Below are 72,089 nucleotides of genomic sequence, written 5' to 3'. Positions count from 1 at the left end.
CGTATGTTCCTATTTTGGGCGCTCTGCCCATTCCTGCTGTTGTTCCTGCTGTTATTCCTGTTCCCCCTGTACAACCTATTGTTCCTAGTCCTCTAGTTGTTGTTCCTCCACCTATTGCACCACCCCTTCCTTCTGCACTGATAGTTGCACCTTTATTAAATTTACCTGCACCTCCGCTCCCGAGTGGTCCCGTATTGACTGAAGTTGAGCCAGGTGCAGGATCAAAGATCGTCACTCGTAATACTGTTTCTGCAGATAAGAAACAGGAATTGTTTGCATGGGCTAAGCATTGTATGGAGAAAGGTGATCAAGTTAATGTTTTTTCCACATTATCTAATTTGAACAGTTTTCCCAAGAAAAATGTTTTTATCGAAGGTTTGGGGACCCATTTATGTGTGATGTGGGGTACATTACAAAATTCGGATCTTCCACAAGGGGTGAGAGATCTGAATGCTTTGGCACTTTCGAGGGACACAGAACAGAAAGTATTTGGGCATGTTGAAAAATTGTTTGAGTTAACTAAAGACTTTGAAAGGTCACGAGATGAGGATGACGAAGACGATAGAATATATGTACAGAAGCGGTTCGTTCCGTGTCGTAGATCGGCACCCGAGGAAATACGAATTTGTACTAAAGATGCGGTTCGATGGATCTCGGATTCATCGATTCCGCCAGATGAAGTATATGACACGTATAGTCAGTATACAGTAGAAATGCAAAGGAAGGTAATTCAGGTGATGGTACAGTACCTGCAAGAAGAATGTGTAAGAAAGAAGGTTAGTTGCTCCATAGAATTACTGGGGATTTGTAAAAGGGTTTTTTCGCCCGATACTTCTACAGCTGCCTTAGCGCTCGACCTGGCTCTGTTGCTTAGTAAGCGGCCGGAGGTACCTATATCTCAGTTGCCTATGAGAGAGGTCCCACCGACCTTTGTCCCAAAAGTTGAGATCCCCGCCAACGCTGGGACTGGTGCCCCCGCTGTGGATATCCCTGCACATTATGTATCGCAATTCATTCACGTCCCGTTTTCACGACAGGAAGTGAACACAATTAGACAATCAGTTCCCGATATCAGAAAAAACCCGACGGGGTTTTACAAAGAAATAGAGTCCGTCTTGCAATCCTCTGTGTTCACCTTGAGTGATATTGACTTGCTATTCCCTGTACTCCTACCCGTAGATGTATGGAAACAGGTTCAGACAGTAGACGAGGTGCCATGGTTGGGAGATACTTGGGCTAATATGATTAGGATTGATGGGGAAAGACCAGCTGGTGAGAAACCACCACAGGTAATACTTACTTTGCCTGATAGAATTGTCGCAAAATTAAAAACTATAATTCCAGAGAAAAGAATTATTTGGGACAAGCTTACGGCCTGTGTCCAAGGAAAAACTGAAGGCGCCACCGAATTTTTTAATAGATTCGAGCAGGTATTTTCTGACTTCAGTGGACAGGATTTAGGTACAGAGTCTGGGAAAAGGTTGTTCGTGGACAAATTTGTACGTGGATTGTTGCCTGACATCCAGTCACAGATTATGTCCTCTGAGAGCGCTTGGCAGGCAAAATCTCAATCTGAGGTTTTGCACATGGCTCAGTATTATGAGAACCGTGTTAATAATGAGAAGGAAAACATTGAAAAGAGGAAAGGAGATTTGAAAACCAAAGTATTATTACAGCAAATTATTAGAAACCCCAGAGGAGGCACGACACAGACTAGAGGTCAGTATGTCCCAAAAGGAAATGCTCCTTTGGGTCCTGTGAATATTAATAAATGTGCTTATTGCCGCCAGGAAGGTCATTGGCGAGCACAGTACCCTGTCCTTCGCCAAAGGTCAAACAGTGCGTTTGGGGGTATGGGTAGACGACCTAGGGGCCGCCCTGGAGCAGGGGGCCCTGATAGAGGTCAGTTTTTACAAGACCCTCAGCAACCTTTTTCTCGGGAAAATCAGACCTCGAGTGTGGACTCGAGGAACATATTTGATCACCCTTCTGCTGCCTACCTTTCTGAAGAGCTTCCTTCCAACGATACTCTATTTCATTAGGATTGCCCGAAGCAGGGTTTGGAACCTTCACCTATTCCCGTTAATCAGAAAGGCCCCTACGTTGAATTATTAGTAGGGAATAGGAAACATCAGTTTTTGATAGACACTGGGGCGCAGAAGTGCTCCATTGATCATTCTCGGGTTCCAAACATTCCACTGTCAGGGCAAACAAATGTTTCCGTAGGGTTTTCTGGTATACCAACTGTCTGTCCGGTTTCTGCACCAGTGTCTGTTTCTTTGGGTCCCTTTACGGACCATTGCCCTTTTCTTCTCACTTCAAACTGTGGAGAGAATTTGCTGGGGTTGAATTTGTTAAAGAAATTGAACGCAGTAATTCATTGTTCTTCCGATGGAGTACGGCTGACGGTTTCACCACAGCAACTTCCTAATTCTCAGTTCTTGATTCGACCTTTACCTCCTGAGCTTAGCATTGTCCCGGAATGTTTATGGGCGGTAGACGACAATGATGTCGGGGTATTACAGATTGAGCCCGTTAAAATAGTTCTGAAACATGGAGTGAAACTACCACGCATTCCGCAGTATAAAATATCAGTTGAGGGCGAACGTGCTTTGAAATGCATTGTCTCCGATTTTGTGCATCGTGGGGTGATCGAAGAGATTACAGGTAGTTTGTGTAATAGTCAGATCTTGCCTGTATATAAGAAAGGCGACAATGCAATTCCATACCGGTTCATAATTGATCTTCGTGCTATTAACAGAGTGGTCGCCCCACAATTTCCAATTGTGCCCGATGTGACGACAATATTGACAATGATCCCTGCCACGGCTACGCACTTCAGCGTTGTGGATTTAAAAAACGCTTTCTTTAGCATTCCTATACATGAGGAAAGTAAATATCTGTTTGCGTTCACCTTGGAGGGACGCTCATTTACATTTACCAGGGCACCTCAAGGGTATACTGAAAGTCCTAGCATTTATAGTAGAGCTTTGAAAGAGCAGCTCGACACCCTTGAATTGCCACCTACTTGTACGCTGCTTCAATATGTTGATTTGATTTTGGCTGCAGACTCTGAGAGTGCTTGTAAAGAAGGCACTGTACTGTTGCTTGTTCATCTAGCTAAAAATGGTCATAAAGCCTTGCTTAAAAAAATTCAATATTGTTGTCAGGAGGTCGCCTATTTAGGCTACCTCCTGTCAAAGGAGGGGAGAAGATTGACACCTGAAAGAATAAAACACATTTCTGGCATGTCTGTTCCAAATACACAGAAGGAAGTCAGAGCCTTAATAGGTATGGCTTCTTACTGTAGGTTGTGGATCCCGAACTTTTCGCTAGTGATAAAACCGATGTTGGCTCTGACGAAGAAGGGCATTTCTCTGCCACTGCCATGGGAATCGGAACATCAACGATCATTTGAGCTTCTGTTCTGCACCGGTTCTGGGTACTCCAAATTATGACAAGGCCTTTGTGTTGCTTGTGCATGAATGTGATGGATGTGCTTTGGCTGTGTTAACACAGGAACACGGAGGGAAGAATAGGCCGTGCGGCTACTACTCCTCCGCCCTTGATCCTGTCGCATGCGCTTTGCCAAGATGTTTGCGCACTGTCGCTGCTGCTGCCGCGTCTGTAAAACAGAGTGAGGGAATGGTCCTAGGCCATGATTTGATTTTGATGGTACCTCACTCTGTTGATATTCTATTGAACAAAACCCAAACGCAACACCTCACCTCTGCGCGGTTAACAAGGTATGAACTAATTTTGTTTGCCCCTGACATCCAAATTAAGAGGTGTTGTGTTCTTAATCCGGCTGAACTCTTACCTTTCCCGCAAAATACTGTTTGCGGTGACGAAGAATTACATGACTGCCTGTATACCACTGAACAAGAAACGAAGGGCAGGATAGATCTCATAGATACTCCTTTGGATAATGCAGAAGGGGAGCTGTTTTGCGATGGCTCCTGCTTCAAACTTGCGGATGGTACATCTACAGCTGCTTATGCAGTTACTACATTGAGCAAAGTTGTTGAAACTAAGAGAATTTCGCATAACTCCGCGCAGGCCGCAGAGATCATAGCGTTGACCCGAGCTTGTGAACTCTCCCAAGGGCGTATAGTAAATATATATACTGATAGTCAGTACGCATTTGGGGTGGCTCACAACTTTGGAAGGCTCTGGTCGGAAAGAGGGTTCCTGCCCTCACATGGGACCAAGATCCAGCATGGCCCCTTGATAGTGCAATTACTCTCGGCACTCTCACTCCCCAAACAGTTAGCGATCATGAAATGTGCAGCACATCGTAAGGTCATAGATGATGTGGGCAAAGGGAACGCCTTTGCGGACCTGATAGCCAGACAAACGGCCACAGACCTTAGCACGGACATGTATGCCTTGAGGGAAGTGAGAGATGCTTACATAATGGATGAAGGTATTGGGTCTGTGCGAGATATTCAAACTGATGCCACAATAGAAGAATCTAAAAGGTGGGCTGAAGGAATGGGGAAATTGGATGATGAAGGGTGTTGGGTGGATACATCCGAAGGAAAATGGGTGCTCCCAGATTCATATGTATTGGCAATGGTTACGATGGCACACGGTCCTACACATGTGTGTGCCCAGCAGATCACGAAAATGTTAGAACAAGTTTGGGTGAATAACAAGATTCTGGAGACTGCGAAGAGGCATGTCCAGAACTGTATGATCTGCTTACAGCACAATGTAGGTAAGGGGACAGTAACTCCAAGGGGAAGCTTTGGGCCCCCTTCTGTTCCCTTCGAGGTCATTCACTTTGATTTTATTGAGATGGAACAATGTAATAATCTGAAATATGTTCTTGTAATTATTTGTGCCTTCAGTAAATGGGTCGAGGCTTTCCCCGTTAAAGATGCTACCGCCATGACCACTGCAAAGATTATGGTAAAAGAATTCTTTCCTCGATTTGGGCTCCCGAGGGTAATCTGGTTGGATAATGGTCCCCACTTTATTGCAGCAGTAATTTTGCAGATATCCACAGCTTTGTGTTTTGAAAAACGATTTCGCTCAGCTAGACATCCTCAAAGTGCTGGGTTGGTGGAAAGATACAATGCTATTTTAAAGAATAAACTTGCAAAAACATGTGCTGATACCAAACTGAAATGGCCAGATGTCTTAACTATTGTATTATTAGCTATGCGTACCACACCTCAGACTAAGACTGGGCTTTCTCCATTTGAGGTAGTGATGGGGAGACCTGCTAACATTTGGGGTATCCCGAAACCTAAAGCCCTGAGAGAGGTGGAAAATGTATTGCTTGTAGACTACTGTAACCAGTTAACTAAAAAACCTGTATTTCATTTATCACCAGGTGCACTCGGCTTTACCTGTACAGTTCACGGGCCCAGGACACGATATACAGCCTGGAAGTTGGGTCCTAGTGAAGGCCTACGAGAGGTCTTCCTGTCTCGCGCCTCGCTGGTGGGGGACCCTACCAGGTGTTACTGGTCACCAGGACAGCAGTGCGGGTGGCTGGAAAGAAGTACTGGATCCACGCGACGCATGTCAAGAAACTTCCTCACCCGACGCCACACGTTACAGAAGAAGCAGAACCCCTCGCTGATGCTACAGTCTCTGATCTTGGAGTAGCAAACAGCGCTGTGAGTGCGTCGGAGAATTTCTCTGAGCCCGAGGAGCTTGGGGAACAGTCCATTTCGTCTCTGCACTCTCTTGAAAAATCACTTCCGGAAAACATTGTTTCAAGCTCTGCGACTTCCGTCGCCTCCGATACGTCGCTTCCCTCAGGAAGTGACGACACTTTATTTCCAGATCAGACAATTCTGGGTACCACCAGGTACAACCTTCGACGAAGGAAATAGAACTACGGCACAGGTTTTTCCGTGCATCTGGAAAAAAGGAAGTGATTGGAAGTTTCCTTTTTTATAAGAAAGTTCTGTTGAACAAAAGGGATTCTGCTGGCTAGGGTTGGGAAGGACTAAGAAATCGCGTGACCGTAGCGTCGCCAGCAACGAACATTGGGGTCGTCGATTGAGGAACTACAATGCCTGCCACCTCCGCTGCTGCTCCCCGCACTGGACTTGTGAATAAGGGGGTGACCAACTTGGACAATGAACAATGTGCCTGGGCCCCGAAAACGTACTGCTGTGTTTTGATAATGATAATTTTTATTTTTGCAATTGCTGCTGTAGGACTTTGGTATTTTGAAGAAATCTATCCTCTGAAACCTTTACTACCGACCGAGGTTGTACCAACTGTTTTGACTCCCTCTGTACACCTTCACACTCTGTCCCCTAGAGACTCCCAACATAGACAAAAGTATCATAATAACACTCTAATGATAGTAATGAATGCAACTCATGCCATTTTTAATAAGAGTAATTGTTGGATTTGTACTCATTTACCGCAACATGGGAACAAGGGACTGTGATGGTATATACATCCTTTACCTTTAACGACTGCTTGCTATGCCTCTCTTAGAGCACTATTCTTTGGCCGATGGAATGATAGCATCTCAGGGAACTTTGATGGAACTAATCTGAATGATTTCGAGAAACGTGAATTGACTCCCCTGGGATGCTCGCTTTTCGCAAATAGAAGTAAACCTAACGTCGCTTCTATTAGGCCGTCTGATAGACTATCTCTTCCTTTTCAAACTCTAATTTCCTTTAAAATGGCTCCGATAGGCAATAAGGACGCCATACCTCCTTCTTATTCTATAAATCATAGCCCTGACTCGGTCCCCTTTTGTGTACAAAGAAATGGCACTAGGCCAATGGGAGAATTTGAAGGTTGTAAGAACATTGTAAATCTGACTGGAGAGAACAGGCCTCTGTATGTAGGGGGGCCTGTTTATTTTGTTTGTGGTAGTTTAGCATTTCCCTGGTTACCCAAGGATTGGCAGGGAACCTGTTATTTAGGAATATTGTTACCCGGGGTATTTGTAGCTAGTACATTGGAGGTTTCTAAGGCTCGCCCAAGACGGGACAAGAACGGAGATACCCCTGGGCAAGTATTGGGAGATATAGCGAAATCAGTTGTACCCTTTTGGGGACAAATAACAAACTCAGAGAACATTAGGGGATTAGCAAGGGTACTGGAGAGAACCATCAACCGGACCACGGACATACTCTACAATATGACCTTAAGCAAAAAGCAATAAGATTGGTAGCACTCCAAAATCGGATTGCATTAGATGTCATTTTGGCAGAACGAGGTGGAGTATGCAAATTAGTGGGGTCCGCTTGCTGTGTTTTCGTACCAGATTCCTCGCCAACGATTTTTAAAGCAATACAGAACTTGCATACTCTTAGTTCTGAAGTACATATCCCTGTAGGAGATTGGAATCTTAGCACTTGGTTCTGGGATTCTTTACGATCTTGGGGTTGGAAGGTGCTTTCTGTTATTCTGGTTATTTTAGGGATCCTGCTATTTCTCTGTTGCTGTTTTCAATGCCTTCCGAGTATATGTGGAATGCTAGGGGGATGTTGTGCCCAAGCAGTGAGCACAATAGGGCATAAAATATATGCCCCAGATACAGCATCGAAAGAATTTGTGTTACAAGAGGTTTTGATGAACGACCTAATGGCTATAGACATTACAGACAATGATTCGGGATCTATGGATGACAACACATGGAGTTATTTTCAAAAGTATTAGAAATGATGTTAGCACTTGGCATAGGCCAAAAGGAGGGTCTGTTGGAATCGAAATAATATTGTGCCTCCTATTGCAGTATTTGAATGTATGTTGGCCTACGCCAAGTTGTCTAAAAATATCACGTAAATAGATTCCGCGGCAAGGTCTTGACCTTAACGAAAACTGTGTAAGTCGCCATCTTGGAGTTAGCTGCCATTTTAGGTTCTCTTGTAATGTGGAAGTCACCCTGAACATCAAAATGGAGGCCGAATGACATTCCGAGTGAGATTCTGGCCGTTGTGACCTCCGCACACATGAATAAGTAATATGCCTGCAGGCCACTTGTTGGGGTCGCGAACTGAGACCTTGTCCTATCCCTGACCTATGTGTAAATTAACAACTGTATCAGCGGAACTGATCAAAATGCATACATTATGGGATTGACCTGGCAAGGAACCCTAGACCTGGTCTTAAGAATGGTTAACCCGCGAGGGGGTTGGCCAGAGCTGGATAAAGAGTATAAAAGCACAAATATTCCAATGTACGCTCTCTCTCACTAACTCAGTGAACTCTCGTTGAAGTTCGTTATGTTACTCTGAGAGCCGAATAGCTATCCGTTTGTCAATTGACTTTTTGGTAACTGTTGTAGCTTTTAAATAAAGCACTTTGTATGTTCTTTGTAACCTGTGTTGGTGTGTTTCCTTTGGGCTTCCCAGCCTCATATCAATTTCTTTGTTTTCACACTATAACCAAATATTGTGCCTACTCCTATCCTGCAGCCCACCATAAACCACTACCAGTGACCTGGAAACCGTGCCCCCAAGATGTATAGTGCTGAGCCTAAGATTAATGACCCTCTGACCGAGCAAACATATCTTACTCTGCTCCTAGCTGTGAATCTACCTCAGTCTGTAGCTACCGTAGCGCAAAAGGACAACCACTAACAGATAATCCAGATCCAGAATGTAATCCTCGAACAGTGGGCTTGTAAGAATAAAACATCCACTCCAGACACTCACCTCTCCTACCACCATGCTCACTGTCTATTTTAGACCAACACACAATAGAGAGCAACTATACCCCTCAATCAATTTCATCCTAGCTGCTCTCATACAAACAGTACTCCATGAACACCTCAACATCCTGCTAGTACACAGCTATACCCCATGAAATAATTTGCCTAGCTGCACACATAAACATCCTAGACAGGCCTAATGCCACCAGAATGCAGTCCCAGAGACCAAGCACCAGACTGAACACATGATCTCTCAATACCACTGCACCTAATGTTAAGAGACAGCTACCATCAGGCAATCGAATCAGCTGCTCACATACTGACTGCACCCAAGCACCCTTTGCTACCCTACTCTCTCGACTTACCTGGAATATGGTCCCCAAGGGTGTTCAACCCACAAGCGCTTTGAGATCATCCCAATGATATATAGAGTGCTATATAAATGCCAAATAAAAATAACAACAACTTTAAAGAGTGCAGATGCTTTTTGCAGGCGTTAAAAACCAACCCGCTAAGGGACCTCGGAGCTAATTACGGCACCGCAAAATTGAGGTGCCGTAATTAGCGCCTTCCCCATTCCCATAGAGCCCTATGGGGCAGAAATGGGAATGGGGAAGGGCAATGGCGGAAGAGGGATTTACCGCCCCACCAACCTTGGAATGGGGCGGTAAATCCCCTTTCCGCCAAGGCGGTGCCGGTAATTTACCGGCATGGTCCAGGGTGCTAAAAGCACCCTGGATCACCGCCTTCCGTGTAATGAGGCCCAATGTAATTTGTATAGACTGCACTAAAATAATGTATTTTTTCTTACAGTGCATAGTTTTCATGAAGAAACCACGCCCCAGGTTAATTATACATAATGCCAAGAATCACAACGAGAGGCCCTATCTCCAATTGTACATAATCAAATCATGAACTTGTCTACAAAATTGAATGAACTAAGTCATTATTTTAAATAACTTTTACAATAAGTGAAACATTATGTCATTAAAAATGTTCCCTATCACTGTCCTTCTTGCACCTGTCCCCCTTCTCCCCAGCAATCATCCCCATCAAATTCTGAAAATTTTAATCAAGGACGCTTTGATGAAACCTCACTCCCTTCCTTCCCTCATCATTATTGAACAGAAATTCCTAATCCTCCTATTTATGTTTCCCATTCCGATACCCCATCCCTTTCATGAATACATTTATTTTTTTATACTATAAATATGTTGTATATCATTGTGTGATATTTCTTTTATTAAAAAGCCCCATTATGGGTCCATGAACACTAGGGGCCTCATGACGAGTTTGGCGGCAGCCATGGAGCTATTAGCTCCATGGCTGCTGCCAAACCGGGCTCCTTTACCGGGTTCCCAGAATGAGGAATTACCGGGCCATTCAGAGTTCGGAGGGCCTGGTAATTCCTCCCACTGGGAACCCAGGTCCGGACCTTCCCCATTCCCATCCATAGGGCTCAAGGGGAATGGGAGAGGGACCCAACAACGGGCCGATTACGACCGGCCCGTTGTTAGCTCCCTCTTCCCCTCACGGGACCCGGTAACGATGCCTGGTTTGACCAGACAGTCCTTACCGGGTACCGCGAAGGGACCTTGTAATCATGCGGAATGGTGTTAACGGGTCCGCACCCATTATCGGGACCCGTTAACCCATTCTGCACAGGCTGTAATGAGGCCCTATGACTATCTGGGGTGTCCGCACTCAAAATGGAGGTGCCCTGTGACAGGCGTGATGTCCAGACATGTCCGGTTTCACATGACACACTTTTAATTAGTCCGCTGACACCAGCGCCTGTTCTATGGACACCCAGTGCATGTGCCCTGCAATTCCCACCCGATGGGTGTCTGCGGATGGCCATTATGGCCGTGGATGTCCCCGGATGTCATCATGTGACCGCACCCATGCAGCGCGATGGCCTGTCCACGAACTGTGTCCGCACTCTGCTGACAGTTTAAAGGTGCATTTTTAGCCAATCTAGGGTGTTTCAAGCAGAAACGTTACTCTTCCACAGCTTCCAGACCCATTCTCCGTTTATCTGGCAACTTTGTATAACATTCCAAGGCCTATTTGTGACTTGGTTGTCTGCGGACTCCACAACTGTCCATGAATGGTTCATCTAAAGGGACCCACCCTTTACTTTTCCTCATTCTCAATCTGCCTATCCAGGAAACAGCACCTGCTTTGGAAAGCTATTAGGGAGATCAGCAATCTTGCTGAAAATGCCATCTGCTATGGCCATTCCTCCTCCCCAACCACCACCATCACCATCTGGAGGTCCTGGACAGGGGAACAGGTGCAGTGATACAGATCAGTATGAAGAGGACGATGAAGATGAGGTGGAGGAAGTCCCTATCTCCAGCACCATTGTGAGAAATGGGTGTGTCAATTTTTCACAACCGTTGGGGATTTCCCGAAGGCTTGTGCAGCCATGGTCAGATGTACCGAGTGCAAAGTTGTACTCAGTCGTGAAAAACCTGGGTTGTATTCCTATGGGACAACTTGCATGAGGGGCCACACCAAATCTAACCACCCGAGTGCTCTGAGGAAGGCAGTACCTTTCTCAAGGAAAAGTAGGTTGTCATCCTCTACCCCATCTTCTTCAACTGCTCCTGTTTCCACAAAGGGTACTTCTTTGGGGCAGAGGATCCTAGTGGCTGCCTCACAGGCTATGCAGAACACTGTTGACCCTAACCTTTTGCGGGTCGCAGTACTATTTATGACCATGATGCACAAATCTGTGGGCAGGAGCAGTTTTGGATTGCTTTTCAGGTTGCGGTCAAAGAGCACGAGAAACACTGCCCCTTACCTTAAATGTAAGTCCCGCCCAACATCTTACTTTGTCCACCTGCCCCTCTGTCTCTGTGGATGGTGCCCCTTCCCTCCCTTCCCTTCTCCATCTTAACTTACCTCTCCAGCCACTGGGCACCCTGCATAGTCTGCGGACATCTAAAATATTCCGACCGTGGAGTTAAAATCATATTATGTTGAAAAATGGTGGCTCTTTAAAGAACCTTTTTTGTGCTTTTGGGTTCTATATTATTTAAAAATTTTGATTTTATAAACTAAGCTAAGGAACTTTTAATTTTTTCAAGTTATTCCATTTTATTTTCACAAAACTGCTCCAAAGCATTTTGAACATTTTCCAGAAAAGTCTGATTACCCACATCAGTTAGATGGACTCCATCTCTCCGAAAAATGTTGGCAATGTCAAATTTAATGTTCTCCTTATGAAAAGATGTGATGCCAACATCTCAAAAAAGCACACGCAGCTTTATTTACATTGCCCCTTGCTTTTTCCATTTGTGGACAAAATAAATTCAAGCACATCCACATTTGTCTATGAGCAATGCGCGAAAACATTATTTTCGAAGTTGGAAACATTTCCGTCAACTTTCCAAATGTATCTTTCATTGCAAATTGCAATAAAATCGCAGTAACATACCCCAAATTGTTCACCCCACAATGAACAACAATAATGTCGGGATGTTGTAAGTGAACCATATTCGTACAAAACGGGAGTAGGTCAGACCAGTTCATTCCTCGCACTCCATACCATGACACTTCAAATTCACAATCCATACACTTTGCCTCCTCAAAGACATAGGGCCTCATTACGACCCAGGCGGTAAGTTACCGCCTAGGTCGTACCTTTACCACCATGGCGTAAACTACGTTTACGCCATGGTGGTTGGCGGACTTACCGCCCCATTCCGAGGTTGGCGGGGCGGTAAGTCCCCAATCCCCATTTACCCTTCCCCATTCCCATTTTTGCCCCATAGGGCATAATGGGAGTGGGGAAGGCGTTAATTACGCCACCGTAAATTACGGTGGCATAATTAACATCAAGGTCCCTTAGCCCCATGGATTTTAACACCTGCTAAAAGCAGGTGTTAAAACCTCCATGGCGCTAAGGGACCTCGGAATCAGGCGGTAAGGGTCGGCGCTGTTTACGCCGCCATAAACCCCTTACCGCCTGAGTCGTAATGAGGCCCATAGCCTCCTAACATTGTAAAGAAAAATCACATTTCCAACATCTGTAAAATGAACTCTAACTTCACAAAATAAATTCACACGATCACACCTTATATTGGCCCTCATTACGACCCTGGCGGAATTCGGAAAACGATGGCGGAAATGCAATACCGCCATCGAATAGCGCTCGGTGCGACTATGACCCGTCACCGCAAAGTACGATGCCATTAGCGACACCGTAGTGAACGCCAACGCTTACTGCACCAAGCACGCGCGCGCGCGCCATGCCAAACCGTAAACACCACCATGGCGCAACGGTACGCCAATTCCGACCCCAGCGGACATGTACCTAACGCCATCAAGCAGTACGGCATCGCGAATCAACCGTAAACGGCCCCACTGACTGCCCGTACACCACTCCCTGCCCACAAAGTACAACTCCCTGTAGGTGCAACGAAGCCACAATGCAACCAGTGAAATGCACAAGTCACCCATGCATGCCAACGAACAAATGGACCTCAAGAGGGGCCAATGGGAGCTGCAGGGCACAGATGGCACGAATACAGAAGCCATCCCAATGGACATGACCACAGTCCCCCACCAAGAAACGCACGCAAACACAGGCACCTGTGACCAGCAATATTCAGAAAATCACAACATTCCACCAGTCCACCTGGCTGACCGGCATCTGTCACACAAAACCCAATCCCCCGCCCCTGAGCATGACAACATTCAAACTGTCATATTGGCAGCCCCCATCCCTGACCTCACGGGCTTCGTAGGCAAACGCGCCCAGTACAGGACCACGCAACAAAACTCCGAAGCTGGAACCCAATGCAGATCCCCTCACAATACATCGCTCCCCAAATAGGAATATGCCACATCACTTGCAAAGAAGAACGCTACACGGCCCATATCAGAATAGAATTTTAATGCACATCAATATCACCAAGCCCATACAGCCATCAGGCCATGAACTCCAAAACACATTTCACCATTGTGGGCTGCATCCGCAAGAAATGACCAGCCACTACTCGTGTGACGCCCTGTTCCCTCATGGTACACAGAGCCACATACACGTACGAAAAGGCAACATGGAAGCGCACAGAACCGCAGGGCCGTCCCAATGGGGAGGCACTAGTCCAGCTGAAAGGCCGAAATGTTGCTCCGAGCCACCAGTACTGCGTAAGGGCATGTGGCCCATTGGCGATCGTCCCATAAGATCGTAATGCTGCTCCACTGATTAACACGAAGCAGCAGGTGTCGGGAGTAAAATCCATCTGCAGGAGTGGCATACAGATGGCAGTGGCAAAAGGGGAGGAGATACCTGTCAACCAAAAGAAAAGAAACAGAATAGAATGGCCATCAGAACTACATTCGAACAACTCACTTCAATGATCACACTAGATCCACAGCCATATGCATGCAAGCCCACTCCAAAGGATCATCACCACCCCAAAACCACTTGCGAATCATAACTATCAATATCGAGGTGAAAACACCATCACAAACGAGTGTACCTGTGCATGCGCCTGTGAAAACAGAATCCTTCAGATGGGATTGGTAACGTGCATGGACACAAGTGTCTGAAGGCGCGTCGAGACAGGGAGGGCTCAACAAGGCCAGATAGACGATGGTCCCACTATGGCAGCCCTGCATCACATAGCGCAGGGGGGGCGGACAGATCCCAAGAAGCCCTGTACATGGCAAACACTGTATCAAATCACCTGCCCATGCATCCATTCATCATACCCTCATCCCGTAAGGAAAACGCCTGAATATTTACTCACATAACATTAGAAATATCCATTGAGTCTGTGCGTTATGCAGCCTGCAAAATCCACAGTGCCCCAGCACGTAATTCCAGTCTAGTGAAGTAACATGTATTTGGGAACGTCCTGCCTTATCGTCCACTACGCAATTGCGCATCCCATACTATTCATATCAATCATAGCATTCTCGCCATGGCCCCTGTCCCAAGGACATTGAACAATAGAACGTTATATTTGCAGTCAGACCTGTGGGCATCTCCTCGCCGCTAGCTGAAAACCGAAAGCGCCGCCCTTCGAATTCCTCATTTGCAACATCACGTCGAAGAGGCATCTGTGGCCGTTTGAAAACACTAATTAATCCATCGAGTGCGGCTGTGTGTGAAAATGGCAACTGCCTTCACCCACGAATGGGACGCCCCGCCCGTCGTTGCAACTCGGTACAGTGATGAATGAGGGCCCACCGTTACTCGAGTACTACGTTCCACTGACCCTTCACAACTCTGTTCGCGACTGCACAGATGGTATGTGAAACAATGGGACCACAACAGAATGAACATATCAACCAATGTTACACGGCCATCGGGTACAAATACAAGATTGCAATAGCAAGATGCCATTCCACGAATTGCAGCGTTGTGCGCGGGACGTGCTCGGCCAAAGGGGAGAGCAGTTTGCACAGGTGGAATGAATCACCACAGGTGGAGGCCATTCAGCCTGGAAACACATAAATTTCACGCTCAGTCTCCTCCCACAACCACTCCGAAATGCTACCGGCAGGACTCGCGATGTTGGCCCTGGGGGACCTGATAGCACTGCAAGTACTCCAACTCCAAGAAGAAGACGAACACCAACTACAACCGGCCGCACGGAGGAGACGCAGGAGGAGGAGGAGGCCAAGGCAGGGCCAGCAAGGGCCGCCAGCACAGCCACTACCACCACGCAGGCAGCCCGCAATCCCACGCCTCCGAGCACATCCGTTCAACCTCACTGATGAGCAGATCCACACCCTCTACCGTTTGGACCGGGACACCATAACCGCCATTGTGGACATGACACAGGCTGACCTTGTCAGCATGATAGATAGCCCAACCGCCATCCCACCCCTACTGAAAGTGGTGTCTGTACTACACTTCCTGGCCACAGGCACCTACCAGCACACAGTCGGACAGTTGCATGGCATATCACAGCCACTGTTCTCACGGACACTATTGCAAGTGCTCGATGCCCTCCTGAAGCACGCAGACGACTACATCTCTCTACCACGCTCGGAGCAGGAAATTACCAACACAAAAGTGGGATTCCATGCACTTGGCGGCATACCGGGTTGCATTGGTGCCATCGACTGCACCCATGTGGAATTGGTCGTCCCACATGCCATGGAGGCCCAGTACCGCAACCGAAAACAATTTCATTCCCTGAATGTACAAATGGTGTGTGACTCCAACAGGATCATTACACATTGTTGTGCCTGATTCCCTGGATCAACCCATGATTCCATGATCTTGAGGAACTCTACAATACCACGCTACATGGAGCGACACGCAGGGAACAGATCCTGGCTACTCGGTGAGTCTCATTACATGCATGATAATGTGGGGTATGTGATTCGGCAATGACCTGGCAGGAAGGGGGGGGGGTGTGCGTACGTAGCAATGGCATTCCACATCATACGTTTCTCGTCCACATACAGGTGATGCCGGGTATCCACTGAAGAGATGGCTCCTCACACCAGTCCGGAACCCACGGGACCAGCATGAGGAGGACTACAACCATGCCCACTCACGTACCCGTGTAGTCATTGAACAGGCATTCGGCCTACTGAAGACCCGTTTCCGGTGCCTCAGCAGGTCTGGCGGGGCACTCCTGTACCGCCATGAGAAGGTTGCAAAGATGGTGATGGCATGTGTCATGCTCCACAACATGTGCGTACGTAGAAATGTGCCCATGCCCCCTGATGCAGAACTGCAAGCACCTGATGATGGTCATGATGAGGGTGGGGATGTGGCAGCACCTCAAGGAGTCTGCGAGGCACCGGAGGCCCGTGACATTCGTCAGCATCTCATTGATGCATGCTTCTAGCACTCACGCCTGGTGGCTGATACATGGACACGGGATGCGTGGCACTGTGTGTGTCTGGTACATGCACAATATGGACTGTACGCCTATAATGGCCTAGTACACAAAGATCAATGTCCACACATCTCATTGGTTGATCGTGCACTTTTTATGGCATATGTGATATCATGTTGTACACCCTATCGACCCGCCACCCAAGTGAGCCCAACACACCCCCTCCACCCTCCCACCTCCCCCCCGAACACCAGTGTCCAAAGATGCTCATCGTCCGTGGGCAGTCGCTATTGCAAGCCCCCTCTGCGGGTATCAGGGGCACCCCTGCCTGTGGAGCGCAGGTTCCTCCCAGATCTACGTTGGGGGCTGCCCTGGACGGAACTTGCAACGGATGATGTCTCTGCCTGCTCACGTCCATGCATGTCCCTAAGGGTTTGCGAGAGCTCAGTGAGCACACGGCGCACTGCGGCAAGTTCACCACATACGTCTTTGGACGTCGCATGCAGTACCCCCCTCAGGCTCTCGGTGCTTCTCTCCATTTGGACTCTCAGGCTCTCGGTGCTACTCTCCATTTGTGCCCTTAGTGTCTCTGTGCCTCTCTCCATTTGTGCCCTAAGTGTCTCAGTTGATGTTTCTATGTCTGCCTTAGTGCCCCCACATTCATCGGCATGGTCCTTGAGGAGCGTGGCCAGTTGCTGCTGTTGCACGATTAACTGGTCGAGGGACTGTTGCCTCTGCTGGGCCATGGCCATTTGCGGGGGTGTCACAGAGGGGCTGTTGTCCTCATGTTGCCCTGCCACAGGGCTTGTGGGGGATGGCCAGTCGTCGTCTTGTGGGTGCCCCTGCGTGGTATCCTCATGTAGTACGGGATGGAACAGACAGGGGGATTGGGACAGGTCATGGATGGATCTGACTTCGACATCCCCGTCTTCTGTGTCGGAGCATGCTGCCATCAATGGGGTGTCACCTATGGTGCTGCTGCCACCGGAGGCAGTGCCTTCTGTGGCATCCGTTGGGGGGACCTGTGGTGGTGGTGTTGTGGCCATGCTGGCTGCTGGGGTGCCTGTTGATGTTCCCTCCTGTGTGCTGCCACCTGATTTGTGCTGCTGCCGTGTCTTGATGCGTGCAGCTGAGGTGGAGGGTCTTTGGCCGTCGGTCTTGGCCCTCTTTGCAGGTGTGCTGGTAGGGGTGTCCTGCAGCTCGTCGTTTGGATCGGACCCTGTGGTGGAGTAAAGGAGGGCGAGGGTTATTGGTGGGTCTGTGGGAATTGGAATGGCAATGTATCACATGCATTGGGGTGGTACCTGAGGGTGATTTGGGTCGGGGCCTTGGAGGTGCTTCCATTTGTGTGTGGAGTGAGGGTGCAGTTGTTTGGCAGCCTGCAGTTAGGGTGTGCCTGCTGCACGTGTAGTGCGTGTTTTAGGGGTTTTTAATTATTTATGTATTTATTGTGGGTTTTAACGTGCGCTATCAGGCCAATGTGTGTGGACGTTCTCCTGGACATGTGTTTCTGTTGCACTATGGGGACACATGGTGCTTCGAATGGATGGACTTTGTGGATTTAGCATTGTTTCATTAGGCCCACCTACCTGAATCTTTGGATGTCTGCACTCCTTTCTCCATCCCTCCGACTCCCTCTATGCTCTCCATTCCGATGGTGGAGGCACAGATTTCTTCCCAGGGGGTCAGCTTGATTGGTGATTCCGACCCTCCCCCGGTGGCTGTGGCAATGTTGCGGTTGGCAGAGAGTATGCTGCGGACGCGTATCCGCAGGTCGTCCCATCGCTTGCGGCATTGCTGTGGGGTGCGGGGTGCGGTCCCCACCGCACTTACCCGCTGTGCCACCAGAGCCCATATGGCCTTCTTGTTTGCGAGTGCCGTCCTGGTCATTTGCGTGGAGAAGACGATGGCAGCATTCTCCTGGAGGGTCTCTGTTAGCACGGTGAGTTCCTCACGGGAGAAGTGGACCTGCCGCTTGCGGTCGCACGCTTTCTTCGCTACTTTTCCCATTTTTCTTGGTTTCGCTAGGGTGGATGACGGGTTGGGTTGTGTCTCAGGGTGGTGATTTTAGTGGTTGTGTGGTTTTAGTGGTTTTATAGGTGTACGGCGGGTTGTTTCCCGTTCCGGGCCCGTGTTTTAACTTCCGTTTCCGTATATTTCCGGTCACCGTACTTTACGGTAGGCGCACACTGCGGTGTCCGCTGTGATGGGTGGCGGTATTGCACCTAGGGCGCAGTACGGCGGCGGTGTGGGCCGTTTTGGGGTCATTTCCGCCATCGCGGACTTTGCACTTCCGCCATGCCGTGGTGCTCGTGCCCGATGGGTCGGAATGGGCCGCACTTTGCTCCTTCTTGCAATGGCGGAAACGCTATTTACGCTGTGGCGGTCCGGTCAGTCACTTTCCGCCAGGGTCGTAATGAGGGCCATTGTCATTCTCAAAAGATGACATTCCTGCAGCATATAAAAAAGCAGATACACCTTTATTAACAAACTGCCTTGATTCCTCCACTTGTGGACTGAAAACGTTTGCATATCTCCATGTTCGCCTCTGATTTATTTCAGAAACAATTATCTTTGAAGCAGGAAACCGTTCAATTAGGCTTTTCAAGAAATCCTTCAGGGCAACCTGCAAATACATTGGTGTCAGATACTCCACACTTTCCTCTCCACAATACACAATTACAATGTATGGACATTTAAAGTGAGCCATACTCTCACAGAATGAGAACAATCTTGCCCAATTTAAGCCATACACCTCATGCCACAAAACATCCACTTCTGCCAATCCAATACCAAAAATGTTCATGATTCTCAGCATACTCCTTCAGTGACTGGAATGAAGAATCTCCCAAAATCCACACGCTCTGATTCCTCAAAGTTATAGCCATAGCCATCTTCACTTCTCACAACAATAAAAACAGCTACTACTGTCTCTTCCTGTAAACCACAACCAGAACATTCAATTTGCTAATCCCCACGGTCCCCTTTCCGTGCCCCCCTTTGAAAGACCCAGATGTGGCACGTGCCATCCACAGACTACCGTGGTGTCCACTGACCCTGTAGAACCGGGGCAGCCCTTCTACCCCTTCCACATTCATGTTCTCAACACTCCCTCGCTGGTTGCTTTCAAAGAGTCACACATTCATCCACCAATCACATCCAAAACCTGTACACCTAACCCTGTCATCTCAGTTCAAAACTTCAGATGTACACTTGAACTCTGACAGTACATATGTCCTGCTAATCACAGCCATATGTGAAACTCTCCAACAATTCTATTTCCAGATTCCAGATTCAACATCTGCATCTAAAAATACATAATGGAGCTATGCTCATATTTTTTAAAGTATTTCCTGCAACTCCTTTACAAATATATATAGAGAGGGATCCTGCTCCTTTCCCTGTAATAAGTGTCTCAATAAGCATTTTCTCTTTTTTAACTACTCTTCTTTTTTATTTTGCATACTGTCACTTCTAATACCACTTCTCTCATTATAAAACTCACACTACTACTACCAGAATGTAAAGTCAAAACCAAGACTCCATGAAAGATTGCAAAGTATCACATGTACATTAAATAAAAAATGGAAAATGCTCTGCATTTAAAAATATTTCCCTTTAGCAGTATTTTCATTAAAGCTAACAAATGCAGGTATACATTTACAACAACACTGTGTGTATCTTTCTTTTTTTTTAAAGAAAGCAAATGCAAACAATGTTTACAACATGTTTAAGTGCCACTTGGTGTGTGCAAGTTTAATAACTCGGGGGCACATGTATACTTGCTAACATAACCCATTCCAATATGTAGGTGCTTATCCAGTCCTACCTTTTTCTCTGCATTCTAGGGCTTGTAGTCCAACTATTCTAGTAGAAAAGGTGCAACTGCAACTCCCACAATACAAAGACAACAGCCAATACTTAATTAGCACTTACATGTTAGAATGCATCATATTGGCAAGTACACATGTACTGCCAGCATATTAAACGTCCACACAAGTGCCACTTAAAAATGTTCTATACATCTTTTCCATTTTCCTTTCTTTTATTTTACAAAAAAGTCAGACACAGTGCTGCTAGAAATTCACATATACATTTTTTAACTTGCTGAAAATGCTCCTAAAAAGAAACATTTTCCATTTTTCTTTTCTCATAAATATCACACTTTCCAACCTCACTCATTACATCCCTTACACTGCCACCATTCTCCACCTGTTCACACATACATGTATACCACCAAAGTATCTATATTCAACACTTCCCCTTACATATGAAGTACTCTTCTTTCCAAAGCTCTACTATAAGACACCACACACTGCTGCAACAACAATGCTCCATTGCATTACTACTAGGCCACAGTTTCCCTATTCTTTAAAAAAAGTGCATCATGGTACAAATACATAGCACCGTAAACACAGCACTTCTTTCATTACAATCAGCAGCACTAAAGTAACCTACAAATGCACCTTTTTCTTTGACACATGTTTGGCCTGTTTCTTCTAATCTCCCAAATAGCACTACTCATGTTCCAATTGTTCTAACAACCTAGTTAACATACTTTAGTAGATGATCCATAACACAACTTTATTAACTCTTTTTCCCAACAACTCCTCCTACATTCCTGAATAACAATCCTTTTTACTAATAGTACTCCACCATTACCATATATAACCACTAACTTTCTTTTACAATTAAAAGAAATAAGAAATTTACCGAAGACACCAACCAGAAGAAGACTACTCTTCAAACCCTACAAAGTAGTAATCTCTCTGTTATTGTAACAGTATAGTTTCACTGTATATTAGCCTATATTAGCCTATCAACAACATTTATTTCACTCTTACTCATTATATTTCAACATGCAAACTCGTTCTACTTCTCATCTAAACACCATCATTACACCACCCACTATTCTCCTCAAAACATCATAATTTCCCTACTTATTCATTCACACAACCACTCTCGTACTCACTAACCCAAACCCTTCACGCCTCTACACACTCTTACCCTTCAACCCTCCCACCCATAACAATTATCCCACTGCAAAATCACACAGCACTCTATTAATCTATACCATCACATTCACACACCCATCCACAATACATCCATATACTTTCCACAACTATCACACCAAAACGTTCTTTTTTTCAACAGACACAACAGAATGCCTACTAAAAAGCAACTCTTTAGACAGCCAGAACAAAATAGAGCACATGAGAATGAACGCAAGCCATATAGTCATCCACCTCTAAACAAATTTTTAGGAAACATTAAAACACTGCTAATAACATCACTCAACAAAACGGAACCGGCGAGCACTAAAACAAGTAAAGCCCCTCTTCCAAAAATTAAAACAAATATAAAATGTATGAAAAAAAAACCTACTAATGTACCTGACACTATATCTACCAATGTAAACGTAGCCACAGTGAAGCAATCCAAAAACATTATTTTACAAAAAAAGTTCCACTGTAGAGTACTTCACAATCATATAAAGACAGCTGAAAAGTCACGATCTACCCTAAAAATTACTGCAGAAGACTAATCCTCGAAGCTCTAAGTGACTATGCATTTATACTGAAAAGAAAGTTGTCAATATTAATTTTAACCAGAATGAAACCACTAACTAAATGAATCAGTATATTACAAAAATGTATTCTAAAAAATGCCGAATGTCAATATAGACATGATATGATATGGCATTTGTAACGCGCCTATACACAAGTGTTTCAAGGTACATCGAGGCAAGGGAGGGGGACCAGAGGGAAGACGGACAACGATCCGACTAGGCCAGTTGTCAGTCAGATTGTGCAAGTGCATGGGAGGGGGAAGTGGGAAAGTGAGGGGGAGGGGGAACAGTGCAGTACATGTGATAAATAAATAGCCAAAAAAAAAGTAAAGGTACGGCCAGTAGGTGGCAAGTGCAAGGGTAAGTGCAGACAGTAGGTGTCAAGTACTGGTAGTGGGACTTGTAGGGATTTAGAAACAGTCCCAAAGCGCGGGGGTTGCCAGGAAGGCAGTTCAGGTGTGCATCTGGCAGGGGAGGGGACCTGGGTCATAGATCAGAAGGTGGCCAGGTAACCAGCTCAGTGTCAGATTTAGCCAGGAAGTCAGCAGGGGAGAGGAGGAGAAAAAGCAGAAGCAAAGAGAAAAGTTTTGAGGTGTCTCCGGAACCGGAGATGATTCTCTTCGAGTTTCAGGGAAGCAGGGAGGCTGTTCCAGAGGGAAGCCCCAGCAGAGGAAAAAGATCTACCACCAACTCGTTGCTTGGAGAAGCGACTAACCCTGAGGGAGTTGGAGGCGGCTGAGCGAAGGGATTGAGAAGGAAGATATTTAGGAAGAGAGAGTTGAAGGTATTGAGGCCCCAGGCCCCAGAAGGCCTTGTGGACAATGCAGAGGGTTTTGAACTTAATCCTCACAGCCACTGGGAGCCAGTGCAGAGATTTCAGTCCTGGAGAGATACGATCCCTAAACTTGAGGCCAAGGACAAGTCTTGCAGTCCTGTTTTGGATAAGTTGCAGAGGGCAGAGAGTAGAGGCAGGTAGATTTAGAAAGAGATTGTTGCAATAGTCCAGCCTCGAGAGAACCAGAGCTCTGGAGACAGTGAGCTTCTGGGGGAAGGATAGGAAAGGAAGAATACCTCTGAGGAGGTGCAGCTTGTAGTGTGACTTCTTAGAGACGTCAGAGATGTGAGGCGAGAAGGAGAGTGTGGAGTCAAAGAAGAACACTTGGTTTTGTTCCTTACAGGTAGGAGCAGGGGGAGGGCCAAGATGCCGATGAGGAGAATCTCAGTCTTACTGGCATTAAGGCAGAGATCATTGGCAGCACACCACTCCTGGATGGCGGACAGACAGTCAGAAATGAGAGGGCAAGGAGTTGGCTGAGGGTAGCCTGAAGATGAGATGGGTGTCATCCGCATAGTACTGGAAGTTGATGCAGAGTGCGGCAATGTGGTGGGGAAGAAGTGCCAGGTATTGGTTGAACAGCCAGGGAGAGAGGTTAGACCCTTAGGGGACCCCACAGGTAGAGATAGAGATAGAGGAGAGGAAGGACCCAAGTTGAACCTGGGAGGGTCGATCAGAGAGAAAAGAAGTCAGCCATGTCAGGGTCTGACCGGTGATAACCAGGTTAACATGCAGACAGTTTAACAGGATGGCATGTTTGACCATGTCAAAGGCAGAAGCGAGATCAAGTAAGTTGAGGACACAGGGTGTGTTGGAGTCAAGGTTGCAGAGCAGGTCTTCGCGGATGTTCAAGAGAGCAATTTTGGTGCTTCTGGCAGCCCTGAAGCCAGACTGATGATCATGGAGACAACCAACAGATTCAGTGTGAAGATTGAGCTGGGAGATGGCCAGCTTTTCCAAGAGTTTGCCCATGAAAGGAGTGATGGAGATTGGGCGATAGTTTGCCAGGCAGGAATGGTCGGCAGACGGTTTCTTGAGAAGAGGGTGCACGAGGGAATGCTTCAGGGGGGAAGGGAAGGCTCCAGTGGTGGAGGAATGGTTGCAGAAGTCAGCCAGAGCAGGAGCCAGGGAGTCAATGTGGTCCTTAATGGTTTTGGAGGAACAGGGATTAACCTATTTTGACAAGACTTTCATAGATCAGACTTGTCTAGCAACCTCGTCTGGTGAGAGCACGGGAAAGGAAGAAAAGGTGGGAGGAGAGGTGGCCAAAGAAGGGCCAGAGGAGGAGCAGGGAGTAAGGGGAGAGGAGGAGAGCGAGGACAGGATGTCCTGAGTTTTAGAGATGAAATGAGAAGCCAGTGCTGTGCCTTTTCAAACTACTGTGAAGGTGAATGGATTGACACAAGCAGCACAGAACCATATTTCAATGAAGAGGCTTATAAACAAGAAAAAAACAATTGCTGCATACAGTAATGGCAGAGTGTTTCAAATAGTAGGAAACACCATTATGGCAAAAATAAACCTTTGTTGAAAAAATGTACTTAAACGGCTCAGACCAGTTGTGTTTACAAATATTTGTCCCTCATAGAAATGTCACAAATAACCCTCACAACACGTACAGTGTCTCAGGTATAAGGCAAGAATTGGACTTTTGGATAGGAATAGTGAAATTCACCATAAACACACAGGAAGATCCACGAGAATTTCTTATGTACTTACTACAATTACTAGAGACCAGAAACATACCTATAAATGAAATCTTCCATATTTCATACACATGGAAACATACATGTAGTCTCTGTAACCATGTTTCACAAGAGAACATCCCTAATGAATGAGTTGTGCATGTATTCAGACCGAATTTTGAATCTGTTCCATTTCACCAGCTCCTGCAAAATGCAAATCATGGCATATTATGCACTGTTTGCAATTCAGACAATCGTTCCACCATACAAATAAACTCACATACCCGATATCTAATACTAATGCTTTTAAGATGCAATGCAGATGGTACCAAAAACAACTGTAAGCTTACTAGCTTCACACATGGCCAAGTATCTCTTGGCTAGAAAACCTTCACAACAGTAGGGCTAATCTACCACACTGGTGCCCCAACCGCTGCAGGCCACTATACTGCATATGTTAAAAAAAGAATTGGTTGGTTTGAATGTAACGGTTTAAAGTCTTTTCATCGAAAAAAAATGCATCGAAGTAAACGCACTGAATGTAAATGCATCAAAATGCTATCTCTTACATTTAAAAGTACATATCCATCGAAACCTGTCCATCGAATATGGGAATGGACAAGTTTCGATGGATATGTACTTTTAAATGTAAAAGATAGCATTTCGATGCATTTATTTTTCACGTTAAAATGTAACCTAGAGCTGTCCAGTGCTGAAATCTTCAACGTATTTCGGCACGGGCCAGCTTCATGTAACGTTCAGTGTTTATTACTTTTGGGGGGTTCCCCTTCAAACCCCCAACCCCCAAGGACACCCCTCCTAACCCTAACCCTAACCCAACCCTAGCCCTAATAGAAATCCAATGAAACGTATTCAATAAAGGTGCATTTCGATGGAAATGGCTTTCAATGAATATAATTTGTTGGATATTAATTTGATGAATCTAATTTCGATGGACAGTCCAGATACCAATGTAACAACATTTCAGTTACTCTAAAACAAAGATTACCAGCAAATCTAACAAATTCCTACTTAATATTTCTTAAACCCAAATTTAATCACAGAGCTGTAGCGCTATCAACAGTTAGAATACACCAACTTGTATCTAACTACATCCATAATACTACAATACTACTTTCAGTCATAATGAAGCCCAACATCTTTTTTTGATTCCACCACTCTTCCCAGCCCCTCTTCCTACCACCAAACTACCCCAAATGTATTTTCCAGACTTTTTCACCATCGCGATATCTGCAGTCAGATGCCACTGTCCACAGATACAACATGGCGGGTGTGAGTCTGTCAGATATCTGCAGATATCACTTCATCCTCTCGGCCAATTGGGGGCATGTCTGCGGACCGAACCCAGATACCATTAGCACACATTTTCGGACCCCCTCCCCTATAACTTTGCCACCCTAGATATGACAGGGACATATATTTCCAAAGTTTCATGAGGATTCATCCGGAGGGGGGGAGCGAAGTTATAAGCCGTCCAAAAACTGTCCAAAAAGTGTTCTTCCTATGGGTTGAGCAACATAACCATAACTGCAGGGCCACTACCATATTGTATGTGATCAAGCAACCCATTTGTTGCAAAACACGTTATATTTTGCGTCTTGTCCCTGCAGAGGGATCCATTAATAAAGGACTTTGTGTCAACTAAAGGATGCAGTTGCTCCTTTTTTAATAAAATATACATCTAGAGGCAGAGGGGACGTTATGGTTAAGTTGCACTAATAAAAACCTATAAAATTCAATGAAAAACCTTTGTTAAAGGGACGGTATGGATACAAGTAAAACCGAAAACCACAGAAATTCACCAGTTATGGTAAGCTAAGCAACCATAACTTGTGCCACCGCCGTGCACTGCTAAGACTAACACCCAAGACATGAAAGATGACATCACATATGTCATGTATGGCATCACCAATGACAACACATATCTGGGCCACTTGCTTTTGTTTACTGCAATGATTAGGCTAATTTGTTGCATTTATTGACAATGAGAATTTCTAACATTTAAAAGGAACTATATATCTACACATTAGCCTTTTTATATGTTCTTTAAGTACTTTACTTAAAGTTTAATCTGAGCTCAAAGTGCACATACATGGGCCAATTAGCAGGCCTCAAACACACAATTAATTTGTGTACATTATGATTAACTGTAATGTTATTGTCATGTTTTGGGGCTGTTGTTTCTTTCTTCCTTACTTTAGATTCCCAGTATGTGCCTATAATTTGTATGCATTCTGCGTTTTTATATGTATTTTCTCTACTAACACGATTGTGTGGTAGGTTTTCAATTGTTACCTATTCATTCCATGTTTAACATTACTCAAAACTCTCATAAGATAGCATTTATTATTTTACTATCGGAAATTACCAGATAAAAAAAAATGTACCTCTGTGGTGCATGCTGCAACCATTGCCTAGATGTATGAATGATTAGGTTCCGCTATTAACAACAACACTAGAATATAATGATTTGTTTACCTGAGTACATTGTTTAATGCATTAAGTGTCAGGATTGAGGCTGGTGGGGGCTCTGGCAGTGTGGTGGGTGCCCTAGTGGTGCGTAGGATTCGTCCTACATTATTCCCCAGGCGTGTCCTTCATCCCTTTTTCAGGAAACAGCCTCCGGGACGAAGGACAGCCCAAGAACTACATTTCCCAGCAGGCCATGCGTGGCACAGGCTTGCTGGGATGGAGTCAGCCACGCGCGAGTGCGCATGCGCGAACCGCGCCCAAAGCCCCACGCTTGCGATTCCGGCCAGCAGAGAGGAAGGACGTGTAGAGCCGGAGCTCCTGACGGCAAGCCTATGCGGGGCACCCCGCCACCTGTTAGCCCACCCCAGGCCCCGCGTGACAGAAAAGATAAGTGCTGAACCAAGCGCGCACGTTCCGGCAGTATTCTTATGACGGTTTTGTTAGAGGAAGTCGCGTTTGGATTTCCGAACTGGAACCGCGCCCGAAGAGGTTTAGGAATGCATGGCACTCCAATAACCCAGCATGAGACACCATTAACACGCGATTGTGCTCTTAGACAAAGCATGCTTCCTGCATGTGTTTAGACTTGAAAAGACTGTAGAGCAGAATTGCTAACTCAGAACTATTAACCCTAAAACAGCGACTGCGCTTATGTGTACGCTTTCATTCTGACTTTATTCTTGCCTCTAGCAGCGCATGTGAGGTACAGAACGCCATAGGGGTCTAGCAGCACGAAGAGACCAGAAGACTACACAGCAGTGCCGAAGCTAAGTGCAACCTATATTGTTTATTTTAGGGCGCGTTTAGAAACTGAGTATAGAGTTTTCCATTCTGTATGATGTTAATGCAGACAGTGCTTTCATTCTGTATGATGTTAATGCAGACAGTACTTTCCTCCATGAAGTAATGTGAGGATAGTGATTGAATAACAAGAACAGTAACTGGTTGAGGGCTCCAGTACAAAGGCCTAACTTCTCTGGCATAAGTGTGCATAGTTGAATGTAAACTGAACACAGTAACTGGTCTGGGGCTCCAGTACAAAGGCCAATTTCATCTGGCATAAGTAAGATTGCAAGTAAATGCAAGAAAGCGCCAGGGCGGAGAACTCCAGATACAGGAGCCGGAGCTGAGGAGCATGTTACCCTGGTCTTCCCCATCCCCATCCATAACCTCTCCCTTTCCCTCTTCCCGGTGTTCCTAAACAACCTCTACCCATCCAATAATCGGACCCTAACCCTCTTTCCCCCTAGGGTCAAGGTGGCCTGTGTTAATTGCATTGCTCCCAGGTACCAAGACCCGACGGGGAGGGAGGTGTTCTAGCCGCGTTTGTGCTGCCTCTGCGTTGAGAAGAAGGAAGTCTGACAGTAAGTAGTTCATGATAGGTCTCTGAATCACCCCTAACATCTTATTGCCAACCCTTGTAGAGACTGTTTATAACAATTAATTTACATGTAATGTCATCAGTGATGTCATCAATGACATTTGTGATGTCATCTTTCATGTCCTGCGTGTTAGTCTTAGCAGTGCACGGTGGTGGCAATAGTTATGGTTGCTTAGCTTACAATAACTATCACATTTCTGGGGGTTTTCAGTTTTACTTGTAACCAGAACATCCCTTTAACAAACGTTTTTCATTGCATTTCATAGGTTTTTATTAGTTCAACTTAACAATAATGTCCCTTTAACAAAGTTTTTTCATGGAATTTCATAGGTTTTTATTGGTGCAACTAAACAATAATGTCCCTTTAACAATGTTTTTCAGTGAATTTCATAGGTTTTTACCAATGCACCCTTAATTTCCTACAATTTACTAATATCATACTTACCCAGTATAGCAACATTTGTGTCCAATTTACAAAGTTTCACCTTAAAATGCTGCCATTTTCCACCTTTTAGCATCATTTTTAACGCTTCTATACACTTTTTGCAACTTTTTCCACTGTTTTTGTGTTCATCGACATTCGCAAACGTCTGACGTTATTGCAAACTTTCCAGACAGTGTCACGTGACCACACACACGTGGCATGAGGACGTGTTAGCAAATGTGTCTGCACTTCGCGAATGGGTCTGTGCTTTGTGAACAGTTCAGAACTGCATTGTCAGCTCATCTAGGAAATTTGAAGCTCAGAATGTACCCTTGCACAGCTCCTACACCCATCCTCACTCATTATCCATTAACAATCTAGCACACAACACATACCTGGAAGAATATTAGCAAACTTCTATTTACCTTAAAAATGGCATCAGCTGTTGCCATCCCTCCTCGCCGACAGCCATCACCACCAGTTGGATGACCTACACAATGAAAGAAGTGCAGCGCTTCAAAAGACAATGAAGAGGACCAAGAAGATGAGGTAGAGGAAGTGCCTACCTCTAGCACCCAAAGAGAATCATGGGTGTGTCGGTTCTTTACTACTGTTGGGAATGTACCAAAGGCTAAAGATAACAAAGTGAAATGCACTTATTGCAATGTTGTACTCAGTCGCGGACTACCTGGGCAGTACTCCTACAGGACCACCTCCATGCGCCACCACACCAAATCCAACCACTGCAATGCTCTCAGAAAGACTGTTCTTTTCTTAGGAAGTAGTAGGCTGTCTTCCTCTACTTCATTTTCCACAACCAATATTGTAACCACACAGCCTACTTCTGTGGGACACAAAATCCCAGCAGTTAACTTGCAAGTGATAAAAGAGGCTGTTGATCCATATCTTTGTATTTGTATTTGTATTTTATTGTATTTTATATAGCGCCTGCACTAAAGCGCTGCACATTTTAAGAACAGGGCAAGGTACAAAATAATGATAGGTCGTACACATCAGACATCAATTCTGGTAACAAGCAATCAGGGGCAATGAAGACGATGAGTTTTTAGAGAGAGATGAAAGAGAGAGTAAGCAGTGATAGAGTGGTGAGAGAGTGGGAGAGCATTCCAATGTAAGAGAGCAAGAAGCTGAAAAGATCGGAAATGGGACTGGGCGCACAGAGGACGGGGAACGTTCACTCTAAAGAGACAAGAAGAGCAGAGCGAATGGGAGCGAGTATAGAAAGATAAGAGTACAGCAAGGTAGTCAGGTGTGAGCCCATAGAGAGATTTAAAGACTAAGCAAAGGAAATGAAATTTGATTTGTGAGTGGAAGGGTAACCAGCCAAGTGAGGCAAGTGAAGAGGAAATAGAGTCTCGATAAGAGAGAAGACAGAGTAGACAAACAGAAGAATTATAGATAGATTTTAAGGGAGCAAGACGAGAGCTTGGGAGACCAAAGACAGTGGTGGAGCAGTAGCAAAGTTGAGAGAACATTAGTGAAGTGATAAGAAGCTTAGTAGCTTGAGAAGTAAGGAAAGGACACACTTTACAAATATTATAGAGAGGAAACGACAGTAACGAGAAGTAAGAGAAATGTGATGAGCAAAATAGAGATTAGAGTCAAAGTAGAGGCCAAGATGCAGGGAAGAGAGTTAGCAGCGAAGAATAAAACCTCTGTCTTCCCTGCATTTAGAGTGAGAAAGTGAGAGGCCATCCAGGATTTGATAGCAGAAAGGCAGGCTGTAAGAGTGTGGTGCATTTCGGGAGTGAAGGATGAAAAGGATAGAAAAAGTTATGCATCATCGGCGAGTTGAGAAGTGTACAATGAGAATAGAAAAGTATCCAAGACTGATCCTTGGGGAACTCCATGCTCAAGGGGGAAGGGCAAAGCGGTTTTACCAGCCCAGGAGACGGAAACAATTCTGTTAGACAGGTAAGAGGAGAACCTTCTTGTCTTTCTAAGACAACAGTACTCTGTATATACCACAACACATTGCCCTGCAAAGGGAAGCAATTTCGAAGTGCTTTTGAAGCTGTAACCAAGGAGCATAAGAAACACTGCCCCCTAGTTTAAATGTAACACATGCGCATCATTTTCTCCTTTCCACCTGCCCCTCCATATTTGTGGTTGGTGCCTCTTCCCTCATTTCCCTCCCCACCTTACTTTGAGACCTCTCCTGAAAAAAACCCAAAAAGGTTCCTTTAGGAACCACCTTTCACAGTTAACAAATAGAACTAAAAAAATAATCTTATAGACTCCATCTAATTTACATTTCTCAGTAAAGTAGTTAGACTCAATAAGATTCTCCAACATTTCCATTAGCATTTTGTATTATGCTAATGGAAATAATGCACAATTATATACTAGAGAAAAATGTAAAATGACAGAAATAATTTAAATTTTCTGTCCCAAATACTTTTCTTTAGCATACAATAAGGACCATAATCGATGGACCTTTATACTTATCAGCAGTCTCCACAGTCCCCTTTTCAGACCATGGATCATTAAAAGACTCGGATGGCACGTGCCCACCATCGCAAAGGGCAGCCCTTCTACCCTTTTAATTTAATATTTGTAACACTCCCTCAGTGCCTGCTTTCAAACGGATCTATGTGATCACTGCGCCGCCCTTAACTGCGACGGCCAAAAATGCTGACGCCCGTTACAGCGCAGCACAGTGATCATATCAATCACTGTGCCCGCTTCCCTCAGACTGCATTACCCCTCCCAACCCCCATACCCCACTTACCTTTAGGGCGACACACTTCTGCGTGTGCCGCCCACAGTCTTTGATCCCTGCGGTGTCAGCTCCTCCCACTAACGTGGGTTGGAGTTGACACCACAGGGTGCTTTTCTTTTTTTTTCTTACGTGTCCCCCGCTTTCCGAAATGGTAAGTGGGGGACACCCCCGCAACCCTGATCTGCTTGGGCACAGTAAATGTCACCCTCATTTTGTGCGCCTCCAAAGTCACAGTGACTGTGGGGGCGCACAAATGAGGGCGACATTTTGGTACAATATCCTTTCAAACAGTCACACAATCACTTCTAAAAACTGTACATATAACCCTATGAACATATTAAGCTTCTGCACACCAACTACCACTTAACAATCTTCTACAAATCCTTTGCATCTGCATTTCCTTCACTTATACCAAAAATATTATACACCATGCTCCTATAAATGCACATATGCATTGTGCAGCAAGAAAACTGCATAAATAGAAGTGCCAGTACGGATGGGCAAGTGCTCATGAGAACCCAGGAGGAAAGTGCCAAGGTGGGATGCCACTGGCTAACTACTGGAGGAGAGAAGTCACAAGGGTGGTATGCATCTTAACCATAACGTCCCTTTAACAACGTTTCTTATGTCAATTTAATAGGTTTTTATAGGTGAAAATGTTTCATGATCTTAAATAACTGTGTATAAGTTATTAATAATTCCTCTTTCCATATATATCAAAGAACTATAAACCTCCTTTAAGAAACATATTTTTTTGCAACACATACTTATGTCTGTCGTTATCAGCAGCGCATGCTGGGGATGCAATTTTTTTTTCAATTGCCTTACGACATAAGGCTCGACCATGACCCCAGCCCCACCAAACCATCCTATTATTCACTGCACCTACCCTGCATCCTAGCTCACTGTCCCCTATACACTTATAATGTGACCAATGGCTAGTGCTCATAGGTTGGCCACATGCTATACCTCAGTCACCAAAGGTATATCACTTTTTTTGTACCTACATTATGACACTTTTCAGTTAAAGGGCATAGAAATTAAATGTTAGTCTTCCATAAAAACAAGTTCTTAAAAACCAACATGGACTTACATAGCAGTGCACATGTAATCTTCACTTTTTGCCACGATTACCATCCTGTTAGGGGCTTCCTCAGGTGGAAATTACCTTGTGTCTTACATAGGCCTTTCTTTTATTTCCATACAAACATCTGTCAGCTGACTGTCTATGTCATGTGACTTCTCTACCTTAACATAAATGGTACTCGTAATCATAGCGGCCCTGTTCGCCTATTGTATCCTTAGTAGATGTATTCATTTCATCACATATACATCATTCCCACTTTTAATTTTAAATTAATCTTACATTGCATTTTCTGACAAGATAATTGCATTTTAACCAGTAATATTGTTGCAATATTTAGCCCATTTGTCCAGTGGCTCAGTTATTATAATTTATATATTCACTGTGGTCTAATTCTGTGTGATAAAGATTACTGAGCTTAGAAACTAATAATGCAGCAGTGTGAGGTGTTCACTGTGTGGCAGTTCTAAACTGGAGCGTTAATGCATTCTGCACTTCTCGATGTAGTACAGACATTAATATTAACACCATAATGGGCATATTTTTGGTAAAGTGCACCATGCTTCTTGTCTTATTGCACTTTCAATTACGCTAATCATTATGCCCCAGTGGGCTAATTCTTAGTAAAGTGCTGAGTGCTTCAAATTTCTATTGCACACACTCATTCTCCTTATATGCATATTTTAGGACCAAACATAAAGTCTAAATATAGATCACTATACCGCCCTATTGGGCCTATTAAAGTGCTCCATGCTGGCTTAAGCAACTTCCATAAGTCATCAAATTTTTAAATGATACAAACATATATTCCTTAGTAGTCATCATTATTATTCTCAATAAGCCACCTAGACTAGGTCTGCTTATGCACTCCAGTAGTCAATGTTCAATTATTTTTCAAGCTGTTCAGAGGTCAATCCAGTTACTACCACAAAAAAATCTATGAAAACACTTCTAGTTAAAAAATTGTATGTATTCTGAAACATCATCCAGTTCAAAACTCAAACTATAATAGTTCTTAGTTACAGCCGTTTAACACGTATCATTTAATAATTCTTCAAAATGAATTAAATTCATTCATGTTCTTCAATTAGTCATATAAATGTATTGCCAATTCCCCATCAGTGTCCCTTAGGTTTCTTAGTATTAAATTGTATAATTAATCTGGATTCCAATTTCTGCAATCTACGTTCTCTGTTACCCTTTCTTTCAGGTTTAGGTACATATGCTAATGTATAGAATCTAATAAAAGTCGCATTACTATCATGCTCCTCAGCAAAATGCTCACCAAGGGATAATTAACATCTCTGTTCAATATTTCTCTATAGTGTTGCAATATTCGAACTTTAAGTTGACAAATAATTGAACTAATGTATATTTTTCTACAAGGACTTGAAATGGTAAATACCACAGATTTAATAAGACAGGTAATTGTGTGAGTAATATACCATTTCTTCTTTTCTCTTGTTCCATAGTTCACTACTGATATGGGCTCTACACATTTCCACATCTTACATGCATTGCATGTTTCAAAACCTTTTCTTAAAGTGCCTTTTTGTAACCAATTATCATTCCTAAATTTCAACATACTCGGGGACATCAAATCTTTCAGAGTTTTTGCTTTAGAGAATGTAATTTGTACATTATTCCATAAAATGTTATTCAAATTACTGTCTGCCAATTAAAGTGACCAATGTTTCTGCATAATACCTCTTATTTGTTGTGCTTGAGCACTATATTCAGTGATGAATCGTATAAACTGCTCTTTTCCTTTTTTCTTGGTTGTAACATGCAATAATCAACTTTCTTCTTATAAGCTTTGATCGCACTATGTCGGGGGTAGCCTCTCTCTATAAAACGTACTCCCATCTCACTCACCTCTTCTTCAAAATCTTTATTCAAGGAGCAATTTATGTTTGCCCTTATCATCTCCCCATAAGGAATGATACGAATAAGCACTTTACAGTGATGGCTCTTGCAATGAAGACTAGAATTGGAGGAAATCTTTTTTCTATGCAGCTTACTGCAAAGTCTATCATTTTCTATAAAGAGATTGACATCTGGAAAAACAAGTTCAGTTTGGCTCATATAAAGGTTAGCTGCACATAGATCTGATGATTATTAATTACACCAATGTACTCTCTCAGTGATTCTTCTGTCCATCTCCAAATGAGTAACAGATCATCAATTAATCTATACCAACAGACAATTTGCCGCTCATATTGTTCATTCTGATCTAACCATGCCACTTCTTGCTCCCACCACCCCATAGATAGATTTGCAAATGTTGGCGCAATGCACGACCCCATAGCAGTTCTGCATTTTTGGTAGTATACTTGATCCTCAAAACAGAATATATTATGTTCCAAGCAAAATGTAAGTAAAGTTATGATGACATCATTTTGATGTCTAAAACTGATAGAATGAGAGTTCAAAGTATTGGGAATCTTGCAAACCATTATGATGGTTTATCAATGTATATAATGATACTACATCTAGCTTTGCCAAAATAAAGATAGTCTACAAATCTATTCCTTACACTTTCATAAGAAGATCTATTGTATCTCTAATATACAAATTGAAATCCTTGACAAAAGGCTGTACGAAGGAATGATATTTTTTCTAGCAGAGATCCCTGTGAAGAAACAATAGGCCTTATGGGTGGTATTTCAATGGTATTATGTATCTTAGTAATTAATCAAAGTATTGGGGTTATCAGATAGTCCTTTTTCACATGCAGGATTTCTTCACCCTCCAGAAGATTCCGGCATTTGAATTCATTCAATAACTCATCAAGTTCCAATTGTATCTCACCTAAATCTTCTATTCCAAATATTTTTTCATAACATTCACGTTCACTTAATTTTCTCTCTGCTTCAAATATATACTTCGTTCTATCTCACACTTTGATACCTCCTCCTTTATCTGCCTGTCTGATGACTATCGTATTGTCATTTTTCAAATTGGAGATAGCTTCTTCCTGAGCCGACGTCACATTGGATTTACTAAAATGCTTATTGTCGGCTAATTTGCACAAGTCTTTAATGACACTTTCTTCAAATACCTCAATATTATTAGAAATTATTTTGGGATTAAGCATAGATGTGTTCTTAAATCCACTTTTTTGAGTTAAATTGGTGGATATCCGGTATTTGATAAAGAGTTGGTCATTATCCAGATTCACCTCTATATCATCTGTCAGCTCTTCTCACAATGTGTTAAGACAAATGAGAGAATCCAGATCTTTCACAGTTAAAAGACTGGGCTCAGGTGGAGGTACAGTTGGTGCATGGCAAGAGCTGCTTACTTTTTTCATAAAGAATTTCTTTATTTTAATATCTATGTATCCTCATGGTGGAGACAGAACTTTGAAACTCTGTCAACTTGAGGCAAAATTAATTCTGGATTTGGACACCTAAGTCCTGCATGGCCATAAAATCAACAAGGAACTTTATACTTTCATTGGTGTATGACTACATTGGCACAAGGTTGCTGTATACTATTTGCATTGCTCCCGTAGAGGTTTGCTGCTTATCTGTTACAATATTTTAACATTTGTATTATGTGAACTGTCCAATTTTCATGTTACGGGTGGCTATCTGCGAGATGCTGCACCATTTAGGTGAGAAGTATGGGTGTGGTTCTTCTTGCATTTTTCTTGCGTGCAGTTGTTAGTCAGGCATCATGTGCTGTAAGAAGATTGATTAGCAATAATTTTATGAACTGTTTGTTTTGCGCTAACACTTTATCGCCTTCATGTGACAGGGCCCGGTAGTTACATGAGAGCATAACACAACATGTTTCGACACCAGAATAACACATCATGTTTCGACACCAGACATCACTCGAACAGTAGCAATATGGCCTTATAGTGCATGCTAGGGAGTGTCTGCCTAGTTTCGGCACCTCCGAATCGAGGACATGCCATTGCTATGCACTTGCACTTTACTAGTTCCATATTATGTGGTCCCTCATAGTATTTTCTGATGGAATCAGATTGGTGTCATCAGTTTTTTACATTGGTGTATGACGCATCATGAAAAGGTTGGCTGTCAAAGTCCTGGACCCCATCCACTCATTCCCCCGATGGGGTGTATGTTGGTACCGAGCATTTGCACTTTTTTATCGAAGAACGTTCTTGGGTGCTATTACTGTTAGAACTTTCCGACGTATAATGCTGCTAAATGCTCATGCACTTTATGTTTACTATTCTTCTAATAATTATGTGCTTTCAGCTGGGCTGCATCAAACATATGTTTCTTGGCATCTTCTCTTACCTATTTAGGTGCAGGACACTTTTCCCTTTTCTTGATTAGATGCCAATTGCAGACATTATAACTCAGAGCATATTGTTTTTAGCAGCACTCTGTGCATACTGATGGGCCATCCACTTATGTTGACTGTTGGGGTACATGTTGTCATGTAGCATTTGCACTGTCCATGTAAAATGGTTCCTTGCTGCTATTCAAGCTAGCTTCTTCCGACATTCACTGCTGCTACATGCACATGCACTTTATGCTATTTGCTGCTCTATATGCACATGCACTTCAGGTCATTTGCTGCTGTAATCAAATGCACTTTATGTTATTTGTATTTGTTTCTAATTATGCATATCTGGATGTGATTGCTATTAAACATGGACTTGTTATCAATTTACATCAATGTCTGTTGGGGCCACTTTCGCTCCTTCAAGTTCCATGTCACATTATTCAATTCTGTTTGACATACTACCTCTTTTCAGCAGTTAAATACGGAATTGCATGCATCAGTGGGTTGCATTACATGTATAAGCTCACCATTGCAAGATGTCTGCGTGCGTGCCTTATTTGCAATCATTGCTGTGCAATTGTCATTGAAACTTAAGAGGAATCACATTGTATGTATTCACCTCTCTGTCAACCGTGTTGGTGTTTGATCAAGCCCCTTTTAGTGCGAAACGTATCACTTTGGACCTTTTGTCCTTTGTAACACTTTTGTGTGATGTCCTGTTTATGACTAATACAAATGTCTAAGTAATTCCATCTCAGCATCTTTGAATCTTCTTGGCAATTCCGACCTCGGAGTGTGGTCCTGCCGCTTGCTGCAGCTTTTTTCGGTTTTTATCTAAATGTGCAAACATGCAGTGCACGAGCACCACAAAAATGCATCCCACCGCCCATCCTCCTTTATTATGTCTCCTTAAGCCCAGGGTTAAAGAATAAAAGCACAGGTAATATGCGTTTCACTACTCACACGTAGCTTGTTAACATACAAATTACACAGCAAATTGTCAGCCTCTTTATGCCGTCTCTATGGTTCCCTCTGAGGTGGCCTCTGTCCTTTGTTTATGTTGGTGCTAACATGTCTATAGCTCCTAACATGGGAAAACATGTCAGCCATTTTAACCAATGTTAGATTACTCATTTGTCTTATTAGTGTCATTCAAAATATTATTGACCAAAAACGATATGGTGAAGGTATACTTAAAATGATACACTGGATACATCATGGTTCTTATTTCACCAATCTGAATATCTTATTCATGAGAGGACAGATGTTTAAATGTTCTTGTCCACAATGTGGACACAAAACATCACAATACAACACTGCACATTAACAACAATAGATGTAAAAACCATGATACATTAATATCAATATAACAGAAATCCTTGATTATTCACAAAAAACATTGTGTAAGATGCACAGTGATTTGAACCTAGATGGACAATGAAATACTCATCCATGTGCAAACTTGCAAAGTTAGTTTGAAAGTGCATATGCTTGTGTTTGCTGTAATTTACAAACTAAAGTGCATAGTGCAAAACCATAAAATACCTCATCATGGATAATACATTCCAATTAGAAAACTCTTGCTTTCCATAAAAACAAGCATATGTGTAATCCTAACACTAAACACACAAATAAACAATCAGTTTACACATATAGATACACATCATATCAAATGTAAAATTCATTTCCATAAGTGCTTAGTTGCTCTAAACTCCATCTGAACATTAAGATACATTTTCAAGTGCAAATAATGCAACAATAGGAAACATACTTCTCTGCAAGTGCCAAAACCAAAGCTTGAATGTACAGCATTGTAATGGCATACCTTACAAGTATCTCAAAATTGCATAGTGCTATACCTGCGATGATAGATGACAATGACAATTTATATTGTGTAAAGTGACTCGTGCTAATGCCCATTAGACAGTAAGCATTATAGATTGAACCGGGCTAGAACCATATAGTACTGACAACTTAACCTGACACACAAGCACCCATACACTAACATATCTCTGAAACAATTCATAACATATAAGTCCCTTCACAATATATCCCCTCCGTGAATGGGTGTAAAGTTTGAATCTGCATAATGGAAACCACTTAACTCCAACAATAAAATTAAATCTCAAAACAAATACCTAATATACGAAAAAATATGAAGAATGTAGAAAATATGAAAGATATACCAAAGTAAGGAAAATATACCACAATAAGGAAACAATGAGGAAGAAATAAATCAACAATTCAAGTGAGCCAGAACTAGTAACTGTGTACCTAGTTCCTATATCATGTGTTCATTCTCATGTTTATAGGACCAGGTAGGTTCTAACATCCAGTACCCTTAAAACAGAGGGATAAATATATAACATGTAGGTTAAATACCAAATCAATAAAGATGTATATAAATATATACAGTTCTTCAACTGTATTATGTCCATAAGGGAACTTTGTTTCACAATCTAATATAGTTCTAGTCTCATGCTGATGTAATGACAGTTCTCAGTTCCTACCTCTCAGACACGGCGGAATGCTCAATAGGCCAAAAAGCCTAAAACCAATCAATTCACTGCTATGCAATTCCTTAAAATGCTTGGCCATGGGGTAAGATTGATCATTATTCTTTATAGCACAAATGTGTTGTAATATACATAGTTTCAATGTACAGACTGTGCTACCCACATACCACTTATTGCAAGCACACATCAATACATATACTACATAGTGTTGCATGTTATATTGTCTTTGATCGTAACATTGTGTTTCAACACTGGATGTTCCATTGAGTGCAATTTGTCTAGCTTTGCATTTCATGCACTTATGGAAATCCCTGCCAGAGACCTCCATCCACTGTATCCCGGAATGTGTAAGTTTCTTCTGCAAAAAGCTGGACAGAAGCAAGTCTTTACAATAAATTGACTATCTGTATGTGATGCTTTGGTTATTAGACAAGACTTTCACCAGATTTTTATCAAGCCTTAACACATACCAGTGTTGACTCCTGACTGTTCTAACCTTTTTGGAACATCCTTTAAAGACAATAATGAACTGGGACTCACCAGACTGATTTTCTTTAGCTATAGTTGTATTCTTCATAAAAAGAAGTTCCTCCTACTGCATTTCTCAACCTTTAAGTTATGCCCGCTCAATAACTGTCTTCAGGTATGCTTAGTCAAAAAAAACCCAGGCAGTAATTTTATTCTGTTTTTCAAAAAAGGGCGTGGTAGAGCAATATCTGAGTAATCTTAAAAATTCACTGTACGGTATACTCCAGATGAGACTTTTAGAATGACTACTGGAAGCATTCGATATAGTGGGTTTTCTATAAAGACTAGTCTCAATCTTGCCTTGATGTTGTTTAACTAGCACATCCAAAAATATGACCTCTTTGTGGCTGTGGGACTATGTGAATTTCAAATGAAGTGTATTGTCATTTAGAATTCCAATGAACTCAAGCCACTCATACTCTGTTCCTTTCCATATAATAAACAAATCATCTATAAAACGCTGCCACCATATGATCTTATCAGTATATATGGTATTCTCATCTGAGCAAACCAAGAATCGCTGACAACACCCATTGTAAGATTAGCATAGAGATGAGCAAAAGTTGAGCCCATCACAGTTCCTTTCAATTATCTGTAAAAAGTACCATCATATAAAAAAACATTATTAGTGAGACACAGTTCTTTATTTATTTTATTTTATTTATTATATTTATTGCATTTGTTTTATGCTCAAACCCATGGGTATCACAGCGTAGTTTACAGGTCTACTTGGTCTTTGTTGTTACATGTTTACAAAGATTAGGGCAATTTACAAGGTGAAATATACTTCATTGCCCAGTAGGAAGGCTTGCAGTGGTTTCATCTTGTCATTTTACTTGGATGCCTAGCAACTTAGAAGCCTAGCAACGCTGAGGAGATGAGGCAAATTTCAAACAGGCATAAGATCTTAATGATTACATGATAGGTAGATTAACAGTTTTACCTTCAATGACATTGCATGTGGTACTTATATACATAGCACAGTGGTTGGATGCGGAGGGTCCGAACTGGGATGGGCCGGCCGTTGTCTAGCTATGTGTCTGTCATGAGGTTAGTATTTGTTAAAGAGCCAGGTTTTAAGAAGTTTCTTGAATTTGTTGAGAGAGGGCTCATTGGTGATCTTAGCTGTGAGTGTGTTCCAGATTCTGAAATTCTGGGGGCTAGTACGGGGAAAGTGGATCTACCTGTCCTTGTATTCTTAAAGCGGGGGATGAGTAGGTGCATGTGTGCATTGGATCTAAGAGTTGTGTTTTTCTGGCTCAAACTTTGGTTGAGGTAGCTGGGTGCATTACCCGAAACACATTTATACGTTAGGGTGAGTGTTTTGTGGTGTATCCTGGCTTCATTGGGTAGCCAGTGCCCTTCTCTTCTGTGTTGAGATGTGTGATCCCTTATTTTTTATGCCTAGCACTGCTCTTAGAGCTTTATTTTGGAGTAGTTGCATTTTATTTATGTTTTTTTTAAAGTACCTAGTAGAAGTATGTTACAGTAGTCAATCTTGGCAAGTATGAGAGCTCTAGAGAAGGTCATGCAGTTTTGTTGTGTAAGGTACGGTCTACTTAGTGCGATAAGTTTAGCCGTGTAGGCTGTGGATGAGGCAAGTGCACTGATCGTGAGGCAAGAATCAAAGTAGACTCCTAGAGTTTTTATTTGGTTGGAGATGGAGATGGGGGTACCATCAATGATTACTGCTGTGTATTGTGGATGTAGCTTTGATAATCGGACGGGGAGCCTACTATGAGAATCTCTGTTTTTTCTCCATTTCAGCAGAGACTATTTGCTGCCATCCAGTTCTGGATGATAGAGTAAATTTAGTTTACAGCGATGGTGTCCTGTTCAAGGTTTCCTTATATGGGAATAAGTATTTGTGTATCATCAGCGAAGTTGGTTTAAATTACTCCCATTGCGTCTAGCGCTGCAAATAGGGGTCTGCTGCTACATCACCTATGGCTACTCTGGATGTACGATCGGAGAGGAATGATTTAATCTAGGCGTTGGCTTCCTTTACAATCGGAAGTTGTTTGCTAAGGTTAGACAGAGTTTATTGTGATCTACTAAATCAAATGCCGCGGACAGGTCGAGTAATAGCAAGATGCATAGTTTTCCTAAATCCCTGACCACGTCCATCGATTTTTGAGATTCAGCAATGCTGTCTCAGTGCTGTGGCCTGGGCGGAAACCTGATTGTCCCCTAGCAGTTGATTATTTTCGAGGTGGGATTGGACTTGTGTATAAGCAATTTTATCTATGATTTTGAGGAGAAATGGGACTGTAGTGATGGGTCTATAATTAGTAGGGACGGTGGGATCTAATGTGGAGGGGGTAACCCAAGCCTCTTTGATGTTAGTTGGAATGGTGTTGAAATTAAATGAGGCATTAGTGAAGTTGGTGATGGTAGTTACTAGGGTAGGGGGCGTATTCCTTAACTAGTTTAGCAGGGAAGCTATCTCCTTTGCAATTGGAGGGTTTGAGTGATACTATTGTCAGAATCCGAGTCTTTGGATTTGTGACTCACCTGTTTTTTTCTTGTGGCTCCCTTCTTGGAGTTCGCGGGTTTGTTTTTCCTGGACGAGCGAGCCTTGTAGAGGTAAGGTCTAGAATCCTCTGAATCCAGTCTGCAGGGCTACGGCGAGCGCACTGGTTTCTGACTCCCGGCTGCGGCAGCTCTGGGACTTGGAAGGCGTTCAATGTTCCTGGGAGGATCCGGGACGGAGCCAGGACTAGAAGGAAAAAGGTAACGAGGCTCTGAATATGGAAGTCGCAAAGGGGAGAGGAAGGGAGACCGGGAAGGATAAGAGGATGGGCACCAGGGATCACGAAGGTAAAGGACTGGGAACTTAGAACAAAACTTGCCGGAACGAAGGTGCAGGCAAGCGGAGCGTTGAGACGTGCAGAAGCATGTGGGCATCTCTGTTTTCAAGGAAACATGTGCATGAATACAGAAAGACTAGACCGCACCGTTTCTTGGCGTCGGCCATGTTGAAAGGGCCGGAGTAAATGATTATTGACTGAGGGACCAGGCAGACCAGAAGGGTCAATATCACTGATTCATGACAACTATGGTTTTTAGTATTGATCTGTGGTCCCTGGGGAGAAGTGGAATTCAGGTATATCAGTAGCGGTATCTGTTGAGGGCAGAGCGGATGGCTCTGAGGTGGATGCTAGTATTTTATTTTGGACGTGCATTTCATTTTGCACAGTGTTTATTTTGGAGGCAAGTGCATCCTGAATAGTGGCACACCATGCTTTACTTTCTTTGACTATACTAGGTGGGAGGATGGGAGTTTCAAGTTCTTTGATGATGGCGAACAGTTCTTTCATCCGAAGAATCATTTCTGTATGCTTTAAAAAGTTCAAAGACCTGGCATTGAAAAAAAACCGACTTGCTTTCAAACCAGTGTTGTGTCAGATAGACATATATAAAGATACCATGTCCATTGTGGCCACTAAATAATTGTCTTCTTAAGGAATATGATTGATTTTACTCAGAAAATATGTGGTAATGTCATACAAATGAGGGAAGTGTCGAAACAAAGGGTAAAAGTATAAATAATATAGAGAAAATAGAACACTGGAATGTACAGTTCACCATATTATATAATTCAGAGGCAGCAGGTTCAATGTTTCTATAGTTACTGCTGCCTGAATAGGAACATGCTGATACTCTACATGACCTCTGCCTCCCTTCACACCTGCCAAACCCTTTTGCCGCGTGCATTATTAGAAGTGTAGCACTGGTCATGGCAAAAGAGAGGCAGTTTCCCTCTGCCTCATCTCGTGACTCCATTTCATAACTGGCGTTCACTTACAGAAGAAGATGTGCGAGAAGTGGGAGTCTGCCAATTGACCCTTATCAGCACTTCAGCCCCTACATCTCTCTGTGGCATGGGCAGAGGGGAGTAAGGAGAAGTAGGGGCTGAAGGGAGATCCTGAAGTGAGGTATGGGAGGGGAGACTTCCCCAGGGCTTCTGCAGAACTGGTGGAGAAAGGTAGAAGACACTCTTCTATTTCTTACCATCATTTCAGCACCTTCACCTTAGAGCTTGATAGGAGCTGGGAGCAAAGCAGTGTTCCCCTTCCCTCCATCCATGGATTTTTTCTTAACTGAATTATTCAGCATGGTAAGTTCCTCACAGGCTGAGTTAAATGTTCTTGCTGTAAAGGTCCCTCAAGTACACTCCACTCTGCAGATGGAGAAAACAGGATGATATTGACTGGGGGGGGAACATATTCACACTCTACTATGGCTTCCGACATACTATTAGTGTGAAGCGATCATTACGGCACGTTTATTTGAGTGAAATTGAGGTATTCTTTGGAAAGAAGTCCAAGCCGTAAATGAAAATTACTTTTGCATTTGTACTAGGCTCTATACTTGAGTGAAACTGACTTATGCATTGGGATGGGACTCTAGCCTTGAGTGAAACGACCTATGCATTGGGAAAAGGCCCTAGCCCTGAGTGAAACTGAGTTATGCATTGGGACGAGGCCCTAGCCTTGAGTGAAACTGATTTACGCTTTGGGAAGATTCCGTAGCCTTGAGTGAAACTGATTTATGCATTGGGAAGAGGCCCTACCCTTGAGTGAAATTGACTTACGCATTGGGACAAGGCCTTAGCCTTGAGTGAAACTGACTTACACATTGAGAGGAGGCCCTAGCCTTGAGTGAAACTGATCTACACATTGGGAAGAGGCCCTACCCTTGAGTGAAACTGACTTACGCATTGGGACAAGGCCCTAGCCTTGAGTGAAACTGACTTATGCATTGGGAAGAGGCCCTAGCATTGAGTGAAACTTATTTATTCATTTATTTATTCATTTTATTTATTGTTTGCTTGTTAGGCGCTTATACAATATGAAAATACTGTTTCCAAGCTCCCACAGCGGGAAGAGACCATTGGGAAGATACCCTAGCCTTTAACTATGGGCTTCTACTTTGGCTGGTGATCATTTTGTCAATGATAAAGCCTGCTGCAAACTTCACTAAGTATGTCACAAAAGACACAGGCATCCTGATTGGGTCTTTTTAGGGACAGATACATATATCCTGAGTTACATGGAAACTTAAGTGCCAAAATATCATATAATAATTTAACTAGGTTAAAATATCTTGTTGGTTAAAGCTAAAATAAACTAATAGTTCCCTTATAAGATAGTGCTGGGTGCCACACTAGGGAAGTTGCATTATTCAGTGCATTTGTTCTGTATGAAATCCGGGTACTAAAGCAGAGGGCAAAGGCTAATATTAGCACAAGATAATTTGACCAATTAATGTAAGCTGCTTTACTGCCTGCTAGAGCTGCAGCGTGATGCTGACTATGATAATGAGGCTCACAATAGGTGCCACAGCTGATGCATGTGAGGAAGTGGCCACATCCGGCACCCTATGGAGGGTATAATGGTCTGAGACACTTCTGCCAACACCACATAATAATAACAGTCCCACTCCCAAATTCAGCACATGTTCTGTGTATCTCCATTAATTGTGCTGTTGGAATGTTCCCAAACTAAATCCATTTCTCTCAAAATGTTTAATCTCTAAAAATGTGTATGTGCATCTACAGTACAACAGTAGAAAAGTATTGATAGGGCACACTTTTGTTATCATTTTGGTTTAAAATGTGGAGTTAATGTGATGCTTTGCCTGATTTGAGCAGGGTGTTGGAGGGCTTCAGGAAGGTAGGACATCCCAAACAATTTCTCTGGACTCCCTAATGCCCTATCAGGCCACTTGCAAATAATTATACTTAACAGTGACAGCTCTATAAAAAAAGATGTAACAAACACATCAGCGTTCTGATAAACAGACCTGAAGGAAGCCATGGAAAAGCAGGTTGCCACAGAATTCCCAACAAATGCCACATTCCCAAAAGGTTTGCGGTATGGAGCGGAAAGAGCTTCACTGTGAGTTTTACTCTCTGTGTGGGAAATCTGAATCCTGTCTACTGGGCTGAGCACCCTGAGCCCTGCGGACAGCCTTCACACCTTGGCTGATAGGGATCATTTGCAATGGTGGTCACCATGTTTTTTCATGGTGGCCGCATTACTGAGCGCCCCTGTGCATTTATGTACATTAACCATGTGAAGCAGTAGTCAGAATAGAAACTTGGGGGAGCTGGGATTAAATTGCCTCTGACCACTTCTTGTGGATAATCATGAAGACGCAGCAAAGTGGACCCCTGACCTAAGAGATGTATATTGTTGGGGTCTTTCTGTTGGAATCTAAGACTTCATCCTGATGAGGACCTAAGTGTATGTAGGTGATTCTGCTCAGACTATGATTTACTGTCTTAGGTGAATATTTTGTACACCGTTGTTTAGACCATTTGGACAATTGCCCCATGTAAAATAAATGGCTAGAAGCGGTTGTTGCTACTACATCCCTATCCCTCCATAGACTCAAGAGCACCAGGGCATGCCAGACTACGTGGCTAACAAACACCACTGCCAGTCACTTCACGCTTACGTTTGAAAGTATACCAGGGACATATTCACAATGGTAGGATTACTTTCCTGGACTAGGGAATGTGGAGACATCACAGCCTGAATGTCTACCCAGCTTCCCACCTGTTCTTGCAGATGCTGCTAGTATCTTCATCAGTGGCTTTCACAATACCCAGCTAGAAGGCAGACTCAGTGTCCAACAGTCAATGTGGACATTATCAGCTATTGCTGATGAAGAGATGAGTACCAGGCTCACTCTGGATGCGATTCTGCAGAATGGTCTTAAGGCCCTTCAGAGCTTTTCCATCAGAGTCCACTCTAACTTCCTCTTCAGCCTTCTTCCGCACTACCTGACCTCAATCATCTTTCCAAATCTAACTTTTCCAATGCAAATTCCTAATGTATCTTCCTCGTCAACCTTCTTCAGCAGCCCTACCTGACCTCACTCGCCTTCCAAAAACCATGGTCATTATTTTAGTCTTGCCCGGTTTCAAATGTTGCCATTTTCTGTCCGTCCACATGGCAACTATGGATGAAAAGTTACTCAAGTATGAAAGAGCCCACTGACTATTTACTTATAAAGAAGCATAGATCTGAAGGTCTTCAGCAACCAGAAAACACTTGTGTACGTGACTTCAGGTGATGTTGCAACGGGGCCTAATGTACGCATTGCACAAGAATGGGGAAGGGACCACTCCATCTTCAAACCCATTCTCCCCTGTAAACTTCTGACCAGCAGGGAAGATAAAACCCAGCAACTCAAAAACTTCCTCCCAAACCTAGCCAGGCCCCAAAGGCAGCCTAACATCCTGATTTGATTCCCCGGCATACTCATGCTCACGAAAACTGCACTACAACCTGTGCCCAATGCCATTAGCAAATCATCTACAACACAGACAATAGTGGATTTGGTTGTATGACCACCTCTATAGACGAACAGACACACATCAAAGAAGCTACATTTTTCCAAATGGGAGACTAATACCTTCTACAAAGTCTTCCCTAGAGGTGGAGGTTAGTGATAGGGTGTTAGTTGCAGAGAGCATCCACGTCAAAGTGTAAATTTTTGGAAACACTAGCAGTTTCTACAAGCCAAGCTACCACTGTGTCCAAGGTCACCCTAAGAAGAGTTGATTGAAAGTGGTCCATGTCACCTGTAATCCAGTTCTGTAAATGTCAGGAGTTCAGTGGCAATCACATAACCCAATATGACCAAGACAAAATGTACTTTGGGATGAGGATCAGGCTCACAGATAATGCTAGGTTAATGAATGCCCAGATAGATACAATCATATCTCAATGAAGGGAAGTCACTGGAGGGCCCCTCACTGTGTGGATGAATCAATATGCTGTCCAGTGGAGATCAGCAAGACAGTGTGTTGGGGGGGGTCAATCCTCCTGGTTATTTAAACATTCTTCAGCTGAAAGAAGGACATCAGGTCCTCAGGACCAGCCTGGTGGCCTCCTGCTGGCTCTGATCCCAGTAGTGATCTTTCTTTTACAAATCGCAGCACCCAAATGAGTTCATTGGAATAACAAGGAGGACCAAGAATGTTTCATACTGCATTTTACAATTAGCAGACATTTAGTTGACTATTAACCAAGGAGAACATTTGTAGTCTTGTATTCATTGCTTATGGCTGATTGCATTGGGTATGTGTAGCCTTTTAGGTCTGTAAAAGATAAAGAAGGACAGCAGCTAGGGTGATTGTTGCACTCTGCCTTTATTGTTCACCAACCAGGTTATGGGGAACTTCATACATTCTTGTCTAGTCTCTTTATCTTCCTTTCACGCCAACAAGACTTTCCTTCAGTTTTGCTTCTCATTCTAGTATTCTTCTGGCATAGGTAAGAGCCCATCTGACTCCATCCTCTTTTTGTTGTAAAAGGCTTGGGGTTTGGTTCTTCCACAGTGTTCAGTATGCCCAGGTGTACACTTCAGTTTCCTCCTCTTAAGCGTTTGCCTTCTGCACCAAAAAGAGTGATCTCTCGGATGTCTCATCTTAGCCTTTAAATCCCCCTCCCCTGCTCCTCCTATTCTGTATCCTTTTTTTCTTCTTGGGGATCTGAAGGCCCCACACCCTTAGTAATGGAGTCATCTGCGACTTTCTCCATTCCTTTCCTCTGTTTTGTCAGCGGTGCCAAAGCCGTTCACCAGCTCCCCGGGCTCGCCTCCTCTGAATCCTTCGGGAGCCTGGAATGGAGATCCCCCCAGCTTCTGCCATGTTCAAGGAAGCCCGGGACACTGTTATGCCACCTCCACTCTGCTACCTCTCTCCAGACCGTCAAAACCTATGTAGAGATGGCTGGCTTAGTCTGGGACCACTGTGGACATGGTGGCCTCTCCGGTCAGTTGGGGAAGCACAGTGAAGGCTCAATGTGCTCACTGGTGGCAGCATCTCCCATGTTGTAAGCCAGGGGTGTTCCCCTGGTGTAAACATTTGCAGTACTGTTGTGGGTACTGGAGGATGGGTTCTTTCATTGACATACCTGTCTACTACATGGGCCTTCTGCATCTGGAAAGCCTGATGAAAGGCCTTTCTGTCACCCTGGTCTTGTTGGTTCAGTAGCTAGACAGCTTGTTGTAACTGCTGCGGTACCTCCATCAGGGCATTAGGAAGTGCTTCCATGGCATTTTCCTGATACTGTTTCTGACACCACTTGTGAAAAGGTGAATGGAGGATAGCACAGGTGCAACATGCTGGTCATGGAAGCAAGACCACGCAAAGCAACATAGGTTCAAATCCTGGATCCATGCTTAGAAACCAAATTCAGGTATTAAGCGCATTATGAAAAACCAATAGAAAAAAAAAGACAACAGCAACCGGTGCAATTGTTAAACCCTGTCTTTATTTTTCACCAACCAGGTTCAGGGTAAATTCTTTTATTCTTGTCTAGTCTCTTTTCATTCCATTCATGTCAGGAAAGTTTTCCTTCAGCTTTTCTTCTGTTTGCAGGAGTGTTCTGGCCTAGGTAGTCCTCCACGACTGCTGTCTGTTTGTTGTTGAAACAGGTTTTGCCGGGGCACTCAAGAGCCCCACAAAGATGGCTGCGTTCCCATACATATTGTGACCTGGGGAGAAGGCTGTGCTGTGACATGACTGCCAGTGTAGGCTGAAGGACCAGTCCGCTATACAGGGGGCTACCGTTGACCCCCAGGCAGGGGCGCCATTACTCTTGGCCTGATCGAGTCAGTGGGGACTGAGAAATTGGGCCAGTGGAGGAGTCCCATTGCGATGGGTGGGTGCGTCCATGTTGCATGTCGGAGGTGCCTGGGGTCTGAGGTGGAGCTGAGATCATTGGAAGTGGAGGCGCTGGGAGTCCGACACTAGGACTGGGGGGCGGAGCTGGAGCCAGGGCCCACAGGCACACCCGCAGTGGCATTGTGGTCTTGTATGACAGTTGGCTGCCTGGATCTATGAGTAATGAGGGGCTGGTGTGCGGGCAGACGGGGGAACAGAGCAGACAGCCTGCTCTTATCGGATTGCTGGATCAGCAGGATCGCATGTTCTGGGACTTCAGCATGCAAAGGCGCATGGACAAATTGGAAATAGCAGCCGGTGCAGAACTAGGATAGACGGCCATTTACTATGCAGGTGTGGACTTGGCATACTATTGTGGTGTTCTGTAGTGTGGAGGGCGGCACTGGATCCTGGCAAGTGATAGAGGAAAAGTATCCATCAGTTTATGAGGAGGTGGCTCTCCTGCAGACCTCTATGGGTGTGGGGTGCCCTGAACAGTTTGTGTGGGGCCAACCCTGGCCCTGTGGGAGCAGAGAGGGGGATAATGCGCTCAATTGCGCCAAAAGGCATGTTTTGGTGAGGAAGCGACAGTCACGCTCAGTCAGGCCCTTTCCCCGGTGAGACTTCTTAACTAGCCTGCTAAGAGGTACCAGGTATGGGGGCCTGTTATAATCAGGACAGAGGTCTGACTTTGGATAGTCGTAGTACACCTTTTCTTTTACATCACATAAACTTAGCCGGTATTGGAGAGAGGAGGGTGAAATGGCTTTGGTGAAGTCTAGTAAGATTATTGGTCTCCCATCTGGAGTGGAAGAGGATTACCTCATTAGTTTTATTAACAACTAGCTCGTTTCCAGAATTGTTGGAATTGGAGGTGGAGAAGGAACCCATATATGTGGACAAATGCTATCGTATGAAGTCCCCACCTCCAGTCTGCAAATACGTCTACAGGTCCAGCATTCATTGTCAGGTTTGTTGATGCTTGGGAGAGGGTTCTGAAAGCTGCAGTAGACAAAAAGTCTTTGACATTCCAGGAGCACAAGCTCCTTGTCTTTCCTGCCCTGGCACCAGCGACTGAAAAGAAAAGGAAGAGGTTAAACATCATAAAGAAATGCTTTCTGGCGCGAGGGGTTAAGGCAGGACTGCTTAGATCAGCTAAACTGTGGGTTTCAAGGAACATGAAAGAATATATTTTTAGGGATGTCGAGAGTGCTGAGAAATTGTTGGCAATCGAACCTGTGAAATGAATGCCCAGTCAGGACTAGGGATGAGGCATAGTGGTGCCTGGGGTGCTTCCCTCGGTACTGGTATCTACCGGATCCGCAGTGCATGACTTTCCATTCCTACTACGGTAGTGGGTGCCTTTGGCAAAGCAATTAAGGTCCAATTTGGTCTCCGATATGTTCCATGTGATAGTGGTTCTGTTAGTGGCACAGGCCGTGCTTTTCACAGCTATTTGTATATTTGCTGTCATGGTCCGCTTCTGGTAGGGGCCTTAGATTTGGGTTAGGGCAGCGGGTAGGGATGAGGGCAGCGGGTAGGGAGGAGTGAGCGTAGAGAGTATTCAACATGGAGATCTATTGCACACTATTAGATATTCCCCCACATTGGAAAGAGGACTTGCAGAGTGCCTCATTATGACAATGGGTTGGGGGTTCATATTGTTGTTCCATTTTGTGGCATGGGCCACCCATGAGGAGGGTTTTCCTCTTGCTTGTATTTGCATCGTAAACTTCCTCGGAGTTCAATAGGCCCAGGTGTAACCTTCAGGTTCCTCCTCTTCAACGTTGGTCTCCTGCAACAAAAGAGTGAACACTCAGTTTTCTCTTCCTACCCTTCCTACCCTTTAAATCCCCTTCCCCTTCTTCTGATTGTACACTCCATGCTCCTCCTATTCTCTTTCCTCTTTTTCTTCTTGAGGCTGTTGGTGACCTGCCTCCTTAGTAATACAGTTGTTGTGATTTTCTGCCTCTCCTCTGTTTTGCTGGCGGTACCAATGCTGCTCCACCAGCTTCCAAGCCTCGCCCTCGGTCCCGTCAGGAGCTTGGAGTGGAGCCCTACCCACCACGGGTAGGTGAAGATTCCTTACAAGGCCTTATCGAGAAACCTTGAGTATGAACAACATTTGCCAGTGCGTAAAGAAAAGCTGAAGGCCGCTGGAAAAGTAATCCTAGCATGGATAACAAAGACTCCCTTCTCATCACCTCACTTAACTACAAGGAAGCCATCTTCCAAGCCAAAAAAGAGACGTACAACCAACGTATATCTCAAGCCAAATCTAACACAAAGGAGTTATTTACAATTCTCAAAGAATTGGAATCCCCCTCACCTACCCCTGACTCATGCGTCAAAGACAGCATCTGGTGCAGCAACATCCAAGATGCGCTTCTCAACATAATTACGACCTTGCAATCCAAAATTAATGCCAAACAAAACTCCCTCCTCACCTCCCCCCTAACTAAAACTCTGCCACCCATAACGACTACCCCATTTTCTCACAAGCCATTTAGCTTTACGCCACTCACCATCCCCGAGGTTGAAAAAATCATTAGCAACCTAAAACCCTCAAACTGTCAAGGTGACTCTTGTCCAGCACCAATCATTAAGGAATCGGCCCACAACCTCGCTCCGTTCATAACCACCTTCATCAATTCTTCTTTTCAATCTGGAGTGGTCCCCAATAATCTGAAGGATGCCTGGGTCATCCCCCTACTAAAAAAAATGACCCTAGATCCGTAGACTCCTACCAACTACAGGCCTATCACCACGGTCCCATTTCTTCTAAAAATTCTAGACAGAGCAGCTTACTTACAGATACAGAACTATCTGGAAACTAACAATCTTCTCGGCACAAGACAATCCGGTTTTAGGCCCAAACACGGGACTGAAACTGCCCTCTGAGACCTTAAAACCCAAATTGAGGACTTACAAGATAATGGCAAACTGGCATTACTACTCCTACTGGACTTATCTGCTGCATTTGATCTGGTCAACCACCAAATCCTCTGTCAACATCTAAAATCTGCAGCTTACTTTTCTGACAATGCCACCAAATGGATTAGGTCATTCCTAGACAACAGACACATGAGAGTATTCTCCCCAACCTCCTCAGCTGACCCAGCACAAGTCCCCTGCGGAGTCCCTCAAGGGTCATGTGTATCCCCCACCCTCTATAATGTGTTTACCAAACCCCTGTCCGATGTGCTTGATTATCTGGGTGTCACCTACACTAATTACGCTGATGACACCCAGATACTCATTCCCATCACTGGCGATTACTCGGTGGTCTCTAAATCACTAAATGACATTTTCCAAGTCATCCAAGCCTGGATGGCACAACATGAGCTCTGTCTTAATGATGACAAGATAGAGCTCCTCAATCTAGGAACACAACAAAGACTTAACAAGTTGAACCCCTTGTTCAGTTCCTTCATCATCAATGGTAACACCATCAAAGTATCTAAAGACACAAAAACTTTGGGAATCTACCTAGACTCCACACTCTCCCTGCACAGACAAACCAATGCAGTCGCGGCCGCATCAGCTGATACATGCAAGCTGATCACAGCCTGCCGCCCTTTCCTCTCTACGCCGAACTGCATCACCCTTGCCAGGACATTAGTTATGTCCAAATTGGACTACTGCAACGCACTGTAGCAAGGCACTAACCAGTGCAACATCAATAAACTCCAGATCATTCAGAATAACGCCATTAGAGCAGCCCCCAACATCCCCAGATCATCTCACATCTCTGAAACTAGGAAGAACCTTCACTGGCTCTCAGTCGCCCAAAGGATTTCACTAAAATCACTCGCGCTTACTTACAAATACATTCACTGCCAGGCCCCTACCTACCTAGCATCGCGGTTCACGCAATATATCCCTCCTAGGGCACTTAGATCTGCCCACAGTCAGAGCCTCTCAATCCCTAGATTCAAGCTCCAAACAGCCGGAGGGACTAGCTTCCCAGTCCTGGCAGCCAAACTTTGGAATACTGTGCCTCTCACTATTAGAAACCTATCTTCATTTAACTTATTTAAATCCAAAGCTAAACTTTGGCTAGCCGCCTCAGACGACCAAGTGCCACACTGATTAGCCTATTCCTTCCTCCTGCTTGTTACATATGCCTGACTAACCTGCACTGTTACTGTATTCCTCTGCTTTGTACTATGCTCTTGTGATGTTGTAACGACTGTTTTGAAGACATGCGCCCGGTAGCCTTTGGGCCTGGTTGCGCTATATAAATAAAATAAATAAAAATTTGAATGAGGATACATTGTCTCATCCCCATCTGGATCACCTCATTTCATTATCTGCCCACAGGGGGATAAAGGTAAGAAAAATCTTGGATGAAGATCAGTTAAAGCATATCACCATGTCTTTGCGTGAGCCCGTGAACAAACTAGTTGAATCCCATGGTTCACATGGTGACCAAAATATACATTTGTTCAAAATATTCCATTAGTCCAGGGTAGGTGAAGCAAATGAAGACAATTAGAATACAGCAGAAACCACTCCTTCCACTCTTCTTACCTGCCCTGGGAGCATGCAGTACCGGTAACTCTTCGGCATGAGGCCAACCAAAGGAGAGGCAGTCCCCGGCATTAGCCAGGTTTATGTGGTGAAAACAAGATGGGGAAGAACCATAAATATCGTGTCATAAACCGAAGGGGTGCTGCACACAACAGTTCTGGCATGTATTAGCATGAGTCTCTCTACTGGCTTGTCCATTTTGCCTGGAGCCACCGTCCACACCGCTGGCTTACACTGATGGGCAGAGGACAGGGCTATATGCTCCTTGGTTTTAGTACGTGACAGCCATGGCACAGTAGGACTATCAGGGGAAGCTCATGTAAAATATATAAACCCCCAAATATGTGCGACCAGCGAGTCCTTTGCATAGCGAAGTAGTAAAATAAAATGTTTCCTAATCTTGAAAATTCTCCAGTTATGTGGTTCACGTTTTTATTTTTCATTGTAAAAATACATATCTTTTTTATTGATCAGCAATTGATTGCAGAGAACGCTGCCCTTTTCATGTGCCGCATTAAGTCCAAATGCGGGTCTCCCTCATCATATCTGTATTTACCTGGACAGGTATGAGTCCAACAACTCTAGTTGAATGAATTTGTTTACATATACGAAAAACAGACATGCCAGTTCATTCACCTAAGTAAGATGACTGTTCTGTGCAATGGCTACATCAGGACTTATGTGTACATCCAATGTGACTGCCCTTCCATTTCTTTTGCAGTGGGGAGTGTGGTCTAGTCCTTTACCCCCGCCCCCTCCTTTTTAAAAAAAAATAACTGCAAGAGGGCATTTCATCTCTTCATACCCCGCACTCGTTCAGCCACAAGCAACTGGCGGGTGTATTTGCAGGTCTCCTCTTTCCAACCAACAAAAGTATTTGGAGCTTTCAGTCATCTTCAGTTTTTGCCAATCAATTGTTTATAGGAATTATGTCAGATGGTGAGATGTTACCAAAATTAGAAAAGAGATTGCATCGGTTTTCTATGTGCCAGAACTACAATCGTGTGAGTGTTTCTCAGTGGGATTCTGATATATTGGGTATATATCTTTTTTTGTTGTTGTAAAAAAGGCAACTCTGGTAACGAATAACAGACATCTGTTTAGGTACAAGCTCATTGGTGAGCAACATGGAGATAAGCCAAAAACAACAAATACTATTAAAAAATAATCAATAATGAGATAGGATGGATTCTTTATTATATTCACTCAAAAAATAAACATTGTCAGTTAAGTCCAAAAGCATTGTTCTTTAAATACACTTTGCATGGGTATTCATTTTGCTTTTTTCTTAGAGTCACCATCAATCACTTCGCCTGATGAATGCCCCATATCTACATAATGGCTGAAACATGTCAGGATTGTCACATGCAGAATGATCTACGGTCATCTGAATAATTCTGAGAAATTGTATATATTGGTGAAAGATTATTATCTTTGTTTTTGTATGTGAAACTTTTATTCATTTATTTACTCTTGTTGTATGGTTTGTTCAGGGTAGATATTTACTTACACACGCCTATGTTTTGTGAAGAAACATTTTTTATTTACATTTTCTTTTATTAGAAACCTTTACAAAATACACAAACGAAGAAAAAGAAGAAAAGGACATTAAAAAACATAAGCAAAAAAAATATCGATCAATTTCAAAACTTGGAAAGACATAAAACATTTTACAACTTTGACAACTAATTCTTTCTTTTAGTGTTCCCTTTACCCTTTGCTCGATGTAGTACCAGGTGTTAGTTCGTTTACTACCTCTAAGTCAAACAAATCCCATGATTTTATGAATGCCGCAACAGCCACTGCTTCTGAGGTTCTCAGTCTTTTCCAGAAAACGTTTACGTCATGCACCCCTCTCAACTTCATTTTTTTCCTAAAGTATATATTTCTTTGTCGGTTTAAGGCCTCACATTCCATAAACAAATGCACAATTGTTTCTGTCATCCCTTTCCCTTTGCAGAGTCCACAGCATGTATCAATGGCAGCTACTGTTCCGTGCCTTATCAAAATCTCCCCCATCGGGAATAAATTCCAATGAAGTTTCGTAATAAGTGATCGATAATACCGATTTGGGAATTGCTTTAGATAAGGTGCATTCACACCTCTAATTTTGTGTTCGTGGGACAGATGACTTAGTGAACGGTAACTATGGAACAAGGTGGTGGTATTCGTCCAATTCCATTTATATAGTTCCCTCTTCACCTTCTCTGGGTTGTCCCTCAATACTTCCCTGTCGAAACCTATGTCACTTAGGATGGATTCGCATTTCACTCTTAACCGTCCTAGAAACGTGTCTCTGTTATTCCCTTCCCTTCCTCGTTTCAGGGTAAGACTCATGGCCATGTACAGGTTATCAGAATTTGCTGATATGATTTTTTGATAGAGAGACAGGCATTGCCAAGCAACGCGTATTTTTAGGGAGAGGAGGCCTAGCACAAATCTTATTGCTTATTGCGGCTCCCGGGACACAGTTTGAGACTCTCATCATTCGTCTCCACATTATTCCCTCAATTGTGTCCATTTGTGTGTTTAATTTATCGTTCCGTATCTCTAAGCCATATGTATGGTTTAGGACCACCGTCCCTTGATAGAATTGTATTGCCGTTTTGATTGAGAATTTTCCAAATCTCCTATCAACTTGGAGTAATTGGCTGGTCAGCGTCTTAGCCTTGATAGCAAGAAGATCATGTATTTCCTTCATCTGCGGCTTCGAAATGAAATGGAAGCCCAAAAAAGTTATACTATTTGCTCTTCCAACTGGTTGGTCGTCAAGTTGCCATTTGGTCAAGGTATGCTTCCCGCCCTGCAAGAGTTCTAGAATTTTTGTTTCTGAAGGATTTATTTTGAGGCTATTATTTTTTGTGTATTTTAAGAAAGCACACAGTAACCTCCTCCTTCCAACTTGAGAGCAGTCGAAGAGGAGGAAGTCGTCAGCATACGCTAGCCATGCTGTTTTCATGTATCCCATCTTGGGGGAAATCAGACCTGCCGATGTCAGCGACATATAGGTTATAGAGGTAGGGGAGCCAGCATGAATCCCTGCCTCAAACCCATATTGATGTTAATTCTTCGTGAGATATTCCCTTTTTGGTCAAGGCGCATACAAATGCCAGAGTTGTCATGCAAAGCAATTATCAAATTTAATAGATCCTGGGGCAAACCCCATTTTTTCAGCTTTGCCCAGAGCCCTGAATGGTCTACCCTGTCAATGGCAGCTGGTAAATCTACTGAAGCTATAAATATGCTGAATTTCTGTGTCGCCTTCGTTCTTCCTTGAAATTCCCAGTTGACCGCTCCACTGATATTGGTTGAATGGCCCTGCCGAAATCCTGTTTGGAATCTATCCAATTTCCCTGAGGACGCTGTCCAGTCCTCGAGGTGACGTAGAATGAGTGCAGCAAAGATTTTGCTCTCTTCTTCTAAAAGTGAAATAGGTTTATAGTTTCTCTGGTCCCATTTGTGCCCTTTTTAAATATTGGTGCTACAAGCAGACTGCCAGGATACTGGGATCACTACGCTATCCAATATGGTTCCAAACAAAAAGGAGAGAATCGCTGACCACATATTTGTGTCTTTCTTTCGATCATCTGTAACTCCGCTTGGACCCGATGATCCCTGAGGTCTTCAGCTGCTTTATGATTTTCCTTATTGACTCTGAATCCAATTCAAGCTTGTATTTAAAGGGTGTACCTTGTATCAAATCCTTATTTACACTCCCTAATTGGGCTACGTTTGACTAGTACAAAGACTCATAATTATTGACCCGTGCCATCTCTGACACAGTGTTCAGCTGGATAATAGACTGGGTTTGTTCTAATGTATTTACAGTTTCCCAGAAAGTGCGGGTATCTTTGTTGATCAGGATTCTGAGCATACCTTCAGCATCCCTCTGTTCTAGAGACGCTCTATTCTGTCTGCAGAAGTTTCTATAATCTTGTTTCAGTAATCGGGATTTGTTATGTTTTTGCAGTTTGGTCCCCCTTGCTTTTCTCTGTCTGTCTTAGTTTTCTTCGCAACGCCCTTCTCTTTGACATTGCATACTCAATGTATTTATGAGTTGGGGATGTTTTTCCTTCCTTCCCAGATGATTTCCCCTGAAACATTTGAACATTTGTATTTGAATTCAACACACCATGTGTCAAAAGTTATTGGTCCCTGTGCTGTGGATCAATAAAAAAGTGTTCTAGTTTTATGATGAAAAATACAGATATGAACTACATAACTGTAGAATGTTTTAGATTAGCAAACAAGATCATATGTTACTGTTTATCGATGTAGAGGACTCATTGTTCACACAGATCAGGGGGTTGCATGTTTAATGTTAGATGTGTTACCTGGATTACCCGTCTGTTCTTCCGGTACCCTGTCTTTGAGTTAAAAGGTTTCAGGGGTAGCTCAACATCTGGATTCCAGTTTCTGTCATCACTACATACAAACTGACCTAGATAATCCCATGAGTGTAGGGAGCAATGCCAGGCTGGTCGATGGGTATTCTACTCCTGACAATGGATGTCCCAACTCACACACTAGCAAGCGTTAATGGGGCAACACACAAGTAAATACTCAGAGAAGTGTAAGCTACATTCCTGATAGAGTACTGAAATGTAGAATTCAATCATGGACAGATTCCTTAAATTGTAAAAACAGCAGTACTCTCCCAGGATAGTGACCAACTTTACTGTAGCAAAACCAGCAGGATTAGTAACCGAGTCCTCCTCTACACCAACAAGGTGATCACTTCCATTATCTTCATGCAGGTATTCCATGTGCATGTCGGAGAAAGAGAGCTACGGTCCACAAGGCTGTGTTAGGTGGTTACTACTTCAGCCACAACAATCAGATAAAAGTTAGAATCACTAATACAGGCCAGAAACAAATATATAAAGGTTGGCAATTTCTGTGGGCCAGGTTTCCTATAGTTTTCAGCCTCTATCTTGCCTTGCTTCTGATTTCTGCCCCAGCTAGGTCATAACCCTTCTTGATACTTTGGGACAACCATTCTGATGAGAGAAGGGCGCGACCCATACCTGGGTGGACAACCATCCTCAGGACTGGTACTTTAGCTACTACAGAGTGCTTGCAACCCCCTTTGCAATTGCACCTGTACATGTGACACACATGGGCTACACCCGGGACAGAAGGGCACACCCTGCTGGCCAGGGCCCTCGCTCTCAGTAACAAAGGGCTGCTGCCCTGGGAACTAAACACTGCTTCTCCAAAAGAATGATAGATCTCACAATGTCAAACTGGTTTTAGGAGGGGACTCTCAACGGCAGTGAATGGCATACCATTAAATCTCCTGAGTGAAAAAACCTATGGGAAGGGAGGTGAACAACTATATGGTGCCTGGGTAGATTTCTCAAGGGCCTTTGACCAAGTGGACAGGGTAAGGTTGTGGATGAAACTAAGAGCAAAAGGCATCCCAGACGGGCTCCTGGCGAAGCTCATAGAATTCCATAAGGACAATGACATCAGGGTGACATTAGATGCAGAGGGTCATCTGTCAGAACTCGTGAGAGTGAACTGGGGGGTCAAACAGGGTTGTCTTGGGGCCCTGCTATTTTTCAACTTCTATACTTCTGATATGGGGGAGTTTCTAGCATCTGCGGCATTGGCCAGTCCTTCCCTAAATGGTAAGAAAATACATTGGCTGGCCTACGCCGATGATGTGGTAGTTTTAGACAAAACAGCCATCGGGTTACAACATCTACTCAATGGTATTCACAACTATGCAGTTGAAAATGGGCTCTCCCTGAATCCTAACAAATCAAGGGTGTTGGTATTTAGGCAAAGGAATAAATTATTTTTTTTTCCAGGATGGTCAAGGGGGGGGGGCAATCAGAAGGGTGGAGGATTTGGTTTACCTGGGATATAAAATCTATGCCACACCGGCATTATGTAAGGCAGAGTCTGACCTCGAGATAAAAATAAAACCCCTAGCAGCTCAGATGAAAAGAAACCTTTGGAAATACGGTAAATTTTCTTTCATACCTGTCCTCAAGTTTAATCAGGCCAAAGTCATTCCTGTTTTATTATATGGGCTAGAAGCCAAACCTCAACTGTGGAACACATCCTGGCAAAAATGGGAAGGTCTGGTGTCGAAACATGCCCTGGGTTTACCAATGAGTATCAATGGATAATATCAGATTCGAACTGGGCCTAAAATCATTAAAATCTCAAGCAGAGTGGAAACTGTTGATCTTGCACCACCATATTACGTCATCTCAAGACCAATCCCTATACACAGATATGAGAAAACATCTGGAGGCTGGTAATTCCCATCAGCTGGATAGACTTCATTCACTGGCGAAGGAATGGCAGGAGTGGGCGAATATAGACTCAAAATTGTTGGAGGAAAATCCATTAAAGGTCAAAAAAAATGGGAGGAAATGGATTGGATTAGGACCCTTGAGAAAATTAGATCAGGGCCTCACCCAAATCCCCAACAAAGAGCGGAAAGGAAACTGTGCTTCCTCAGCAAATATCTAATAAAATTCCCAGAATGGAGAATAAGGAATACTTTTTTTAGAGTGAAATTGAACATTCTACACACTGGGGAAATTCTGGCGATAAGAGGTTTGGGAGCTTCTTCATTAAGTCTTTGTCAGTCGTGTGCCAAGCCTGAAAACCAATCAATCTAACACTGATGATGGAGTGTGTGGGCACGAGAAATTCTGGGCATCAATTTCTCCGAAGATTTATGTCCGATGTAATATACTGGGCACACAACCATTTCTGGGAAAGCCTGATCGATGGACATTCGCATCAAAAGACGATCACTGTTGTCAAGATGCTTGAGGACTGTAAGATAGTATTGTAAAATCCTTTTAAAAAATTGTCTAAACTCTGTTTGAATTGGTCTGGATGCGAATGCTTTGTTTGTTAACTGTATAAACTTCTTTTTACTTTGTTCCTATTAAAATATGTATTTGATCTGAGATTTGCGAAAGGTTATATTTTTGTAACCATATACAATAAAAAAATGTTTTAAAAAAGTATATATATGTTGTTTTTCTTTCGCCATAGTAAAGGCGCAGAATGATGTTTTTGTGGTAGGACGTTGTTACATCGGCAGTATTTTTTTCGGTGGGTTTTCTACTGAATATTTTTAATTAGACATTTTATCGCAAAAATATAGTGGTGGGTAAGGGGATATAAGGAGTAGGGCAGGTGGGGAAAAGTGAGTAAATAATAGGCATCCGCTGGCTTGGGGTGTGGGACCCCGTCACCCACCCCCAACCCTAAATATAACACACAAAAAAATCGGTGCATTTTTTCAGGGAAATAAATTCGCCAAAAACCTCTTTGAAAACATAACTTCAGATGTAACACCATAGAACCCTTATTGCAATATATTTGGAAATTACGATATCAGGAAATTGTATTGCTGGTCTGGGCATCTGTGCACACTCATTCTGGGAGTTGTATAAATACTTTTCAAGTACCTCAGACATCTGTGTGGGCTTGCTCAACAAGTTGTATAGACTCATTGAAGGGACCCCTAATCTCTGTGCAGTGCTTTGGTATCGTCTCGTGTCAGAGGAAACTACATTCTATCGGACGTGTCGCTGCTCATTCTCAGTTCTCCTCTTCCTTGACCCTTCGGTTACTAAATTCGTATGCCTGTAGAATGGGGTCAATGTTCATGTTAGACAAGAAAGACTTTGTACTGATGTATTCATTCATTTTCAGCCGTCCTATTCCCTAGTGTGTGCTCTCTTTCAGGGACAGTGTATAACAAACAAAAATGTGTCCTTTTGGGCACGGGGAGAGCAAGGTTTTACTGCTTCTCTGGTGTTCTGGCATCCCAGGGGCAGGGGCCTTCCCTCTTTAAGGGCCCTGAAAGGACCACACTTTGTCGTGAATTAGAGCCTCAGTGGGATCAAACAGGGGATCTTGCACTAGCTTGGGGAATCCACATGGCACTTTTGGTCACCCCAATAGATGTCCACAGAGCTAGTCAGGGGACTTTGTCACGGTGTGCAATAGGCAGAGTATGTCCACACCAGCCCTCCTTTGAAAGGAGTGCATACACCTAAGGGTCCAGTCTGGGGCTTCATTTTCTCTGAGTGGAATGTGGGAAAAGTCAGCCAAAGAAACATCCATTCCATTCAACTGGACAGAGACTTTTCAATTAACCCATAATGATTCTTCTGGGCACTAGATGCACCCGAACAGAACCTCCCCTTCCCCGTCATCAATAGACATTGCTGTCACTGCTTGTCACAATATCGCTAGTTGTGCCCCTGCATTCATTTTAAGGTGATTCCCGGTCTTAGAGACAGAATTATCCCGCTTCCCTCTCTGTTAAACAGGTTGCTTAAAATGGATGCCCGCTCTATATTGCTGCCTGTTCTGACTTTGCACATAACTTTACTCAGCAGATCATTTCATGGCCTCACACATTCTCCTGGATCTTAATCCTGCACGTTGTGTTGTATTTTGTATTTTCGCAGATGGCCTATTATGGCTGAGAATTGAAAGTTGCAGGTGTTTTGTATCAGCTATACCTATGGTAAGGAAATTACTTAAAAGGCAATTCAAAAGAAAGGTTTAAAAATGTTACTCAAATGTTGTGTAGTGCTCTGTTTTTCTTAAAGATAAAGGCAAAAAAATTCCTGGTCCATGGGATTTAATATTAAATGTGCCTTCTCCGGGAGTGTATCTGTACAAATTGGCGTGGCATTTAATAGCTGGTAAGCTGATCGACGATGGCAAAGGGTGGGTGTATATAACAATGAACTCTTGAAGGGATTAAAGTACTTGTTGGTAACAAGTATTATAGGCCATACAAAGTATTATAGGCTATACAGAGTGCCTTCAATTGAATTCTTTATGGAGCCCGGAGACTGTATAGGTGCCTTCAGATGAGACTGGTGTTTTCTCTATGCCTAAACTTAAAAAAGTGTCTCGCTGCAGCTGGCAGTCCAACTATACAATATACGAAACACCAATTCCACAGCTGCTGAAATTATAATATTGGTTTACTTCCGTAATGGAAAGACATGCCTGGGAGTAAGACAATACAAAGAAGCTGGATCTCGTGAATGCTGCCATATAGCATTCATGGTAAGAACCTAGTCCAATGTGATGAAAACTCCTTTTACAGGAGATGGGCAGTTCCTGAGTTTCTAGGGGCAAGTATCCGGTGTGCCATTGATGTGAGTTTGGTCCCACCACAAATATTCATTTTTAGGATGGATTAAGGTTTAACAGATTGTGAAACACCCGCAGGCTAATTGCAGTTTGGCAATATTGAAATGAAGAGATGGCGACTTCAGAAATGTTTAGTGTTGTCACCAAAGTTGTAAAAATAGGCACTTAATGTTTTGATTAGTAGCATATGTGAGCATACACATATATTAAAAAAGGACAGCCCTGCCACTCCGTTTCTCTGCTAACCACCTATTTATTCAGTCTTCCTTAGGCGTCCTCATTGCCGGCGTCCTCAGCAAAGGATAGGCAGAGACTAGGTCCTCACGTGTTTGTGCCTGTTCGGGCATGATAGGGCAAACAGCCTGGCCCACTAAATTGCATTTCACTTACAATGTAATCGCTACTACTGCTACTTGCCAAAAGACATCGGGGCTCATTACAAAGAGGGCGGTAAGGGGTTAACGGTGCCGGTAAAGGTACCGGAGCCGTCAACCCATTACCGCCCCATTATGAGGTCTGCTTGCGGGAACCCGCTAAGGATGTCTGGTTTTACCAGGCGTCCTTAGCGGGTCCCGCGAGCAGACCAGGATGCTAACAACGGTCCCGTTATTAACGGGCCCGTTGTTAGCATCATCCCCTATCCGATTGAGCCCTATGGGGGCTTGAATGGGAATGGGGATGTACCGGGTCCTAATGCTGCAGAAATCGCTGACCTCATCTTGTACAACAACCTTGATGCCCTGTTCATCACTGAAACATGGTTTATCCCATCCTCCCCAGATGTCTTCCTACCCCAAGGCTAGTGCATCCAACATGCCGACCAGCCAGGAAGGGCGAGATGCAGAGTGGCAATCATCCACTGGAGCGATCGGCCATGCTCCATCATCCCCTCTCCCAGAACAGGCTCATTTGAATCACTCATCTGCCGGTTCCCTCTATCTCACAAGGAATCCATCACCTTCCACCTCATCTACAGACCACTTGACAGGAGTGACTCTTTCATTGCAGAAATCTCCAACTTACCCTCTGCAAAATGAGAACATTCTAGTAATGTCTTTCTTGGTGGTCTTAACTTTCCCGAGTCACAGGCTGACAACCACACTCGAAGCATGTTTTTCACATTGACGGTTTCCATGGACCTTAAGCATGTTGTGCTCTCCCCCATGCACAGCAAAGGCAATAACCTAGACTATCCCCCCGCATGACCTGTGGAGACCCTATCCCAGTTGACTGGTCTGACCACACAGCCATCCATCCCATTATCAGTTGCCCATACAACTATGGCTCACAAAGGTCAGGCTAAATGCCCCCTCACTCAACTCTGCTCATTCAAATTCTTCCCAGACAATGACCTGGAAGTTCACTTTGCAGAGTTCCCTACCACAGGGAATGCCTCGGGCCAACAGAAATCATTTAGAAACTCTGCTATGAAACTGGTGGACTCTCATGCTGCCCTAAAATCTATCCGGCCAAAGACCAAACCATGCGCCCCATGGTACACCCCCAAGCTAGCCTCCAACAAACACTCAATCAGAGCCCTTGAGAAAGGGTGGCTCAAAAACCATAACTCAGGAAACCTAACCAACCTCAAATCTCTCAGCGCAAACCGTAGGATTCTGATTACCAAGGCCAAAGCTGCTTAATACTCAATGACCATTGCAGCAGCCTCCAACAGGAGCAAAGTTAGCTTTGAAGTAGTAAAGCATTGTACCAAACCATCATCCGACCACGAAGTACCTGTAACTCCGAGAGACTTTCGAATCAACCTCTCGCATGGATTGGCATCTGCAGCACCCCAGCACGCACACTGCCCCTCTGGACCGAAATTCCTCAAACCTACTTCTTACTCTGATGATTTAATTCAAGCCTCCATCATTAAACAATTTATGGGCCCGGTGCTCAACGCGCTCCTCAGCATCATCAAGGCCTCCTTTGCAGAAGGATAATACCGTAACACCCTCAAAACTGGTCTCATATGACCTCTTTTGAAAAAAACAACCATATATCCAGGTGACTACTAGCGGCACATTACAAACCTCCCATTTATTAGCAAAATCTTAGAAAAGGTAGTTGCGACACCACTACTCGCCAGAATCGAACAACCCCACCTCCTAAATGGCTATCAGTCAGGGTTCCATACCAAGTGTAGCATCGAGACATCAACCAAACAGGTGCTGCATGATGCCCTTCAAATCAATGATAAGGGTGACTCATGCCTCCTCGTGCTCTTGCATCTCTCGGCTGCATTTGACACCGTCAACCACCAAATCCTTATCTCCCTCCTTGCTGCCAGTATGGGGTTCTCTGGCACTGTCCATAATTGTTTACCTCCTACCGCTCAGGCAGGCACCAGGCTGTTCAAATGAACTTGTTGCATTCTAATTGACTGCAGGTCTCCTGCAGAGTCCCCCAAGGCTTCATCCTCTGACCAGTACTTTTTTACCTTTAGATAGAGCCTTTGGGCACTCGCCTCAAAGATTCCAATATAGCCACCCACCAATATGCGGATGATACTCAGTTGTACCTGAGAGTAAATAGGGCACAGGACATCATTCACCTCTCTGATTATCTAGCCATCCTCCAGTCCTGGATGTCGATTGCCTACCTAAACCAAAACCCATCCAAGACTGAGGCATGGGTGCCTGCTAAATAAAAACGTGTTCAACAATGTCTCAGTGATATGCGCCTAGAAGAATTTGATCCGCAATTTTTAGACTTAGCAACATTCTTAGGCTTTACCATTGACAGCAGCCTATCCTTCCAGAAACACATAGCCAAGAAGACCCCAATAGCCTGGCTCAGAATCTCTACCCTTTGAAAAAGCAAACCCTTCATCCTGCCGCAGGACCTCTGGATTGTAGTGCAGGCCCTGGTGGTCTTGCCCATTGAATGGGGGGAATGTTCTCCTGACAGGGCTCCTAGCTGCTCACTTGGCTCCCCTAAAAGGAGTCCACAATGCTGCAGCAAGTCCTATTACAGGAGAACAGAAATTTGACCAAATACCTCCATCCTATGCAAACTACATTGGCTCCACTCCAAGCCAGGGTACTGTTCAAGATTGCATGCATCATCTACAAAGCAGTCACGAGCAGCACAACAGCGTACCTGGTGGCTAAGCTTCACATATCTTGTGGCACACGCTCCTCGCACAGCGAAGAACCAACTGGCTGGAATCACAGCTCGTCTGCAAAGAGAGGAGCCGCAAACAATTCTTCTCTTGTCATGCCCCCTCCTTCTGGAACTCCATCCCGGTGTCGGTTTGGAATGCCCCCACAATTCTCCAATTTCACCAATCTCTCAAAACATAGCTCTTTCAACAATACCTTACCAAGCACTAATTCCAATTGACGCACATACCGACGCACATAACTCGAAGTACTGCACTACTGTTAAAAGATGGCAGCCCAAATGCTGGCTACCCACACTCTGTACAGGTACAGCGCTCCGCTGCTCTCAAGCTAGGTCTGCGCTTTAAACTATAAAAATAAAAATAGAAAATTAAATAAATTGAAAAGGACAGGAGGCAATGGTGAACCCTGAGGTACTTGCCATTTTTGTGCTACACGCGTGGAAATAAAAGGAAGGAAGGATATGGCTGTGGTTCCTCCTTACATTTTAAACCAGTCCCTGAGATGTCAATCTCTCTGACCCTATTCAGCAACCTAGTATGGTCCAGCATGTCGAATTCCTCCGACAAGTTAAGTAACACTAGGGATGTGTTATGACCTACATTGACTATATCTTTTATGTTGTCTGAAATTGACAAAAGAGTGGTTTCTGTTCCATGGACCTGTATAAGGCACGTTTGTTTGGAGTCTAGGATGCAACTAGCCTTGAAATATTGTTGGTGCTTGTCAACCACAGATCGACTCAAGATTTTGCTACCAAGTGGTACGTTTGAAATAGGCTTGTAGTTATTAAATCTGTTCTGAATGGCACCAGGGTCTTTCAACAAAAGTATAAACATGGATATTTCAGAATGGGTAAGTCCTTGCCATTGAATAGAGACTAACTGATAAAGCTGTCAACTGTAAATACCAAGGGTTTCAATAAGGCACATTCTTTATGAATTACTGCAAGAGGTTATGAGATTGCAGAAGTCTGCCACAGGCTATACAGTGCTTTACACTTGTGTATTTAGCAGTATCAGCTTGCTCTACGAAGATTGGATGCAGCTTGATTCCATCATATCTCTCGATGGACTTCGCATGAAAATAACTTGAACAGTTCCTTGAATAAAGCTTTAGAGGAAATTATATCTAAAGTAAGCATGTAGCACCTTCTCTGCTAGAGAGGTTATGACAATTTTTAATGATCTGGCATTGACATGGCAATGGGCCGACAATGGGTTGGTAAATAACTAAACAATACTCTCAAATTGTGTGTCCCTCCTCTCAGTGCCATAGCCAAAACTAATATTAGACTGAAGTAAACTAAGGCAAACGCTAATCTCTCTGACCAATTTGCCTGCTCCTCCATGGCTGCTCTGGTGAGGCACTCTCTTCTGGTTGTTGGCGCCCTTGTGAATTGCTCCTGTGGTCCATCATCTTTTATTATTTGGTTCCCTGGGAGTCCCCAGTAAAAACAACCGGAAGCAAAACGCTTCCATTTTCTGTGTGCTGTTCCTGCTTAACGTGTACTTTGAAAGCCTTAAATTGCCACTCTTTCATGGTGTTTCTATACACCAAATTTGCCATTGAATGGAGAAAGCAATGTATGTTACAATAATCACTTCAAAAATCGTTCTAGCTCCAACCCTAACTGACCATACCTTTCGGCACCCAACCCATCCACCAAAAACAACACAGGTTGCGCCATGGAACATACACCACCTGACGACACCTGTCTACACTCAATTTCACTAAACAGCAAAATAACCCACCCCAGATACACATAAACACAACTCCCCACTCCTTAAGCAGCTCTTTGACAGACTCGCATACAGTCACTCAAACAAGTACCTTAGCAACATGAAGCACACATTCACCACTGCTCCAGGTCACACAGGACATAGCAGGAGTTTCACTCATTCTTAAGTGGGACAGTACTGTAGATGGCCCAAGAAACTTCTGTGACTAGCAGCAGCAGGGAAGACATGTCATTTTTGATCTGCCGCAGTTAGTCTGCTCTACTAGAATCTCTGGTGCACTAACTTGCTGGTAAGAGTATATATCTTCCTGTGAATTCAAATAATATGAGAATGAGGGTAGGACAATGCAACAATTATGCAATTCTAGGTGACAGCCTTTGGGGGCCACTAACAGAGAAACACCAGGGTACACCATTTCACATTAGTACCCGGCGAGAGTCAAGCAGAATGCAACACACATTCTGATTGGCTCTCGCCGGGTTCTTACCCGGCCGAGAATCCTTCAATGCTCAGCCGGGATTCCAGCCGCCTTGTCCTCGGCGGGGGGCGTGGCAGCCCCCATCCAATGAGGAGGCTGGAAGCGGGGCTATCCCCGCTCTGAGCCTCCCCGCGCCTGAGAGGCTGCCTTCGCCCCCGCCGGGGCCTCGGGTAAGGATTTTTTTTTAACTCTCTTTCCTCCCTCCCACCCCACCCCCACTTACCTTCTTGTTCCTGCGTCCCTGGCCGGGGACGCAAGTACGTTTTTTTTTTTAATTCCTGTCCCAGTACCGCCCTCCCAACCCCACTTAACTTCTAAGGGCCCCCGGGCATTACCTGAGTCAGTAATGCCACCGCCGCTCGGGTCATATTGCTTAATTAAATGTGTCCCATATTAAAGGTGTGAGCTTAATAACTCAAGCACTCAAATATTAGCAGTTTGATCCAAGTGAGATTACATTGGGCCTGATTCATGGAAGTGCTTTATAATGGCACAATCCCATAGGAAAACGTTCCATGAATCAGGCCCATTATGTGCCCAGTATCACACACTTTCAGCTAAACAGTAAATCGTGGATTACAACCCAATCTGCAATTTAGGCACTTGACGTACCTACCAAGCACTGTTTGGTGCAAATATTTAAGTTTTGGATGCCAAAGTCTACAATGATACTCTCTTATAGATTGTACTTGCAAAAAGCACGAATTGCATAGGAAAGCAACATGACAACATGTGCATTCTTATAGCAACATATTAAGCCAGCATATTATAATTGTAGCTAACTTTTCCACATCCTGAATGAAAAACTAAAAGTCCCACAATGCAAAATAAGGCAAAGCTGAAAAATCTATTTGCCCACTGTACTTTCACTGCTTTAAGACACAAAATAAAATAAGTTCTGCAATAAACTCCTTTAGATATAGAGATTCTTTCTCACAAACTTTCAGAACATTCTTATGCATGATTTTAAGAACATTCGACTAGCCAGATAAAAGCAAACTATTTATTTGCATATCAACCTTGTAGATGTCATACATATAAAGAAATATTTCAAAGCTGGCTTTGTTGGGTTGCTTGCTGGGGTGGACTGGGAACAAAAAGAGCCCTGGAAATAATGTTCAAAGAGGCCCCATATGAAACATTTTCAGCAAGTCCAATCCTTTTCCTATGGAAACATGCATTTGCACGTTCTGAATTATTCACAAGGCATAGTAGGTTCGTCCTTTTGTCCTCTTCCCCCGCTGCTCTTATTTATTGTGTTGTAAATGTATTTCCTCTGCTGCTGCCCCCCCCTTGCCTTGTGGGCGCTTTGAACCAGTATTGTCTTATTGTATAAGGGCATAAAAAGCAAACAATAAATAAATAAATAAATACATTTGGACTTAAAATAGGTTACAACACAAAAGAGCCCAGGGTGTAGAAGTCTATTGGGAAATCTCTGAGTTCCCTATAGGACAGTCGATTCCTGGCTGTTCTCTCTAACTTTCACAGATTTGCAAGTTGTCAGGTGCTATTCTTGGAGCCTGTTCTATTTTCGGAAATCACTGTGAAGTTTGGCTTTCCCTTATAGAAAGACAAACTTCAGAGTGATTTCTTTGACACAGCCTCTGCAATCTCTGACCAGGGGTCGCAGAAGCAGTGCCAGAGGTCGCAGGGAAGTCACAAACGGTCGCAACTGCGACCCCTGTCAACTCCCAAATGACATACATGATTTGACTTTACCCAAATATCCATGTTATTTCATATATAACATCATTCAGGTGTTCAATCATTTAAAGACCTGGGTGGTCTACCTCGATGCACAGCTTAATGTGTCCCTTCACATCAATGCTCTTGCCTCTAATACTGCCTACAGCGCCAAACTATCTCCCTCAGATGTAAATTCATCTCACCCCATAACTTCCTGACATTCGCCCGAGCTATTATTGGCAGTAAACTCGATTACTGCAATGTGCTGTTTTCAGGTACCTCGGCCACAAACTTTTCAAATCTGCAAATCCTTCAAAATAAGGCCGTGGGATCATTCCTGGGACTAAAACTCTCGACCCACATTTCAACATCAAGAAGGGAGGCTCACTCGCTTCCCATAAAAGCAAGAATCGAATTCAACACTTTGACCATCACTCACCTCTGCCTGCACAAGTACGCCCCTTCTTATCTCATCCCACCTATCTCACGATAGCCTGCGACACGCCCCCTCCTCTAAATTGACCCTACAGACACTTTGATTCAATTTCAAAAGTGCATGGGGCTACAATTTTAGCGTCACTGCTCCCACTCTGTGGAACTCCCTCCCAGATCACATCCAGAATTAACCTTCCTTCACTGTCTTTGAAAAACTCTTGAAATCATGGCTATTTAACAAATATGTATAACTTGTTTGTACTTTTCTCATGACCTTTTTTTACTGTAGCCACTTACTTTGTACAAGCACTGTGATACCCACGGGTCTAGGCACTATATCAAATGAAATAAATAAATAAATGAAATAAATAGATAAACAGAGACGCGAGGGCACCGGCTCTTGGCAACAGCCCTGTCTTACCTTTCAGCATGTGGAGAATTGGACTTGGCATGTACGATTTTGGTTTCACATAAATATCGGTACCTTCGTAACGAAATGACATCCCCGTGCCTGGAAATGCCCCGGGCTGTCTGCAGAAAACCCATAATAATAAGCCTAGGACAAGGAGTGAATGGCAGTGTCAGCGCCATGTCACAATCCTCTTACAAATATAAATAGTTTGGAATTGGCAGCCATCTCTTGTCTCTTGAGCAATGACTCTTGACAATGGCTGCATTACCTAGCTATAATTGTACACAGTGTCATACCTCAGGCCACCCATTAGAACACTCTGGTGTTAGCATGTTTGCAAGCTCTTCTGAGTAGAAATCATGCAGTAGCTACCCTTATGATATCAATTTGGTCACAGGGCCACGAGGGTGCCCAGTAGCTATATTTACAACTAACATGGGAAGTGGAGTTCGGGGTCGCTTGCAGAAAAAATTGGGTTTATGTTTGCAGATAATGACATGTCACAAAGTTGTAGAGCTGAATATGTTGCAATCATATGCTTCATTGTATCTGAGGCATCATGACAGGTATTTGTGTATCCCTGGTGTTTCTGCCATTGACCTAAGGCAAGGGCACATATTCCTTTTCCCAAGGCCAGGGATGGAAGCCACTGCATCCACTCCCACCTACAAGCCCAACTGCAGAAGAGGGCTGCTAAGCAACCTGCAATGTAAACATGTTTGTCTCACTGGAGATGGGCTATGCCCTGAGTTCTTACCTTACTCCAGCACAGACACAAAAGTGGATTTTTGAAGGGATCCCAGTGTGCACCCCTTTTTATTTGTCACTTAAACAATATTAAATAAAACA

This window comes from Ambystoma mexicanum, chromosome 5q, assembly GCF_040938575.1.
Source record: "Ambystoma mexicanum isolate Mex_15411 chromosome 5q, UKY_AmexF1_1, whole genome shotgun sequence".
Classification (NCBI taxonomy): domain Eukaryota; kingdom Metazoa; phylum Chordata; class Amphibia; order Caudata; family Ambystomatidae; genus Ambystoma; species Ambystoma mexicanum.
Note: the sequence above shows the minus strand (reverse complement) of the source record.